Here is a 72,089-nt window from a genome sequence, read left to right as displayed (position 1 = left end):
TTTCTGTGACAAAAGGTTTTCAAGTTCCTTAACAGCTTCCTATTGCAACAATAACAGAGAAAGCCCATTAGACTTAAAAAAAAAAAAAAAAAAAATTCAAGTGTAATTTTATTTAGAAGACACCAGGACCATAAAGTATATTTATAATGCGTATCTTTCTAAAGCCAAGGATCAGGGCTGACAGAAGAAGTGCTTGGAGATGCCCTTCTGCAGTAGACATGAATTCCCTGAGGTTTCCTTATTTTATAGACAGGTCATCTACAGGCTAGAACTGGGTTTTTGGTGGCCGTGGGTACCGAAGGACATTCTCTTCAAGTCACACTGGCCAGCACAGAAGCAGAAACACTGGTCAGGGCTGAAAAACTTACATACTTATGGGAACCCAGCAGGTCAGAGGACCCACAGAAAGAGGAATTTAAGGCAGGCCGGTGATAATGGGTGTGCTCATCCAAACACTCCACTTCAACAAGAAGACTCTCTGGTCAAGATATATGTAGACTCTTCAGTCATTCTTTTTTTGGGTGGGGGGGTGTGGGTAGGGGCAGCAGGTACCAGGGATTGAACTCGGGGGCACTCAACCACTGAGTCACATCCCCAGCCCTATTTTATATTTTATTTAGAGACAGGGTCTCACTGAGTTGCTTAGTATCTTGCTCTTGCTGAGGTTGGCTTTGAACTAGCAATCCTCCTGCCTCAGCCTCCCAAGCCGCACCACCACATCCAGCTCTTCAGTCATTCTTAATCTTCTGTGGTTCATATCTCTTTCAAACATGTAATGTTTACCCCAGAAAAATACAAAACTCTTGTATACATGCAATTCTGGGGTTCACAGATGCCCTAAAACTCATCATTGATATTCTTTGAGATTAACAGATCCCAGGTTAATACCCAGCTTAGTATATCCTCTTCACAAAAATATCATTCTTCAACAAAAATATCAAGTACAACAAAAGGGAGCTCTGGCAACTTCACTATGTTTAGTATGAAAACCCAATCATATTTCTGATTTGTAACTGTGGATTATTTTCAGATAATCCATGGCAGCTGACAGGGAAGCTTAAGGAGACTTGAGAGTTCCACCTCAGTGATTTGGGGAAATCTCCCAAGTCCAAGTCTTGCACAAAGTTCTGAAAGAGATTGAGTCGTAGGCTGTAGAGACCTGTCCATGATCCCTACTGGGCTTTGTCCACGACCATTCCAGTACAGTGACTCATTAACTCAAGAGCAAACAAAACAGCTGTTGGTCTTCAGCTGTCCTTTTTCTACTAACCCGAGAGACAGCAGGTTACTTACATTAAACACTCTCATTGTGTTACTGTGTGATGACCATGTATGCAGCAAAGCAGAGAGCCTAGTAGGTTTCCTTCACATGTTTATTGCTGCCGTTTCAGAATAGGGTAGGGGAGGGACTGGTGCTCTAACCTCATACATGTGAAGTCTCTGCAAGATTTCAACAGTCCGAGACAAAATCCTTGTATATATCCACCCGACTGTAAAACACCGCAGAAAGAGTGGTAATTCCTCATGGTATCTAAAATAAAAATGTATACCAGTACATTTAGTTTATTTGTTATATACAATTATAAGTGAAAAGCAGATCCAATTCCTATATATTATTTTTTATTTTGTTCTTATCCTAGGGATATGAACCCAGGGATACTCTACTACTGAGCTACAACCCCAGCCCTTTCTATTTTTTACTTTGAGACAGGGTTTCACTAAATTGCTGACGTTGGCCTTGAACTTGGGATCCCCTTGCTTCAGCCTGAGTAGCTGGGATTCTAGGTATGTGCCACCATACTCAGCTGAATTCTTGTCTTTTAAGTATTCTAAATACTTCCAATTGTATACAATTTCTTACACCACAAACCTACATTCTCATAACTAGTCACCCTATCCCAGGTCACTCAGATGGCAGAGAGAGATGAGAACAATATGTAATATTCTAAATCAAGGTCAGCAAACCCCAGCCCACAGGGCAAACCCAGGGCCAACTCCCTAATTTTCTAAGCTAAAATGGCTTTTACCTTTTCAAAAAATATATATTATAAAATGTATTTTGTATTTCTTTTTCTGTATGCATTGCTATTACCTATTTTTGTTTTTAACCAACACATAAACCCACAAAAACTGTACAAGTTAGTGGAGTACTATGTATTGTTTCGGTGACCATGTAAAAATCAGGTTAAACATACCTATCTCTTCAAACATCAATTATCTGTTTATGAAAAACACATTCAAAATCCTTCTAATTTTTTGAGATGAACAGTTCAAAATTTCTTTCTTTCTTTTCTTTTTTCTTTTTATAGTTGTAGATAGATGGACAGAATGCCTTTATTTTACTTGTTTTATTTTTATGTGGTGCTGAGGATGAAACCTAGTGCCTCATGCATGCTAGGCAAGAGCTCTGCCACTGAGCTACAGCCCCAGCCCACAATCATTTTCTTTATCAAGCTACTTCTTACTGCTATCAAACTATAACTTAGTACTCCTTGGTCAACTTTTCTCCAGTCCTTCCTCCTCCTAGAATTTTACCATTTTAAATAAAATATACCAAAAGGAGAATAATACCCCAAGGCATGTGAAAATTAAAATGGAACTCAAATTTCAATGTCTATATAATACAGTTTTCTAGAACACAGCCATGCTCATTCATTTCTTTCTCTCCAGTACCTGTTTCTACACAATGGCAGAGTAAAGTCGCTACCACACAAAATCAAAGCCTTGAGTATGAATTCTCTGGCCTTTCATAGAGGAAGGTTCTCAGTCTGTTCTACAGTAATCTAACTTCCTGACTATGATTTTCATTATAAATGTTTTCTAAATGTTTTTCTGAAAGAGGCACTGATCACCATACAACAATAAAGGAAAACATTTCTTAATAAATACCAAAGATGTTTAAAATTTATTAAACTAAACAATAAAAGATCACACTTTGTGCTCTTGGAACTTTTAGTGCTCACTTACACTGTCTTGAGTTTTCACTGCAAAAACCTACCTATTACATGCCACATCTCTGTCCTGCTGCTGGGTTTCCCTATCATTTAAATTCAGCTCTCTGATACTCAGGGAAGCCAACACGCTCAAAGATGGGAAGCTAAACACTGAGTAAGTATTCACTTGAACGTCTATTGTTCAAGGATCTGAGTTATATAAAATTTGCTTAACTCTTCATGGGGAAAACATTCAAAATCCAGTAGAAACTTACACCTCTACCCTGGTTTGACCAAAGACCAACTGGAGCATAATATTCATGAATAAAATTACCTTGAGTAGTTGGAACAAAATGATCAACAATAAATTTTGGCAGGTATCTTAAAAAAAAAAATCTTGCTAAAGGTCTGGCTCAGTGGTAGAGCTCTTGCTTAACATGTGAGGCCCTGAGTTCCATTCCCAGCACTGAAGAAGGAGGAAAAAAAAAAACTCTAACCTTAGGGAAGGGTGATTTTTCAGTTTGTTCCAATCCCTTTTTGCACTTTGAGAGAGCTCCTTAGCTTCTTCCCAGTTCCCACTGGCCATCGCGGTAGAAATGTCACTCAGCATGTGCGCAGCTGCTGCATATCTGGGGAAAAATGCCATCCAAATTTCAAATGTTAAGGAGTGTTTCCATAAAAATTACTGCATCCTAGCTGCTAGATCTAACTCTGAAGGATAAAAGTGTGTTTTTTTTAAATGTGAAGGTTATTTAAATTTTATTCTAGCACTAATTTAACATAACTGGAAAGGCCCTAAAGAACTGATATAGGCTGCCCAATTTACACTGTATGATAACATAATACATTTCACTATATAAATGTGATGTGATATTAATCAGTTCATCATTCCTAAGTTTTGAGATTCTTCCATTCATTCAACAATTTGGCAGCCACCAAATAAACACATAATTGACTTCAGAATTATAAGAAGATGTCAATTTGATAATTTAATCATTTGCAGTCAAAGGTAGCCAGAGGTATGCATTCCAAGTTAAGAGAATTACTTAGAGGTTGGGGTTGTAGCTCAGTGGTTGAGCGCTTGCATAGCATGTGTGGGGCACTGGGTTTAATCCTCAGCACCACATAAAAATAAAATAAAGGTATTATTTCCACCTACAACTAAAAAAATAAGTGTTAAAGAAAAAGAGAATTACTTAGATTATTTCGAATATAACTAGGAATTCACTGTAGGAGACAGCAATGCTGAAACTTTATACACCATTTAGCTGAAAAAATATGACTTTTCACTTTTCTAGATATCAAAATTAAAAACATTTGACCAGTGGATTCCGTAGCACTTTTGAGTACATATTCACTGTATTTGACTCATGTCTTAAAGCATGTAGTACCAGTATGTACAAACACTACACATTAAGAGGAAAGGAAAATGACTCCAAATGTAAAAATCTGCTTACAAACTCTTAGATCTAATAATTTTCATGACTTTGCAAATGGATAATCCTGAGGTTAAAAAAAAAAAAAAAAACCCAGAAATCACAACCTGCTTGATCCATACTCCAATTCCAAGAGGCCACCTGAAATCATCCCTGTCAAACTTCACCCATCTCCTTCCATCAACACCAGGCCAACCCTTGTCACAATCTGGACTCATCATGTGGTGCCTATCACTTATCTGACTCAAACTGGAACTGCTAAACTGGGAACAGCATTCTCCTTCACATCCCCAGGTTCTTCCCTCCACCCTGCCTTCTTACACAGGACACTCCAATGGTCTCAACTCAGGGCTGGGACACATAGATGAGTCCCTTCCACTGACTGCGAATCCCAAATCATTCTCCTACACACTTGGAAACCCACATTCCTGGGAGGCCCCTGCCTCCCTTAGGGCATGTGACTCCTAGACAGATTATCTTCTACCATTTTCTGAGACTGCTACCTACTTCCTTTCTCTACCTCTGTTTCCTATAACAATGGCCTGGTGACTTTGACATCAATGAGGGCAAAGAGCACTCTTAGATCCTAGACCTTCTCACCAATAATCACTTTTCCACCTGTCTTCCACTGCCAATGTCTGTCTCCAATCTGCATGTCATCCTCAAAAACCTTGACTTTCAGCATTTAATCCACTAAGCAAGACCCACCCCCCACAAAGCTTTCCAGCTCATTTATTGCTGATAATTCCTCCCACTCTCTAAGACCGTAGCTGGTACTCTGACCATCATTATCTATCAGTCACAGGTCTCCTGTCCTTCCAGCCTGCATACCCAACCAGAGCATTTTAGCCTAGCTCTCCCTGAGAAACACGCCTTGTTTACCTGGGCCACAGTCATGGTGTGCACACTGACCACTTCCTCATAGCCTGAGCCCAGGGCTCTGAATGTTGCTGAAGAAAATACATAACCAGGCTGACTGGTTTTGCTTGACTCATCACCACAGACTTCATATAAGCACTTCCTTCCTCAGCTTATCTACCTGCTCCCACCACCAAGGTCAAACTAGCCTCTCTGTGGCTTCTCTTGCTCCCCTCCAACTATGACTCCATTGGACGCTTTGGTTAAAAACAGGGAATGGATTGGCTACCTGCCTAATCTCTTCTACAGCTTCCCACTGCTTAGAGAACAGATTCAGTCTATTCACTAGAGCTTAGAAGCTGAGTATCCTCTGACCCCTGCAATGTTGGTCCGTAAGTAACCTCCCCTTGCACCACTGACCTCTCCCCCGACCTCCGGAGCCTTAGCCAGAGACCTCTGGAATTTCTCCAACTCAGCCAGTTCTTTTCTGCCTGAAGGCCTGTGTATACACAGCTCACCTCATCACCTAGAAGCAGGGATCCAGACTCTTATAGTTTAGATATAAGGTTTCCCCAAAAAGTTCATCTGTGAGACAGTGCAAGAATGTCCAAAGGTGAAATGCATTATGAGAGATGCAATCTAATGGCAGATTGATCCACTGATGGATTTACTGTGTGGTAACTTTAGAGAGGTAGGATGTGGCCAGAGAAAGTAGTTTACTGGAGGCCTAACTTTTGGGTATATATTTCATCCTTGGTGAGCGGGCCTCTTTCTCTGCTCCTAGTTGCCATGTCCTGAGCTGTTTTCATCTACCTTGCCCTTCTGCCATGATGTTCTGCCTCATCTCAGACCTAGGGCTATAAAGTGAGCCATCAATATACTGAAACCTCTGAAATCATGAGCCAAAATAAGCTTTTCCTCTTCTAATTGTTTTTATCAGGTTTTTTAATCCCAGTGATGAAAAAGCTGCCTGAAACACAGACCCTGACATGCCTACCTCCTCTCTATTCTTATGTCTTGTTTTCCAGGGTCACGTTCCAGGGCCTCCCCCACAACACTCTCTACAAAGTAGAATTTCTCTACCTTTCCCCTCAATTGTCAGGGCACTTTTCACACACTACAGTTATTCTGTTTACTACCTATCTCTCAAGGGAGATGTAACCCCATTATGACAGCAACCCTACCTTGTTCACTGCTGCAATTCCACTACTCAGGGACATAACAGATTTTTAACACTCAACCCATTTTTACTGAATAAATGAGGATCAATTATTTCATGTACAGAAATGAGCAGAAAGGGTTCCCAGGCTACATATCACATTCCAGCTACTATATAATATGACCTCTTCCTGAAGTCAATTAAATCTGATTTTATTTATCATGCTAAGGCCCTCTTCATAACGAAGAGAATTTTAGTTATTTTATTACAACATACCTACTTTCTAGAAGGAATAGGAGATGGCTTATTTCTTCACCATAGTCCTCTGACTTATGAACTTGTCAACTATGGTTTTGTCAATCACAGGACTAAAAAGCAATTCTCATAGATATAACAGTAAGAATGACAATTACAATAATAACTAACATGTACTAAGTATTTTGCAAAGGTCAGGTGGTGAGCACTTTATGTGTGCCCACATACATCTGTAAGAATATACTATTATTCTTCCCATTAAAGTGCCCACATATATCTGTAAGAATATACTATTATTCTCCCCATTTTACAGACAAGTATGCTTGTCTGAGTGGTTTCACAGATCATGAATACAGTGAAACTGAAACTTAGCTTCAGAGTACAGTGCCTCATAAAAGGGAAAAGCACAAAGCCACTAATAACAAAAAGGTAAAAAGAGGTAAGATAACTGAAGGTAGAGTAGAGGAAATAGCCATGTTAAAAGATCTGGCTAAGAGCTGGTCATGGTGATGCAAATGTGTAACCCCAGAAGCTAGGGAGGCTAAGGCAGGAGGATGTGGTTAAGCACCCTGGGTTCAATACCTGTACCAAAAACAAAAACAAAGATTTGGCTAAGAAAGTTCCATTTGAACCCAAGTAAGATATTAAGCTTTCTATCAGCTAAGGTAAAATAGAATAAAATCAGTTTATACTAAACTGATTAAAAACTAATTAAAAATTGAAATTGTTGAATAATTTCAATAACTTACTTACCCCCCCTGCTTTTGGTAATGCTGGGGATACAACCCAAGGTCTCATGAACATTAGTCAAACCTTCACCACTGAGCTACATCCCCTCAATAACTTACTTTTTCCTCAATAACTTACTTTTTAAAGCACATGGTTATTCTAGACAACACTTAAAAAACTTTCTCAAAAGCAATATCTGAATCAATTCAGTTAACTTTGAGTCATAAATCTTAAATCAAGAATCAAAAGTGACATTTTAAAATGCAAAATTTTTTTTATATACAAGTTGTTTTGTTTTTTGTTCTTTTTTGTTTTGTTTTGTTTTGCCTATAAAACCTTTTATCAACTCCTACTTTTGCTGATCAAACCAAATTTTCACTAAAACCATGTACTAACATAAATTAGTGAAAAATTATTATTAGTGAAAAAGAATAACACTTTATCTGAAGTGTTATTCCTAGGAAAACATTCATTTTCCACTTATTCATACTAACAACATATTCACAAGGCAGGTTTGTTTAAAAGTCTGTATTAAAAAATTGCTTCCTGCCCAAACTATTTGGGAACATAAGTCAGGGAAAATTTTTGTAGCTCTAACTAAAAACACATTGTTTCTGGCAACCATAACCTAAGCACATTTCTACATTTTCCCTGAACATTAGAAATGCATGTAAGTAAGGCAAAAACTAAAAAAAGGAAAACTTCAAAAATGGTTTTGGCTATGAACTTAAATGTTTCTACTTTGGCTGGAAGGAAAAATAATAAAATCTATTAAATTTTCATTTTACACACAGATATTATACTGAGTTAACATGCTCCTACCTGATAAGATCTTCTCTGTCTTGAAAAATTTGTGTTTTCCGATTGACGGTATAACTAGGAAACTCCATTCGGCCGAGACTGACCAACAGCACAGTAGAAAGCTGACCTTGACCACCACAAGCAGCTTCTTCATCTTCCATGGCATCTGTCAATGAAAACAGTAGCAAGATCCGGGAAAACACAGCCCTAGGGCCTTTACAGACTCGTAGTGACTGTCCAGCCAAGTCTTTGGCTCTGCAAAAATATATAATATAGAAATGTCCTTCTGGTTATTAAGCATTTAAATGTCAGATTTTGCATATTAGTCTCAGGTACAATAAAGGTAAATGGCACTCATTATCCTAAACCTAAAGCAAATCTACCACCTCCAACCATGTGAAACTTAACCTCTCCAGAGCTCAGAGTCCCACTTAGGGACACAGGATTGATTGAATTTATGTCTTCAAATGGTTTCACATATGGTTTGGCTCAATAAAAGTGTTTCCTTCCCTAACCACAGAATAGGATGGGGTTTAGCATGGTCATGAACACTTAAAATATCAAGAAAACTCATAAAAGTAATATCTCTTCAACATCACCAATTCTCAGCTATTGATTTTGGTAGCAATTTAGATTAAAGAATAAATATTTATTTAAAATGTCACTAACAAAAGCTCTTGGTAAGGCAGCATCATTTGTGTACCTGGAAATGGTACAAATCTGTACCAAGGTTTGGTGCTATTTACTAATGTACAAAGTAGTCCAGAAACATCTCCATTCCATGGTCATCTCAGAGAGAATTCAGTTCAATTCTGGATGTCGGCAGTGTGGGTTTGAAGGTCTGAATTAAAGTCTAGAACTTGTAGCAGGGTTTCTCAGCCTCAGCACTACTGTATTTAGGCTGGATAATACTTCGTTGTCGGGTCTATCTCATGCCTCAGATGATGTTCAGCAGCATCTCTGATCTCTACTCAATGGAAGCCATTAGCACCAGCATCTCCAGTGATGGCAACCAAACATGTGCCCAGATGATGCCAAATACTCCCTGGTGGTTAAAAATCACTTGAGAACCACTACCCTGGTAAGGACTTCATACCAACTCATCCAGAAGATATGAAACCAAAAGCAGACAGTGCTGCATACCTGGGAGCAATAGTGCTCCCATCAGAGACCTGAGGGAAAAGAGTAGGGCTCCTATCACACCATCATTTTATTGAAAACTATTCATCTATACAGACTGTCAAAAAGTACCCACTTCTGCTGGCCACAGTGGTATATACCTATAATCCCAGTGACTCAGGAGGCTGAGGAGGAGTCAGATTCATCAATTTAGCAAAATCCTAAGCAACACAGTGCAACCATGTTTCAAGATTTAAAAATTACCTAAGAATTTACTGTCTTTGTTCTATTGACTATTGTTTTTGGTGCTAGAAATTAAAATGGTTTTTTTTTGTTTTCTTTTGTTTTGTTTGGACAGAGGATTGCACCCAGGGGCACTTTACTACTGTGATGAATCCCAATCCCTTTTATTTTTTTATTTTGAGACAGCATCTCACTAAGTTACTGAGTGTGACCTTGAACTTGTGATCCTCCTGCCTCAGCCTCCTGAGTCACTGGGATTACAGGCATGTGCAACTGAGCCTGGCTAGTATGATCTTAAGCTTAAAATAAGCTAAAAAAGAACCTAAGTTATTATAAATAAGGCTCTTTCAGGTTTCTCAATCTAATTTCAACTGAAATAAGGATTACAATTATAAAAAGCATACAATCTACAATAAGTTAGCACTTGTTATCAACATTTTAAATAATTTTACTCTTATAAAGTGAACAAACCTTTTTAAAATCACTGCTCTGATTCCAGACTGACTCTTGCCCCAAGTGCAGACTGAACGCTGTTTGGCCAATTTGAGAAAGTCATCCACTAGCTGCTGTTTCTGTCCATTGGGATTTACCAAGTGGAAGGTCTTAGCCAGAGTTTTCAGCTCAGGAGCAGAAAGAAGTTCAAGCACTTCAGAGAGTTCTTGCAACTCAGATTCTGAAATAGTTTTTTTAAAAAAAGTGAAAAATTGTTCTAAGGAATTTTACTACTTTTTACTAAGTAGAATAGTAAAAGAAAGAAGGAAGTATAATGCCTTCCACTGTCATATATAAATAAAAAATTAAAAAAAAGAAGGAAGCTTAGATAGATACAAATAAAGTGAATTTTTACTGTATAAAATTTAAGTAGTTTGCCAAAACCCAAAACTAATTTGGTGCGTTTGCCAAATTCTCTCCATTAAAGACCATGGAAGATAGATACATCTTAAAAGTTCTGAAATAACAGAATTTCTCACAAAAAGGAAAATGTGACTACAAAAAAGATACATGTGGAAAGCTATTATCGTTTGGGCATGCTGCTCAAATAGATTACTTGACTATACATTCCCTATCTTTGTCATTACAAAACCTCCAAAAGGACTTTCCAAACCAGGTTAGAGTGATCATCCTCTTCTCCCCACAGTCCCTTCCCTGCTCACGTTCTTCAGACTGGAAATCCTTTCATTGGCTCACTCATTTGGCACACAGAAATCATACTCTGCTTTTATGGGCCCCAGACACCACACCAGGCCCTACACATTTGGCCTGGCTGGTCTCTGCCTAAAAGACACTCACAGTTTAAGCAGTGCCTTCTTACACACAACAAATATTTACTAAATGTGCACTCATGCCGGATGATGTTAAGACCCTGGGCACACTACAAGGTCTTTTTGTGGAAATTGCCTTTCCACAAGAAGCTTACCTCCTGGCATAGTAAATAAAACAATGATTATACGTTAGGTGGTAGTAACTACTAGAAGAAGAAAGAAACAGGTGAGATAAAGGGAGCCTCACAGGGAGGCTGGCCGTTTCACACAGGGTAGTCAGGCAAATTTCTGATGAGCTAACATGGCACAGAGGTGAATGGAACCAGGAATAAGCCACGTGGCCAGACAATGGAAACTCTCCTACATGGAGGGGATATTAAGGCCAAGGTTCTGAAACAGGAGTGCACTCAGCATGGTGAAGAGCACTGAAGCTGTGTGGCTGCAGCAGAGGGAGTGAGAGGGCAGCCACAAGGTCAGAGAAACAGCCAGAGAGATGTTGCATCATCAGTAGGGCTTGGATTTGACTGAGTGCAATGATGAAACATCTGGGTTCTGGTTTTGTTACTGAAAGGTTATTTAAAGGTAGGTCACAGCAGCAGTCAGCTGGGATGCTGGTCAACCATATCAATTTATGGAATCTGCCCAGATCTTTCCCATCAAGTAGAGATCAAGATTCCCTTTCCCAGGTGGCCCTGATGTCAACAACATGTGGGAAGCAATGCTCCATGGAGGGCCTCAGATTCTACTACCTAACTACTCATATCCAAGCTCTTTTGCTGAGCCTCCATGACTTCCCCCCATGTTCCCTATGTCCATCCTATCTAGCCACACCCTAACATCCTAACTTCATCTTTACCTGCTGCTCTCCCATAACAAACTCTGTCCCAAAGGAACCATTTGGCTCAATTTGCTTATTTTGCTAAAATGTAAGCAACCTGAATCTAAAGCTCACCAGTTTTCGTTTTCCTCATAACGAAGTTTCCACACAATATCATGTAAGTAGGTATTCAGTGAAGACTACTGACAAGACAACCCAGGGTATCATTGGAGAAGACGTATTCTCCTTTACTGTTTACATAGGTTTAAATCAATTAAAAATTCTCCAGGCAATCAATGCATAAGAGCTGTATGTGTGTGCACATGTGGGTAGATGAAGTTTTTAGAAGAAACACACATTTCAAATAAGCCAGCCTTGTTCTTTTATAAAGATGGAAGAATCTGAGTAAAATTACTCAACTTCTTGCTGGAAAGACAGAGACAAGGAGGGATGCATTTCTTCTGTGGCACAATCTCTACCTGGGTGATTTCATGGTCTTAAAACTGCAAGTCAGGAAAGCAAGAGCAGACAAGTTTTCACTGTCCTGGTGGTCTTATCTCATCACATGAATAATCTGTTGCACTAAGTTTAAAAACTTGATTTTAAAAAAGCAATTACTATTACCAGGCAGCAACCAGGAGATGGCACCATACTAACAGTACCATCATTCTGCAGAAACTGAACTCTTCAGGTTACCATTTCATCTTTCAGTATCATCTACTGATCATACCTGTCTGGAGAAAGCCTGCGTGCTTCAATTCTTCAATCACAGGTATTAAGTCTGAAGCAATCTCTTCATATTCTAATTTATTCATCTTAATCCAGCTTAATTTACGTTGAAAGAGCCTTACATATAACTTCTGACCACTAGCTGTGATAAAGTTAAGAGAAATAGGAAAAATATTACTTTTTTTTTCTCAAAAACAATATACAAATTACCCATTTACTTTTAAAATTTGAAGTGAGTAAATATACTATATTAGGAATATACATTTTCTTACCTTATGTATAATGATATAATTTCATATAAGTCATTTTACAAAGTTCCAATTTAGTAATGAACATGAGTCATTTTAAAACTTCTAAAATCAAATCCCCCTATTTTCTAGTCAACATTTCTTCTTCCTAAGAGAAACCCTACATACAATTCTAGTTATTTTGTTCTCTGCTTTCAGTTTAATATACATTAGTCCATTTAGGGCCAAAAATAGTCTGAATTTTCCAAAACAGTGCCTAGCTTAGATAGGACAGTCATCTCTACCTCAGAGTTCTATTCCAACTTACATAATTAACCTGTTAGGTCTATTTCCTTACTACTTGAATTATTTTTAAATTTCTGCCACCTCTAAAATAATATTATAGCTTTTAAATTTTTCTACATTTTCCTTTCTTTCCTTTAAAGAGGCAGCTTTTACTTAAGACACATTGTATGTGATTCTCCATGGAAAGCAATACAATGAATTTGTTAAACTTGCACAAGGTAAACTGTTCATATTTTCCAGTTTTATGGAGGCCCAGATCCATCAACTACTCAAAAAGTCACATAAGCTGGGCATGGTGGCACACATCTGTAATTCCGAAGCAGGAGGACTGCAAATTCAAAATCAGTCTGAGCAACTCAGTAAGACCCTATCTCTAAATAAAATATGAAATAGGGCTGGGGATGTTGCTGAGTGGTTAGGAGCCCCTGAGTTCAATCCCCAGTATCCCCCACAAAAAAAGTCAATATAATCAGCACCCATCCAAAGAACTGTGGCCAGTCTGGATTAAAGAGCCAATATGATGCCTTTATGTCCATACCCAGGTGAGACAAGAATGAGATGGAGGCTGTATGGACACTTTACACAACTTGCCGAGAGAAGGGCAAGTCACCTGTTAAAAAAATAATACAAGGAATATCCTGATAATTCCACTGTGTGTAGTTTCTTAAATATTAGTAGTAGCTGGGTGTGGTGGTACACACCTGTAATCCCAGGTACTTAGGAGGCTGAGGAAGGAGGATCCCAAGTTTGAGGCCAGCCTGGGCAACTTAACAAGACCCAAACTCAAAATAACAATAAAAGCATTAAATATTAGTAGCAATATCTAGGATGTTTTTCTTTTAATCAACTGAAGAGACAGACACACCCATACTGCACAAGAGGACAGTGTGAAAACCATGTAAACAGTTCAGCCACAAAGTAAGCTATTTCGACCTTGAAGTGATTCAGTTCTAGAACCATCATGACCCTTTGTAACAGGGCAGCCACGCCAGGGTGCCCTTTTCTTCAAACCTGCAAGACCAACTTGGTGCCACCACTGGCTAATGATTTGAGGCACAGACTAATATTTTTAAAGGTACCAATTTAAGCCTGAGAGCTTCCATTTTCTCTACAACCTGACTTGAAGAGGTCGAGTCCAAGAATCTAAACACTGTTGGAAAAAATTGTGCCTCAGATTGGTTTGTTATTTTTCCTAAATTTTATATTATTTTACTTTCATTTTTGAGGAAATGAACTGTGAAAACAAAACAATCTAACAGGAAGCTTGATTATATGCCTAAAATGCAAAGTTATGTTTTTTTTCAGTATATTTTTAAAAAAATCTGGCAGGGTCATTTTACATCCATCAAACATATCTATAAAGGAAAAAACAACTGCTTCCATGGCAATCCAAGTACTGCTTGCACAGTAGATAGCACCTACCTGCATATCCTTGATACAAATCGTATAGGAAGCTCGGATTCCCATTTACAAAATCACAATGATTTCTACTAGTCATTAGGTCACTGCCCATCACATCACCCTTCAATTAGGACAGCAAATGGAAAACAAAAAATTGAAAGCAAACAGGCTGAAGATACCTGATAATTGAAGAAATTTACTTATAATTCCCTTCTCCTCTTCATCAAAGAGCATCATATCATCTTCATTCTCAAGTACAGCTTTCAGTACCACATGGAAATTCCGAAGATAGTAAGGATGACTCAGTGTTTGAGGCATCTTATCAGGAACACCACAGCTTGACCCTTGCTCCACAGCAGTGCTGCAAGTGATTTTACTCTTTAAGCCACTCTCACCTTCCAAAACTTCTTGAAAGTTACTCCACTCAGAAGCAATTGTAGAACTTGGAAAATTTGCCTCTGAATTTGACAACTGTGTTTTAAGTTCTGAAACAACAGTCATTTCTACTTCTTTACAATTACATGCCTCACGTTTTTCAACACCTTTATCATCTATAACTTTGACATTCTCTTGCTTTACAAGACTATCTTCTGAAGTATACTTTAAATTATTCCCAAGGAATAAATCTGGAGAAAATAACGTGGGAACTTTATCAGAGAACCCAGGGGTAAGGGTGAATTTCCCACATTTCTGAGCAGTCTTTTGGCTTTCAGCTTCCACTATTTTATCACCTTTTACCATAGGTTCAGAAATATTCTCTTCCTTTAGAGAATCACATGTAAAAATATTTTCTTTTTGAGAACTGTTCTCCAAAATTTGATCCTTGTCAATTTCTGAGCAGTTAGCAATCAGGCTTTTAACAGCTGTGGATGTGGAACTCTGTAGACAATTATTGGTAAATTCCTCATTCTTACTTAGTGACTTTTTAGCCTTTATGTATTTCCTGGACAATTTAGATGACAGGCTTCCCAAAGAAATGACTTTCACAGAATGATTTCTCAGCTCAACTTGATTTTTGCACACCAAGGCATCAGTACTTTTAAAGTAAGGACTGGTCTGCTGTTTTGCGCTCATTTTTGCCAAACCACTTTGGTGAGGGATTGGACTTGTCTTTGGTGGTGACTTCCTTGGTCTTACATCTTCTAAGGCAGTATTCGTTAAATCTACTGTGGTCACATTTGAATTCATTAAGTTAACCTGTACTGGATTCGTTTGAATGACATCACCATTGTTAGCACACATTTCATCAAGGTGCTGGTTTAAGTTATACCGGGGCACCATTTTACTACAAATGGGGCAAGCAAGTTTAGCAGGTGGTGCATTATTAAAATACGAAACAATAGAGTTAGATGAATTTTTTTTAGTTTTGTTGATTGATAAGCTTCTCCGAGGTCTTTTTTTGTCAGGCGATTTCCCTTCTGACATTATGAGTATTAGAAAAATTGGGTGATCCAAGTAATAAAACACAGGCTATTTCTGGTGAAAGATAGCAATGCTTTACTTTTACTCTTTTGGCTTGAACTAATAAAAACGGGGACTTTATGTAACCTCATGTTATTCGTTTAAATTTCTTCTTCCTACAAAATAAAACATATATGGGTTAAAACCATCTTCATGAAATTAAACATGGAATGTCAACATTTCCTGGGACAAGAGAACCCTAGGCTTGAGACAGAACACGGAGGCTGCACGCAATTTTAATGTGTCTTTTATCATAAAATAACATAACTAGACTTATAAGGTTAACTTATAAAGTTAAGACCCTTTTAACATCTAAAATTACCCGTTTTTAAAAAGGGATTTTTTTCACTACTCCAGATCCTTCTATAAAAGCACAGCATCCGTAACATTTTCCGTGGGAGATGGTGCCCATCGGGATGGTTCCCCAGGGCAGCTCCCGCCTCAGGCCTGCACAGACGAGCGCCCACAGTTGTCGCGGAGATCTGCAAACACGCGTGGTTGCCACCGCCACAGCTTCCGCTGCAAAGCCCCTGGGGGCTAGAGAGCACCGCCAGAGCAGCAAGGCCAAATCCGCGGGAACCTGGGTAGCGCACCCGCGGCCACGCGACTGCCCTGCGTCCTCCCGCCCTGCGCCCCTCCCCTTCCTCCCTTTGAGCGGGCCCTGAGCTCCACTCACGATTCGTCCCCGCCGCCCCGACTTCCCTCCAGGCTCCGCGCGCTGGCACTCTAGGCATTCCCAGCCGATCTAGCGTCTCGATTCCACAGGCTCAGCAAGAGGAGGCTCGAGTGATCGATCTCCTTTCCTTGCCTCCTAGAAAATCCCAAACTGATGGGCTCACACTAGCTGTGACCCTGAGGGAGACCTAGATACCTCCTAACTTTCACACTTGGGCAGTGCGCCCCAGCACACCTTTTCTGTGGCTGAGTAGACTTAATATATGTGGTAACAATAGCAAAAGGGAGAAGAATGCAAATGAAACTATACTATTGCATGGTCTTACTTTTTAAATGAAGAGGTACCGTATTAATTCCAAGTAGACTGTGATAAGTTTGCATATTGTAGTTCCTAGAAAAACTAAAAATTAATGCAAAGCGGTAGAGCTAAAATATTAGTGGAGAAACTAACATTTGATAGTAAAGAGATAAGGAAAGGAGAGCAGGAGAAGAAAGCCTAAGACTTCTCCTGAGAGAAGTCTATGTTACCCCTTTAAAAAAAAAAAGTTGTTTTTTTTGTTTGTTTGTTTGTTTTTGGTTTTTCTCTAGATGTAGTTGGGCACAGTACCTTTATTTATTTATTTGTTTGTTTTTATGTGGTGCTGAGGATCTAACCCAGGGTTTAGCACGGGCTAGGCGAGCTCTCTATCGCTGAGCCACAATCCCAGCCCATAAACTCTGCTTTTTATGCTTGCCTCCTCATGCTTTTCTAAAGTCAGATTTCAACACGTGAGGGAGCAGAACTCATCACTGGTAAGCAACCAGAGGTATCACAAACATACAGTATTCAAATACTAACCAAAATAACTGTAATGCTATATTGAAACAAAGTAGTCTTCCTGATGGGAGTAACTACCAGAAAAAAAAACAAGGTCATTTTATAGTCAAGTCAAAAGAGGCAATTCATAAACAAGGCATCAAAATCATAAACAGGCATACACCTATTAACAAAGTTTCTAAGCAAATGAAAAAAAAACCTATACAGAAAGAAATAAGTAAATGCTAGAACTAGACAAAAAATAATCAGTAAAGATACAGAATATCTGAAAAATAAACTGTCAAAGCTTTGGACTAATTGAAATATAGAACATTATACTTAACTGTACACATTTCTTCCTTTTCCCAGTGTTATAGAGTTAATAATTCTGAAGCTACTTCCTGTATATTCTAGGCTTGTGCAAATTAATAAATACATTGAAGATAATGAAAACAAGTTTTCTTACTGTGGAAAAAGGTGTTACAAATGTGGAAACAGTGAAAGCGAGATTGTAACTTATGGTGGTGTTTAATTGGAATTGGAGGTATTGGTATGAACTCATGAATGGCATACGTATCACATATTCCCCCAACTTTTATCCCCATAGGCACACAATCATAATTTTCTGCCTCTGTTGAATGGGCCTAGTAGCAATGAGACACAAGAAATTGGGCTATAAATATCATTCTCTATTAGGGAAAATGGGCTCCTTCAGAAAATGACTGATTCCAAGGAAAGTAAAAGATAAGAATGGAACATATAATAGCAACAGAAAATAAAAATGCTCAAAGAACAATAGGGGCATATCAAAAGGACTCAGGAGTAAACTTCAAAAGGTCTTCTGCTGTTCAATTCAGAGACAATTAGAGCATCAAAGCAAATAATGATAAAGAACTATAAAGCATTACATAACATAAAAATCAGATCCAAATTGAGATAAATAAATGAGAAGGGAAAGCTGCTCCTTATAGTAGAATGCCAACCAGTTTGTATAGAAGAAATAAATCAACAACTGATGCTGTAATTGGTAAGTGAAAGTTTGATGAGGAACAGATATTTATAGCATCAAAGTGTCTTCCTCATAAGTGACCAATTAAAAAGGAAAATATTAAATTTCCAGTGGGGAAACCTGGTGGCCATTACCTTAATCAAATGATCATTGCCATTATTAGCTTCATTAGGACAAAATATCTTTATATGAGGTACTGAAGACATCCACTGCTGTGGTTTTCCTGCCCACATTGTGTAACCTAGATCTAATCATGAGAAAATACGAATCAAAATCTGTACACTTAAAAAATGTTAGTGAAGAAAGACAAAACTCAGGAACTTTAACAGGTAACTGGAAAACAGAGACACGACAATGAAATACAAGTGATCTTGGAATGATCCTGGACTAGGAGGGAAAACTATGAAGGATACTATTGGGACAATTGGCAAAATTTGATTATAGGCTATAGATTATATAATTTTATTCATGATTTTGATTATATTGTGTTGCTATGTAAGTGAAGGACCTTATTCTTGGGAAATACTCAGGTATTGATAGGTGAAGGACCATACAACTTGTTCAGAAAAAAGAGAATGAGGCAAATGGGGCTAAAATTATTAGAATTTTCTGGAATTTTAAAATTTCAAAATGTATAAACCTCTTTAAAATGATGCACAGGGGGCATGGGAGTGTAACCCAGTGGTAAAGTATTTGCCTAGCATGTATACAAGGCCCTAGTTTCAATTCCCAGCACTGAAAAAAATGAAAAAAAAAATACACAGGGGGAAAAACATGACAAAATACTCAATTTTACCAACAATCAGAGACACACAGACATGCAATATTTTTTACCCACTAGAAGGGCAAAAGTATTATTTTAAGTTCACCAATAACAAATACTGACAAAGATGTAACAGAAGTGCAAATTTTTGCAACTAATCTGGAAAACAATTTGGCATTGTTTTAGAAGGTCCACCTAGCAATTCTATTCTTAGATGAGAGCTAAATTTTTAACACTGTGATCAGGAGGTCAAAACGTCATATTCATCATAGTGGAAACTGGACATCAATGTGTTCAAGAGAATGGGCAAATAAAATTGTAGTATATTCATACAATATTATGCAGCAGTAGAATGATGCATAATTTCAAATACACATAGTTGTCTCTTTGGATCTGTGGGGGATTGGCTCCAGGATCCTACAAATACCAAAATCCATGAATGCTCAAGTCTCTTGTACAAAATGGTGTCATGTTGCATAGAATCAAAGCATGCTCTCCTGTATTCATTAAATAATCCCTAGATGAATTATACCTAATATGTTATATAAATAATTGTTATATTATTTATTGGGGAATAACAAGAAAGAAAAGTCTGTACATGTTCTGCACAGATGCAATTTTTTTTCTTCCCAAATAGCTGGGATTACAGGCATGTGCCACTATTATATTTTTGATCCAGCATTGGTTGAATCCACAGTTGCAAAACCTACAGAGGGATGACTATATTTTGAATGAATCTGAGAGAAATCAAATGAAAAAATAAACCAAATAAAAACATTCTATTTTCATAATTCAAATGCTAGCAAATGCCCAATAATATATTGCCTTGAGATACATGCTTGTGTGATAAAATATATACAAATTGAAAGGAATGATGAACAGCCCACTCAGATATAACCACCATTTATTTCTTCCTTAGCTCTCTCTAGTGATGAGTGAAGTATTGGGGAGGTGCCCAAGTGTTGGTTTTCAGGTTAAGGGTAGTTTCATGAATGTCCTATTGTATTTCTCATGTATACACAAGATGTGTGTAAATATTCTACTACAATGCATTTTTTTTTTTTTAATAAGGGAAGGATTTTTCTATGGTTCCAACAACAATGCCTGGCCTCTGGTACAAACAAGAATCTATAATGAATATAAACTGTAGAATACATCAAATATCACATTGAAAAAGTGAATGGACTGACACATCTTTCCTAGAAGTGAAGATATTAAAACACAAAGCAAATATAAAGGTGATATAAACTCTGTGAATACCTAATTATCCTTGGACAGATAAAATGAATCACCTCTCCAAGTCAACACCTAATCCTGACAAATAAAATAATCAAGAGAAAGAGAATTAAGCCAGTAATGAGTAGAAACTGGAAAGCAGTTGTAACTTCAAAAGAACTACAAAATATAAACTCCTAGAGCGATGTGATACTCAAATCATCACTGAAAAATACCACCTTTGCTAAGCCTAGGAGACCAGAGGATACTCAAAGTACTTGGTTAGATGATGAAGGTATACTAGTGAACTCTATTTTATGTTTTTAATATTTATTTTATTTATTTTTATATGGTGCTGAGGATCAAACCCAGGTCCTCACACATGCTAGGTGAGCACTCTACCGCTTGGATTAAAAAAATTACAAGTCAGTATTTATAGGTGCTATAATCTTCCAAATTCATGTGTTGAAACTTCATGGTCAATGTGATGGTGTTAAGAGATAGGACTATTAGGAAATGATTAATAATAGCATAGCCCAAAGGGATGGGATTTGCACACTTGATAAAGAACTTGAGGGAGTGAATTCTGACCCCTTTTGTCCTTTTGCCACGTGAGGACACAGGAACAAAGCACCATTTTGAAGCACAGACCCATTACCAGACACCAAATTTGCTTGTCCTTTGACCTTGAACTTTCCGGCCTCCAGAGTTATAAGAAGCTAAATTTTATTGTCTATCAATTACGCAGTCTCAGGAATTGTTATAATAGCTCAAAAGGACTGAGAGTTGGTGCTTAATTGAGCTCAGTATAGCCTAGTTCTTTCCAGCTGAAAACAGCTTCTGCATTAATAAACATACTTCCACAGGATTTTTTATACTGGCCTCTGTAGACACTAAACCAGAGGGCTTTCCCTGTTGCTTTGGGTGAATCCTGTTCTCACTCTCTACTCACATGGGCTTAGGTTTTAATGCATTCCTATGAAATCATAATATGAGATCATACTAGACAAATACATTTTTCCTGAATGGGGAGGTTGAAACAATGAGCAGCTAGTGGTCAGAGCCAGCTCTCTGCAGACTGTTAGTTCACCTTCCTGGCTGTATTGAACTTCCATCACTTTTAGATTATACCTGTCCTCTCTGTATCTGATTACAGACAGTAATCTGTAGTTTAGTCTAACTCTTTAGTCAGGTAACATGGGTTCTTTTCCAAAGAGAAAAGGTATAAATGAATCAAAATGCTACTGTTCTGTTAAATGATATGACAGTGGGAAAAGAAAGTCAAGACCACAGCATAGACTTCTACTGTGGATAGCTGGGGGTGAAGGAGGTGGGTGGCTTTGTACCCTCCTCATCCTGCAGACCAGTTATGATTATTAGCTGGCATGCATGAGCTGGACTATCCAGAGGGAGAGAGCTCAGTAGGATCAGCTCAGGCAGCATCAGTATAGGAAAGGCCTAGGGAGTTAGGTCCTGCCTCATATCCAGAAAAACCCAGGCAGACTTTTCAAACGTGTTAAGAGTTTGTTATTGCACATGGTAGAATTCTCAAATATCCTCCATTAATGCAAAGAAGGATCTCATTAATTTTATTATAAAAAAAAACAATGACAGAATATAAGCTTATACATTAATATATATTATATTCACAGTATACTATAGCTTCAATTTATGAACAGAAATATCCTGTTTTTTCTTCTTTTTCTTTTCTGTTTTTTTGGCATCACTGATTTGCATTTTTACTTGATCTTGTAATTTAGAAAAGAATGCCTGAGATGACTTTAGGGCCTTGTCTTTTCCTTCATCCTGCAATTAAAAACAATACATGCTCATACTGTAAGGTATATGATCACATGGAAAAACAACCCAAAATATAAAAGTATGTTATGATTAAAACAATGTATTAAAATATAAATAGGAAAATAGACTAAAATTACAATACAATACATCAATTAGCATAGAGGTATTCTATACATTCTATACTACTCTAACTTTCTTGCAACTTAAGAGAGAGGAAGAAAAACAGGTAGAGGACCCAGATTACTCTGAGGACTCTACAGGAATAACTCAATAACGCTTAAGGCTAATGTTGCAGCTAAGTCAACAGTGTTCTCCTTAGTACCACAGGTGGGCTGTGTTGCTGGCTCAGACACTCAAGTAAAGGGGACAGCCCAATGCATACCACTCACTTGCTCTCAAAGGTCTCTGCAGTAGTTTTCCTTCCCTTGCCCTTACCTTTAATAAGGAAACTCTGCCAGTTTTGGTCAGTTGTTTCAACTTCTCTGATGCTACTGCTTTTGTGTATTTCCCTGTTTGATCTGGGTTGCTCTTTTCAAGCAATTTTCTCCGTTTCTCCTTCTCCTTTATTTTCAAACGTTTTTGATATTTCTTTTTCCTCCGTTCTCGTTTCTTGTCTGTAGCTGTTTTCTCAGCAGCTGTTTTTAGATCTCCAGCTTTATTTTTCTCCTATTAAAATATAACCACCAATGTATCAATTAATCTAACCTAATATCAACTCAGGGAATCAAAAAGTAAAAGAGGAAACTGCAATGGTAAGTAGCCAAGGTGCTGTATGTCTATGGTACAGCACATGAGGCTAGAAAGCAATCCCTGCCTATGTTTCAGACAGCTCTGCTAACTCTAAAACCTAGAATGCTTCCTTTGACAGGACAGACTCATAGACTGTTCAGCCTCCAAACTAATTACACAGGCAGCATGGAGAGTTAGATACTCAAGTTTACAGACCAGCAAAGCAAATCCTCTGCAGCACTTAGACTTCAGCAAGGGCTTCAGGGAAATGCCTGAGGTTGTCCCAATAGGGTGATAATGACAACCTTTTGGGCTGAGGTCAAAGGTTCCCAGAGACTGAGGACAGAGAGGGAAGGGAAACCTCACTTTAGTAAGGATCAATTTCCTCTTTTCTCCTTAGGTGCCAGGGCTGTCACCTGCATACAGATGGAAAGATTAACATAAGGATGGCTGTAGCAACAGAAAAGAAATTGAGGAGGAAAACAGAAGGCCTGCTGCTAAACCAGCCAGAAGATGAGGGCCTAAAAGAAACCATCATTATTACATAAGGCAAGAGCTTCAATGTTCACAAGGCATAGATTTCTTCCAATATCCAAATGTTCTATTCTACTCCAGATTTCATTGCTGATGAGCATTACATGGATAGAACAAGTGGGGAGATGCTGATTAAATTAATGTTATTATATAAACAATCTGTTTGAAACTTAACATCACTGCTGATATTCGCATTTGATTATCACAAATAATTATTCTGATTGGATAATTAAAACTGCTTTTGTAATAATTCTCATACCTTTCCCTCCTAATAATGAGTGAAGATGGAGACTAGGGTTTAAATATCATAACATAGCATCAGTTTGATGACGTTCTCATTCTCCTGTATTTACAAGGGACTGGTTCAAGATCACTGCAGGTACCACAATCCACAGATGCTCAGATTCCTCATATATAAAGGTTAAGCATTTGTATGTAACTTATGTGCATCTTCTCTTAGACTTTGAACCATCTTTAGATGACTTATAATACCTAATACAACATAAATGCTATGCTAATAGCTGCTATACTGCATTGTTTAGGAACAGTGACAAGGAAAGAGTATGTACACGTTTAGTATAGATTCTTTTATTTATTTTTAAATTTTTTTTGCAGTGTCTCACACATGCTAAACAAGTGCTCTATCACCAAGCCAGATGCAATTTTTTTTTTCCCTTGAGTATTTTCAATCTATGGTTGGTTGACTCTATGGATGCAGAATCCACAGATATGGAGAACTGACTGTACCAAGAAAGAGCTAACATAAATTAGAACAAAAAATACAAATTCAAGGAAAATGACATTCAACAAAGGGAGATCTGGCAATAATCAACTAACTTCTAAGCAGATATTGAATGTTTCAACACTGGCTTCTTACCTTGATTTCCTCTGGGGCCAGGAGGGCTGCATCACTGACACTCACTGGAGCTACTTCTTCCATGGTTATAGCTGGCAGATTTGACACAACCTTAATCTCTGGTACAGGCTTGAAGAGAGATAATACATTTAATGGGAAGTCAGAAATAGCCCTAACATACACACATACACATATATAATATTTTATACAAATTATTTAATATGTTAAATATGTTGACAGCCAAGGTCTGAAGCTAACTGGAATTGTAACAGTACTAGTGGGCAGCACAGGATGCCTCTGAAATCCTATAAGAATGAAGTAATTTAGGGTCTTTTGTCACAAAATCATTCCAATAGCATTTATTTCTACAGTTTCACATGACATTTCTGCCATATTCAAACACCAGTTCTTTCATCTGTTAATAAACTAGTCCCATCTGCCACCTATATGGACGTTCTCAAAAAATCCTATCTATGATTTTATAAAATAGTTGATTTCTGTTAATATTATCTTGCCTTTGGTTATGGAAAAAATGCTGGCACATATACAGAGAAAGATGCAAAAAAAATGCTTGTGGGAACAAGAGTAAAAGTACAGACTATTTTTTTCCCAACATTTTTTAATTGGTGCATTTTAGTTGCACATAATGGTGGGAGTACAGACTATTTGATAAAGAAATTTTCTCATCTTCCAGCTTCTGAAAATAAATCTTCATAAATATAAATATGAAATGGCATTGGACCGCTGAAAAACTAAAGCAGTATCAAAATAAATCAAACATAATAAATATGAAAAGGAGAAAATAATACAACACTAACTCAAAAGCCATTTACTTTCTGTTTTTTGTCCCCCACCTCCCCTTCTTGTTTTGAAAGTACCAAAGAAACTCAAAAGTTAACATAGGATTTATACCAATCATGCTAATAAAAGAGCACTCATGCTGGTGTTCTTTGTATCTAATTCTTACTTGTCCCTGTGAGGAACACCAAAGAATGAAGAGCAAGAGAATGACTTCAGACACTTCTATTGCCTCAGTCGGGGAAAGACTGGGGTATGGGAAAGAACAAGACTGAAACTTAGGTGACCAGGCCACTACTGCAAAGCAGGTTAACAACTCCTCTAACCACTCATTTTCCTTTTCACAGTCCTGTGCATATTCTAGTTAATTAGGGAAGTATTTGCCCCAGGAAAATTCCCAACAAAGAATAAGCTAGAAAGACAACAGGATCCTGGATTTTAAGTAAGAGAGAAATGTCAGAATGTCAGAGAAATCATTTCTTCCACTGGACCATTTTTCAATTATTTACTAGGGATACTGTATTCTAGTCTACACTTTAAAGAAAAATATGAAGCAAAAAGAGACAGTATAAAGACAACAAAAAATGATGGCTGATGATTGGTAAATCAAGTCTACAGAGACAGCATGTGAAAAACCAATCTAAATATGAAAAAAGGAATATCAAGGGGGAAACAATACTGGCAATATACATTTCTGGGGAGAAGAAAAAAAATCATATATATATATATATNGCTCAGTGGCAGAGCACTTGCCCAGCATGCATGAGGCACTGGGTTCCATCCTCAGTACCACATAAAAATAAATGAATTAAATAAAAAAATAATTTTTTTTTTAACTTAGTCAAGTAGATACACATTCACTCCTCCTTCAAGTCCCAAGATTTCAAAAAATGCTTGGGGGTTTCCTTGTGTTAGGAACTGGGACAGGGTGAGGAACACAATAATGAAATATCACACACATTTTGTGTCAACCTAAACATGAATAGGGAACAACCAGCCCAATCTTTGCAAGTGTACTATGGAATGAAAAGAGAACTAACAAAGTAATAACAGATAAAGGGAGGAGGAACGGGGACAGAATACAGGTCCTGAATGTAATTTACAGGGAGAAATTTTCAGGTCTAAATTCTGAAACCAAATAAATAGTTTCACAAAAGCTCAGCAAGTTTTATTAAAGTCATGTCTGCTGTATCAACACATTAAACTGTTATCACACTTACTGGTTTAGGAATGAAGTGGAAGTTTGACAGGGCATCCAATTTTAAAAAGAGAGAATCCATCATCTTCTGAATTTCTACATGTTCTGGATTTTCTTCTTCTTCTGTTTTTTGCTTAGGAAATAAGGTCAACAACATCAGAGCAAAAAGATAAAACAAATCATATTTAAAACAATAAAGACCAATGAGGACATTCCCAATTTCTTAGCACCAATCTTTCAGCTATAAAGAAACAGTGCAAAGGTAAAATTAAAGTTATCAATAAGCACTTATCAACAAGGGATGTTTTCCCTTTGGGAGCCATAGAAACCACACTGCTGACATTTAGAACTTACAGTTTAATTTCCTTGGTATTTACTTCTTTCAAGAACTAAGTTACTTTCACTAGGATGGCTATAATTTAGAAAGAAGAGGGGAAAATACCAAGTTGTAACAAGGTGAGGATATGAAGAAATTAGACTCTGTGTATGGCTTGTAGAAATGTAAAATGGTATGGCAATAAGTTTGGCAGCTCCACTAAAGATTAAACAGAGAACTACCACATGGCCCAGCATTTCCACTCCTAGATATACCTTCAAGATAATTAAAAATATATACTTAAACAAAAACACACAGCACTATCTGCACTAGCTAACAGGTGGAAACAGACCAAATGCCCATTAATGGATGAGTAGACAAGTTGTGGCATACAAATGTGTGTATGTATGTGTGTGTATGTATGTATGTATACACACACACACACACACACACACACGAATGAAGACTATTCAGCCATAACAAAGAAGTACTGATACATGCCATGATCTTGAAAACCTGCCAAGTCAGTCACATATCATATGACTCCATTTATACAAAATGTCCAAAATAAAATACTAAATTCACAGGAATAGGATGCAGATTGGTGGTTGTCCAGAGCTAGGGTGAGGGAAGAATGAGGAGCAACTACTTAATAGAGTGGGCTTATTCTGAGACAGTAAAATGTTTCTGAAGCATAGACAAGCAGAACTTGCACAACACTATACTAAACGCTCCTGAACTGTTCACTTAATTTTATGTATCATGTCAACAAGGGAAATTTTAAAAAAAGAACTAAAGTATTAATAATAATTAGATTTTGTAGAATTATCCAAATACCCATTTGGACTATAGGGACTTCTTTCATTTTATTTATATGGAATTTGTTAAAAATTTATTTTGATTAACAACACTGAAAAAATTGACAGCAATTTTAATTCTACTAAGGAGAAAATGTAAATTTCATACATTTCTCTTTTGACCCCAAATGCTTATTCTAAAAGAATATTTTTTTTGGTTTATTTGTTTTTATTAAAACAGGAAGGAAAATGAAAGCATGACCCTGATGCCAGAGAAGCATCCAGATTATTTCTGAGGTCTGTCATCGGCGCCTGTCCAGGTACTATGCTATACTGCTTTTTTTTTTTTTTTAACTTAACTCACTTTTTAAAAATTATTAAAGACAGGTATAGGTATGGTATGCACCTACAGTTCCAGCTCCTTGGGAGGCTGAGTCAAGAGGATCATTGTGAGCCCAGGAGTTTAAGATCAGCCTGGACCAGTCTGGACAACAAGTGAAACACTGTCTCAAGACAGAAAATTCTATACATGTCTTTTCACCTCATCCTAGACAATAATATCAGTGAAATCATATATTTAATTTTTATGATCCACATTACATACACAACTGTAAGGCTGATCCACATGCTGTTTACTATCACCTTGCTTATTACTTTTAGAATGGATACTGGTCATCATCCTAGACTTCTAATGGAATGGGTCTAGAATTAGCCTGGCTAATTTAATTAATATACAGGAACTCCAAAGTTCATTGTCAAAAAACATAATTGACCACCGACACTCAAGAGAAAAATAAAACTATCATTTTTACAACTTGCAATAAGTTGCATTAAGTTGTTGCAGTATTTAATTTTATCTTTCATGGTTACCAAATATTTCCTTTATTTATTGAGTCTCTTCAAAGTAGCCAGAAAACTTGATAGCAAGCATTGACTCAAGCTGTATATACACTGTCCTTCAACTACTGCCTTGGGTTGCAAGGCAGCCAGGAAGTAATTTTATTCAAATATTTCTAGTTCTTCCACTTTACAGTGTTTCAGGACACTGGTTTGCTGTTAATGCTTGAGTAGCATTAATTAATAGAATCTGACAGCAACTTTATAAGGCTCTTGCAGGAAAAAAATACCATTTAAACATGGTCACATATTGACCACATATCCAACAGACCCAAAGTGAAGACATAATTCAATTACTTAATCTTCTTGGAATTATGATCTTGTCCTGCTGTCTAACCAGAGATTACTTTGGTGAATTCACAATCATATATCAATAACTTCAAAATATCAATAAGAAATCATTTTTAAAAGTATAGCACTGTATAATAATTGCTGGAAAGTTAGTAACAGGATGCAGAAGTATATGGTGATCAATGTCTAATTGTAAAGCAAACCTCCTGATCCTAAGCATTCAGTAGAAATATCATAACCTCAATATTCCAAGCATGCTTTGTCTCACACGTATATGAGATGACAGAAGGGCCATTTCAGGATTTCAACAGTCACAAAATGAATGGCTCTCTTCTTTTGTTCCTTTCATAATAATAGCATTGCCTTGGAGGCCTCCTTACCTGGTTAAGTTTGATGTATTCTTGTTCATATATTTCAGCAAGGCTCAATTTACTCTTCTCATGGTCTAATGTTAAACGCTTTTTATACTCATATGCATCTTCTTTAGGTTTTTCTTTACGTACAACATCATCCCAAGCCTAAAATATACAGGGTAAAGTGCAGTACAAGTTAACACAATAATTCCCAGGCTTACACAAAAATTGGAGCAAAAAAGAGAGTAATTTTCAACTTAAGCAACTTCAAATCACAAAGGATTATGAAAAACAAAGAGGACATTAACTTAGATATCCTTTTCACCTTTATTTTAAATAAGTCTTCTGGTTACCAACTTTAATTCCACTTTTTCTCGTCACAGTTTGTCGAAGAATCAAGCCTTGTGTTCATCTTTTCATTTCAAATTTTAAGCTACTATGCATATAGCACCCTCTCCCTTCATATCCCTGTATTTTTAGACACAAGTTCAGGTAAACATTGTACATACATTTTAAAGCCATCGCATATAGTGCATGTCATATACCTTTTATTCGAAGTTTACAAAGTTCAGGTAAACATTGTACATGCATTTTAAAGACATCTCATATAGTGCATGTCATATACCTTTTATTCGAAGTTTACAAAATCAGATCAACTCTTAAAAATTCTTTCCTAGATTACTAATATTTGAAAAGACATTCTCTTTATTTGTTATGCTAGATACTATGTCTAGACCAATGGTCCCAAGTGTGACCATGGCAAGTCAAGATACCAGTAACCACTCTCACCACTCAACAGGTCAGCAAAACTTAGAAAGGAAGATGGTGGCAATGACTTCTGATTACCTTCTCCCCTCAGGCACAATGCCTGTCTTTCCTGGGTACTAGTGAAGAGCAGAACCTCACACAATAGAAGCTGAAGACAACCTGAGACTATTCCCCTGCCACAACCCTGTGACCCTGCTTTCTATTGAGATAGGAGTCTGGCTACATTGCCCAAGTAACTCACTATCCTACCTCAGCCTCCCAAATAGCTGGGATTACAGGTACACACCACTGCACCTGGCTCCTAGTCATAAAGCTAAGTAAAGAACATTACTGAGCGGAAATGAAGAAAGCATTATTCCTCCTACTTAAATCCTCTCATATTATTTCTAAAAATTTTAGTGAAGTCTAAATTAAGTTCAATTTAATTCTTACTGACCTGATCTCGTATTCTCTGCTTAATGATATCTTCTAGTTGGAAGGTGGTTTCCTCTGTGATCACAGGTGCTAAATGAAACACAACATTAAAAAAAAAATTATTTTTTTATTTAATTCATTTATTTTTATGTGGTACTGAGGATGGAACCCAGTGCCTCATGCATGCTGGGCAAGTGCTCTGCCACTGAGCTACGACTCCAGCCCATACACACATTTTCATTTAAGAAGATACATATTAGTCGAGTGAGTTTCAAATTGTGGTCCTTGGACTTACAACATCAGCAACACCCTGGGAACTTGCTGGAAATGCAAATTCTTGGGCTGACCCCATACTTCCTGAATCACAAATTGAGAAGGAGAACAGCTGTCCATGTTTTAGTTCTGATGTTCCGTCAAGCTTGAGAACCACATTAGAATATATGTGGTAATAAGTGCTAATACATCTATCCCATGTAACTGGGGGCTTTTCCCTTGTTTTCCATTCTCTCTTTTGCTGAAATAAAATGGAAACTCATTTGAACTCAATGAGCACAAAAAGATGAGATGACTAGGGTTTTAGGCTGAAGTTTATAATTCAGTTGGCCATGACGGGTTGCAAGCCTCATAAACAGAGCACTTGAAGAAACCTGATATCTATCTATTGGTTTCATTAGCATAGCAATGTCAAATTTGAGCAGACTAATAGTAATACGGTTACACAGGAGAATGTCCTAGTTCCTGGAAGATACACATAAAAGTATTTAAGAGTGACTTAGAATATTACTTTCAAACAATTCAGCAGAAAAAAAAAAGCATATACACAATCACAAATACATGTAAGGAGAAAAAAGATAAAAATGGCAGGGCACAGTGGCGTACATCTTTAATCCCAGCGGCTAGGGAGACTGAGGTAAGAGGATTATGAGTTCAAAGTCAGCCTCAGTAACTTGGTGAGACCCTAAGCAACTCAATGAGAACCTGTCTCTAAGTAAAATATAAAAAAAACGCTGGGATATATCTTAGTGGTACCAGGGGGAAAAAAAAAAAAAAAGATAAAAATGGCAAAACATTAACAACTGGGGCTGGGGATGTGGCTCAAGTGGTAACACGCTCGCCTGGCATGCCTGGGGCGCTGGGTTCGATCCTCAGCACCACATAAAAATAAAATAAAGATGTTGTGTCCACCAAAAGTGAAAAATAAATATTAAAAAAAAATTCTCTTTCTCTCTCTCTTCAAAGAAAAAAAAACAAAAACGTTAATAACTGGGGAATCCAACTGAATGGCATGGCATATAGATATTTACTAAACTATTTTTTCACCTTTTCCGTATGTGTGCACGTTTTATAAAAGGTTGGGGAAAAAGAAATGTCCCCCCCAAATTTTCTATGAAAACAGAATAATACAAAAAGCACAGAAACGAAGAGTCTACAGAAGTCCAGCGGACACCATACCCATCCGGACAGCATGATCAAAGTGCAGGTTCTCCTCTAGGAGACTGTTCTCTGGTCGCTTTTGTGCTGTCACTTCCCCTTGAAGCTGCCAAGGCTTTTTTTCCAACAACTCTTTTTCTAAAGATGCAATTTTTTCATTCATCTAGGAAAAAGACAAAAGTTTTTACTTAAAAATTAAACTTACACTCATGTAAAAGGGCATAACATTTTAAAAGTGGGAAAGAAATGTATTATTCCTCAATGTACTTGTTTTATTCTTAAATATTGGAAATTGTTTAGTAAACATTTGATGTATTTCTAGGCTCTATTCTATCCAAATGATCTATCTATTCACAGTCCAGTATCAGTTTTAATTATTAGAGCATTTTAGTCTTTTTTTTTTTTTGCCAGTGCTGGGGATCAAACCCAGAGCCTTGAATATGCAAATATTCTACCACTGAGCTATACCCTGAGCTCTCTAGTTTTTTAATACTTATTTTATTACTTATAGCTAATGTAGCCTGACTCTTGGGACTATGCACGCCAATTCTCTTAACTTTTAAACGGCAACAATTATGAAGACTTTAGTGTATTAAAAAGCAGCTTGTATAGCTACCTTACAGAATGCTCTTAAATTTTCCTAACTATTCTGTTGCTCATCTGCTGATTCTTCTAGTATCTTGTGCCTTCATTTTAGTTTTTCCTACCTCTTATTTTCTTCTTTTGTGGCTACACTGGCTAACATTTCTAAAGGAATGGTAACTGTAACAGTGGATATCTTTTCTTATTCCTGATTTTAAAGAAATTTCTAGAATTTTAGCATCATGCATGATGGAAGCTTTTGATTTTAAAGAGACATTTCTAGAACTTTACCATTATATATGATGGCTTTTGGACAGATGTATTTGTATCTCATGAGGAGTATAAAAATAACAATGGGCTCAGTTGATAGAGTGCTTGCCTTGCATACAAGGCCCTGGATTGAATTCCCAGCACCACATACACACACACAAAATATACATATATATACATATATATATACATATATATATATAAATAAAACACAAACAATAAAACAGGACACGAATACTGAATTTTGGCAAGTCTTTCTGACACAGACTTTTTCCCTTAACCTCTTAAAACCAGGAATCACATCAGACTTCCTAAAATGATTCAAAAGAATGAGACCCACTTGCTTTTATGGCATTATTTTTTCACTTTGTTATTTGGGATTTTTGTATCATTATTCTTAAATGAGACTGAGTGTGTGTATATTTTATTTTCATCTTTGTCAGGGTTAGCATTCCATATTATAACAATTTCCCAAGAAAAAAACAAGTTTTGAAGTTTTACTTTACTCTTTACTTAATGTGGAAATTAATTAAACAGCATTAAATTACCTATTTCTTGAAGGTCTGATATAATTTCACAGTAAAACCAAAGCTTTCATTTTGTCAGAGGAGGGTGGGAGAAATGAGGTGAGAAGACATTTATTTTCTTCTTTTAATTTTTATTTTTTTAGTTGTAGTTGGACACAATACCTTTGTATTTATTTATTTTTATGTGGCGCTGAGGATTGAACCCAGTGCCTCGCACGTGCTAAGCGAGCGCTCTACTGCTGAGCCACAACCCCAGACTCAAATTTGTTTTCTTTTACGGTGCTTTTTTCCTCAGACTTCTTTTGGAGACAATCTGGCAATCTTGAATTTAATTCAGATTCTCATACTTTTTATAATTATTCCAGTATCTTGTTATCTTTGATAATCTGCCTATTCTCATTTCTAATTGTATAATCTTTTTGCATTACAATTATTTATTTATTTATTGCTTTACGATTCTTAATACACCATTATTCAATAATTTATCATATCTCTGATTATATATAAGGTATGTTGACATCAAATTCACATCTTCCTCATGTATTTTGTATAATGATGAGGGTCTCCTTTCACCATCCATGCTATTCCCCTTCTCCCTCCCACACCTATTCCCTATCTAGAGATCTAATTGTATAATTTTAAGGTGGACAAATGATAAAGCCAAATGACTGGAGCCACACTACCTCTATTAAAATTAAGTGACACGTCATCTACCTGAAATTATGTCATAAGCAAACAATTTCCATCAATTTGGAAGATGTGTTTGAGATGGTTTTAATTAAAATACAGGCTATATGTAACACCCACAAAAATAATTTACACAGCACTTTAAAGAGATAGGCAGCATTTTCCAGAGTGGTTCAGTTACACCAAGAGGCTCAGGGGATGGCTAAGCTGGAGAGACATGACATGGGTATATAAAGACATCAGGCATAAAGAAAAGAAACAAACGAAAGAAAAAAGAAAAGAAAAGGCCCCCAAGGCTAAGAAATGCAGGAACTGACTTTTGCAAATTAGAAGCTTCAATGTGGCATCTACATACACTGTGCTTTAGAGTGGCTGTAAGATTTTCATTCTTAAAGGATAGTCGGTATTTCCCACAGGAAAAATATGATAGATCAGACTGAGTTCCACAGTCATGTAAAGCACATAAAACATTTCTTAAATTTCTTAAAATTACCTTCTCCTGTCTTTTTTCAAAAGAGGATTTAACTTCATCAGGATCTTTCTTTACATTTAACACATCTGTATCTTCAGTTTCTTTATCATCTGGCAAAGCAAAGGTCACTCTTTTTGAGCCTTTATGCTGTTCACTATCTTCACTTTCTTCAAGGTCATTATCCTCATCCCTGTAATACCAAAATGTGTATCAAAGGAAAAACAACTTTTCACTAGAAAACAAATACAATTTTCCTCTATTGAAGTTCTTTTGTATCTCTAATGTCCCAAATATATTCAGAACTTCCAAAGTCATTAAGTTATTTAAAAACAACAGAAGGAATTATTTAGGTAAAATGCTATGTAAGAAATAGAACAAAAGGGCCCAATATGTGCAAATAAATTATTCATCAATCTATAATACAAAGTTCTTATTTCACAGAAAGAACCTCGAGGATTACTAGCACAAAACCCATATCAGGGCTGGGATTGTAGCTCAGTGGTAGAGCACTTGCTCAGCACATGTGAGGCACTGGGTTCGAGCCTCAGAACCACATAAAGTAAATAAAATAAAGGTATAAAAAACAGATTACCATCTTTAAAAACAAACCAAAACTCAAAAAAAAAAAAAAAGCTCCTTTCTTGTAACAAAGGTTTGACTGTTACTGCCAGAAATATTTTTCTTCATTAACTCTAATGTTCCTTCAAGCTATATGAGATAATCTGAAATTAGAGAATCTACTATTTGATTTGAGAATTTAACTGCTTAAGACAAACATAGCTGACAATTATGAGCATACGTACATTTCTAGTTTATAATGTAAAGGATTATTTAAAATACTCACGTTTCAGAAATACTTTCTTCTGCTTCTTCTTCAGCAATTTCTTCCTCTTCTTTGTTTGAATCCAGCCCATCATCACCATTTACCATGTCTTCATCACTTTCAACTGGATCAAAAAAATCTTTGTATTTCAGATTTCTTGAACTTTTATCTGACTAAACAAGAAGATTTTAAAAACATTTAATGAAAAACAGAAAAATACATAAAAAATGCATGTGTATACATGTACTACACACACACACACACACACACACACACACACACACACCTTTCCTACTTTAACACTAGTAGCCAAAAATAATTAGGGGAAACTCGTAACTAGTAACATTGTTATAAAACCACAAGAACTGGAATGTAACAAACTACATGGAAGTGTAGATCCATTTGTACATATGTACATATGGCATATATATATATTGCTTGACTAATTCAACATTACCAGCCAAAAAATAATTACAGGAAACTAGTAACCAATAACACTACCACAAAACCATTAAGAACCGAGATATAATAAACTGAATGTAAGTACAGTATTTATTTATTTATTGGACACAATACTTTTATTTATTTTTATATGTGGTTCTGAGGATAGAACCCAGTGCCTCACAAGTGCTAAGCAAGCACTCTATCACTGAGCTACACACCCAGCCTGTATAGTCTTATTTATAATTGACAAAACAAGAGCCCACTATTCCTATCTCTAAATCTTTTAACTATAATTATTTCCAAAACACCCCTGCCTACATGGATCTACACTTCCATGTAGTTTGTTACATTCCAGTATTAAATATTTTCATTCCCAATTATTTTTCATGTTTGTTGAAAATATGTTTGAGGGAAACCTGTGAATACCTCTAATGTGTGATTATGGTTCTTAAGCTATCTATCAAGAGAATTATTTTGTGACAAGGAAATGATAGCTTCAGTTTAATTTCACCAATTTTTTTTCAATTGATCTAATACTTCATATGTGTCTTGATGAATTCTGAGGTGCTTAAAATCTCTCTTAGGAAACAGAACAAAATCTTAATTGAGGAGGAAGAAAGTACTCTCTCTTCTCCTCTTCCATAACTTTACCTTAAGTTTTTGATTTCTAAACAATTCTTCCTCATCTTCTTCATCAGAATCAATATCTTCAAAAAAGTCAATATCTTCTTTCTCCTCTTCATCTTTTTTTTGTTCTTCTTTTTCTATGTTCTCCAAAAAGGTCTCCATTTCAGATAGTTTAAAGAATTTGTCATCTACTATAGACTTTTCCCTTGACTTCTCTGGCTGTTTATTTTGCACCTTGCTCTGCTGTTCCAATTTGCTAATATCAAAGTCAAGATCAGAATCCTCATCACTGAAAACTGAGCTTTTCCTCTGATCAAATTTGCTTGAGTTTTTAGGCTTTTCACCAGCTTTAGGATCATTATCACCCACATCTGACACTTCCTCCTCCTCTTCCAAATCTTCTAGGTTCTCCTGGTTATCAGCCTCCATCTCTGAGCCATTCTCTTCACAATCCTGCTCTATATTCTTTGGAAGAAGAGTGATGTCTTCATTTTTAATTGTTTCACTAACTGCCTTCTGGAAGTATTGTAAAACTGGTTCATTTTGCAATTCCAGTTGTTGCCAAATTTGCTCATCATCAAAATTGTTTATCACAAGTTTTTGTAAAGGACTTCCAAGAATCCTACCATTCTCTAGTATTTTATTGAAGTCATAAAGAACTTTTGTTAAAGAAGTGAAGTTTGATGCTAATCCATCTTGAATCCTATTGGGGGAGGAGATCAAAAGACATAAAACTTATAGGTAGTGATTTCACAGACCTCTGAATTAAAAGAAAAATAAGATTCAACTCAAGTGCAAAAAAAAAAAAATCAAACACAAACTATGAATTTTAAGTATAGATTCTGAGTCAGGCACAGTAGCATATGCCTGTAATCACAGCAGCTCAGGAAGCTGAGGCAGGAGGATCACAAATTCAAAGCCTGTCTCAGCAACATACAGAGGCCCTAAGCAATCTAGGAGTTGTTAGGCCATGGAAGCATAAATTGATATATGGGAAGAAATAATCTATAATCCCTTTTCTTCCCATACAGAATTTGCAGGCTGCCGGCAACCCACGCCCACGTGAGAACTGGTCTCCGAGCCCGGGATACGTGCACTTACGTGAGAAAGCGTTCGGGTTGGCTGGTGGCTTTACCAACCTCTCTCAGACACCGCTCCAGGGTCCGCCGACGCCAGACCCGAGGAGCCATCACCGTCAGCTACTCCAGATACAGCACCTCATGCAAGGGAAGAGAGCCGACCCGAAAGAGAGCTAAAACGGAAATTCCGCGGCAAAAAGGTGCCTAGCGTAACCCGCAACTCATAGCCGAAGGTTCCGTCGTGCCTAGGTTCCGGACCCACCTTAATCGGAGCCAATGATAGCGTGAGAACTTTCACTGGGCTTGCGTAGTGGGGCGGGGCAGAAAACAGAAAATAGCTACTGGTCAGTCCAGGAATCGTTGAATTTCCTCCAGACTTTATGTTTGGGTTTCCTGAGGGGCCCACAACTGGTGACGCGTGGTCGTTTTACGTTTCTTCTTTGGATACAGTAGGTGGCGAGTTTTAGAGCCCGGTGAGAGTCAAATTATGCAAGGTAACAGGAACGCACTCTCACCAGAAGGCCGAGTCTCTTCCATCTTCCCTAGGAATCCAAACACGCTCGCCACGCCCCCTGGCCGCCTTTCCCCGCCCCTTAGGTCTCTAGCCAGTCACCTCACCACGTGGCCCCGCCCCTCGCCCTCTTTCCTCGCCGGCTCTGCCGCCAGTCGGGACCTAGCAGGTAGCTTCCCAAGATGGCGCGTGTGTTGACGGCCGTGGCGGGGGCGGCCGTGGCGGGGGCTGCCATGGCGAGGGCTACGTTGGCCGTAGGTGAATACCGGGCACCGTTGGGATCACCGTGGGGCGGGGCAGGGCGGTGTGCGCCGAACCGGAGGCCCGGGGCGGAGGAGACCACCGGTGGCCAACCACCTGGGTCTAAAGCGTCCTGCCCTACGGAGCCGCCTTTCGCAGCTTCTGTCAGCACCTTAGCCAGCAGTCACTTAAAAGCGGGGCGGGGGCGGGGGGGTGGTTGTCTTAGTGTGCCACCCTGTGAGCTGTGTGTGGGACCTGCAAGGCAGGGACAGATGAAAAGGAAGGAAGTAAATGGAGGAGGAATTGAGTGTTCACCGCATACCATAAGACATTGGGGAAAATATAGAAAAGAGGGCAAGTCCTGTGGACTTAAGCTGAATTCAAGCATGGAACCCCTGCAGGAACAACTGAAAGTCACTGGGGTAAAGAATACCAAAGAAATATTTTACCCACGTGCCCTAGTGTATTTATCATCTTCTATATAAACAGAGAAGTATTTTGAAACTCCTCAAGGTCGCTCCACCTCCACTTTTTTTTCTTTATGTCTACATGGAATCTGTGATGACTGATGGTCAAGTTTTCTGAGTTTCCCACTTTCTCCTCCCTCTTTTTCTTCTCTTCCTCTCTTTACAAACGCAAGCATTTCCCCCCCTAATCTGAGATTTCCTATTTGATATAAGTACAACGTGATAATTCCCAGACTTACTCCTGAACATAGTGTGGCAAATCCTTCAGCCAGCACCTTCAAAAGTGTTCAAGGAAATAGTGGTTTTGGTTTTTAATTTTTTTAGTTGTACATGGACACAATCTATTTATTTTTGTGTAGTGCTGAGGATAGAACCCAGTGCCTCAGTTTACAGGCAAGCGCTCCACCAGTGCCTCAGTTTACAGGCAAGCGCTCCACCACTGAGCTGCAGCCCCAGCCCAGGGAATAAAGTTTTGTTAGGTTTCTCTCCTAAAAAGTGCCCTCTGTAGTCAGCCTATTGAAACCTGAAGTCCTAGCCATCCATTGAAGTCCCATCTCAAACTGGATCAGTTCTTTATTGATCACTCAAGCCTTTCTCATTAGTCACAGAATTTCTTAATTATCATGTCCAGGGTTAAGTGATGAGCATCCATATGCAAAGAAAAAGTGTACTTAGTAGGTTTAGCTGTCTCAACACTTAAATCAGTTTTAAAAAGTGAAATATATGTATACACATGAAAAAAATGTTGAGCACAGTTAAAATGAATATCTAGTTAACATAATATTCAGATTTTGTTAACAATTAACCCTATTGGCCTTAATATCCTTGGTAAAATGCAGGTCAGCATTTTAGCTCACATACCATTGCACATAACTTTTTGTAAAAAAACTCATAAAACAAAAAGCTGTCTTGTTATTTCTTAGCAAGACATCTCTTAGGTAATTGCATAAGCCAAAGACATTGAAAACTGAGAATTGAAAGAATGGTAAAGAATTTTAGAGGAATGAGAGTTAAACATAATCATTTAATAACATCAACTTCAATGTTTGACAGACCTGGGCTAGTGGCCCCACTTTGCATCTTATTGTGATATTGAGGAAAATCACTTGTGATCTGTTTAGCCTATTTCCTTATTTCTAAAAAGATGAGGAAAATAATATCATCTAGTCCATAGAATTATTGTGAGGATTAAATAAAATAACATTCTCACTTCATTAGTCTTTGTGATCATTATTTCAGTGGCTACAAACACTAATAGGATGAGTTAGGCTACCACATGGTACACTCCCACATCAGTATTTGTAATTTCAGTTTGGTTAGGCAGGATTACAGATTTAGACAATACTACATAGGAACATTAATGCATAAATCTTAATGAAATAAGCCCACAGGTCTGTACTGGAAAGGTCAGGTAAAATCAGCTAGATTTTACCCCAGGGGATTCTGTACTTCACTATTAATAAATCCCAGCTGTTAACAAAATATAGAAAATACCTAGAGATTATTTGCAACATATTAGCTTTGGGGATAATAGCCAGCTTATAGGTTCTTATAAAGGCATAATGTGTAGTTTCTATTTGTTTATGATATTAAAAGAAGTTTCCAAAAATTGCCAGTCATGATCAGTGTATGTTGGAGAGTTATCATTAGCAACTAATTTTAACTCAGCAAAATGGTAAATCTGTATTTCTACACTAAAAATTAAACAGAATACTATGCTTTTAATACCTCCCAACAGCAAAACTACAACATGATATCAATCGCTAAATACTCAGTTACTACCAACAATGTTCTCAAATTGGAGCCCACACAATTTTCTAGAGAGAAAGGAGGTGAGTGGTCTCCTTATCATGAAAAATAATAAACTGCATTAATGAATGAAGCAGTGAATACAAAAGCACTGTGTATACAAGTTATTTTAGCTATTGAATGAGATTGTAGCATAAGGGCAATACTGTGACTGAGGTGGTACAGAGTTAACTTTCATGGGATCCTTTAAAAGCATAAAGTACATTAGTAGTCAGAGATTCTTACATTTGTAAGCAAGTTGTTAATGTAACCTTTCTAAGGGTGCCAGCAATGGTAACTCTTGGTATTTATTATTTACTTTGTGCTGGGCTCTTTTTTCAACTCTTCATATATATTTACCATTTGGTTTTATGACATTCCCTATTAGATACTGTTTTCATTTTATATATGCAGAAATACTGGTATAGAGTGGTTGAGTAACAGCTCAGTAACACAACTGAATGGTAAGGTCAAGGTTTGAATTAGAACTTTCTAGCACTAGAGCCCATATTCCTAACCATAAGGCACACTGCCTCTTACATAATAANTACCAGGGATTAAACTCATGGACACTCAACCACTGAGCCACATCCCCAACCCTATTTTGTATTTTAGTTAGAGACAAGGTCTCACTGAGTTGCTTAGCACCTCACCCTTGCTGAGGCTGGCCTTGAATTCATGATCCTCCTGCCTCAGCCTCCCGAGCTGCTGGGAGGCATGCACCCCTGTACCTGGCTCTATCCTCTCCTTTTAAAGAAGCTAAATTATTGAATTTTCATTGGTATTGCTGTATTTTTTTCTATCCTAATTCTAGAATGTATGTCTTAGGGGGCCAAAGAAACCAACAAAGAATTATATTGTATTTCTGAAACCATTTCCCATCTCTAGAGAAAAGATAAACCTAGGTGGCTTCAAAATCTTAAATTTTTACAATATGAAAAATGCTGTGGTCTCTCTAACATATAAAGCAGATTTTGTTTTCTATTAAAAAAGAACCTGTCCTGGTAAATCAAATGATAAAATAGTTATAGAGGAATTCTACAGTGAGGCTTCAAATAACGTGAATTGGCCTTCATTTTCAGTGACAAAAGTTTTTTCAATATTCCTAAAGCAAAGTGGCATAGGGTATAAAACTGTTTTCATTTAAATATCCTATAATTTGTTCCTTTAACATATCTGTATATTCAAATGCTTATGATAGTGTTATATTAATTATTTTATATTATATTAATTAATTATATTAATTAAGGATCTCTACCTGCTCCATCTCTTGTAGAAGTAATTCTGGTAAGGACAATCCAGATACCAGCACAATATTTGACATACCCTTAAACTTTCAATGACAGTAGTGTGCATACTACCCAAAAGCTCATTAATCCCAAAAGCTCATTAAACATTATACAATGTTTTTTATAATATAAATACTTCATTAAACTTCCATTGCAAGTTGCACATACAGTAAACATGAGAAGAAAGAAAGGAGGAGCAGCTTGCAATGATTTTGTTGGTCGTTAGTCTTTGTAAAGTTCATTATCACCGTGTCTCTGCAGAAAATCCCTCGTGCCACTCAGCTAGAAAATCATCATTATATATCAATAACGATAAGAATGGATGAATTTGTTGTATATCTATGTATGTCTGGTACTGTATTGTTTGGGCACCAACTGTCTACACAACAAACAAAGTTACATATTTAGTGAGTAATACTAATATTTTTTTAAATCTAAAATAACAAATGATGGATAAAAAAAGCACATCACTTCTAGTAAAGATTGGGTATTCTTTATTTATTTATTTATTTTTATTTTATGCCATTATATAAGGATTGGGTATTCTTTTTATGTAATTTCATTTCAGTTGTACATTTATATATGTGTGTGTGTATGTGTGTGTGTGTGTGTGTGTGTGTGTGTGTATATATATATATATATATGCTGAGTTTGTGTGTGTGTGTCCATATATATATGCTGAGTTGTAATACATTTGGATTTCATAATAGCAGTGAGTCCATAAAACAGAACTATATTGCCCTATTGGTAATGAGAACCTTTAAGTATTTCAGTAACCCATAATATAGACTGGGGCAGGGTAGAAGACCATCTTAGGCTGAATTTTGCCTTCTACTGACTTACAGTGTATCAGGTTAAATAAAATAAAATAGTATCACTTTAATTTTCTTCCTAAAGAAAATTTCAGTTAAGAGGTATTTTATTAGCTATAGCTGTGCTGTACTTGGTACTATGTAAAGTTTTTTTCACTACCCACCTATTGTTTAAAAAAATACTGTATATGATCTTCATCTTGCTATTTCATACCAAATTATTAATATAGTTTTACATAATTATATTTAGACTTCATACATTTGTGTATTTTTCATTCTGGGGAGTTGGACTCTTTGTGGACTCCCATGTTTGTGGGAATGGGAAAGTCTTGCAGCCTTCTTCAGTTACTGAATGAAAGGGGGTTTCAACTGAATGAAAGGAGATTAGCAAAGTTCTGCCTCTAATCCTTCAAAATGACAAAAAGTCTGGTGTCAGAGGAAATTCTCATAAATTAACTATTGCCTTGATCTTTGCTTATCCCCCCAACAATGATATATTTTCCTTGGTTGATAATCATTCAAATAAAATACACATTAAAAATTATTGTATAGATATGCATTTCATGACTTTATTACAGATTATAAACAAAAAATTGTGTTTAGGTGGGAAAGAAAGTGGCTTGCTTTTATCATTAAGTGTATGTTGTATCACTGTTACATTCAGACTTAACCCCTTCAGAGTTTAACAAGTAGTTCTTAATATGCCATTATACTTCAAGTGTTACCAGTAAATATAAATGATTATGAAAAGTGTCATTCTTTGTTCAAAATCCAATTGAAGTTCAGAATTAGCAGTGTGTGTGTGTGTGTGTGTGTGTGTGTGTATGTGTGTATAATAGTAGGAATTGAACCCAGAGACCCTCTACCACTGAGCAATACCATAGCCCTTTTTATTTTAAGACAGCCTCTCTAAGTTGCTGAAGTTGATCTTGAACTTGTTCTCTCTTGCTTCAGCCTTCTGAGTTGCTGGGATTACAGGCTTGCTTGCACCACTGTGCTTAGCTCAAGCTCAGAATTACTTTTCTTAATTTTGGACAATTAGCTTTTTAATTCTGGGCAGCACAGAGTAATTTTAACGTAAGTTTTTCCATTTATTTCCCCTGAGTTAATTTCAATAATTAAAAAGAATAGACATTAAATAATTAATTTTCTTATGTATTATTTGTTTGGTTTTTTTAAAATTATAATTTGAAATGCATTAATTCTCAAAAGAAGGATACCAATGACTGTTCAATTTTTCAGGGTGTTTTTCAAAATTCCTAAATCCAGTTCCAGCAGTGAGAAGCTTTTCTGCATCACAGTCCTTGCATCAGGTGGCAGATCCTGTATGGAATCTTGGTCAGCTCAATCATGTAGCCATTGCAGTGCCAGATTTGAAAAAGTCCACAGCATTTTATCAGAATATTTTGGGGGCCCAGGTAAGTGAGGTGGTCCCTCTTCCTGAACATGGAGTATCTGTTGTTTTTGTCAACCTGGGAAATACCAAGATGGAATTGCTTCATCCACTGGGAAATGACAGTCCAATTGCAGGTTTTCTGCAGAAAAACAAGGCTGGAGGAATGCATCACATCTGCATTGAGGTATTTTTATTATTTTATTGTTGGTATTTTAAATCTCTCATTAACAAAATGTGTTTTACTTTTTAAGACAACATGTAGTCACTGTCATCAAAAATTTTATTAAGTTCTTTAAAGGAAATAAAAATCTTCAAAGGTGAATACACACACACACACACACACACACACAAACACGTGTGTGTGTGTGTATTCTCTTTCCTTCTAGAAAACTGTAAAAATAGTGTATTTAATTGAAATCTAGATTCAACTGTCACTGAAAAGGCCACCAAAGTTGGGTAAAACATAATCTTTACTCAAGGTTTTATCTATAGTAAATGTTTTCCCATGTAATAGGAATATAACTGTTTTCACTATCATAGGCAAATAGGAGAAGCAGGTGAAAGATTTTATAGGGTAAGAATTTCCATACACATGCAAAGTATTCTTTTTTCTTTTGGTACAGGAGATTGAACCCAGGGCCTCATACAAGCTAAGCATGCACTCTACTACTGAGCTACACTCCCTGCCCAAAGTATTCTTATAATTATTTTCTGTCCTTAAAATTTTAATAACTTCTTCCTTTTATAAAAGCAGTACATTTTCAATTACTGACTGTGATTTTTAAGATCTTCTAAATTGCATTTGCTAACAATTTCTGAGAAAACACTAAGAAATGTTAGATGAGAGCATTTTCATTACAGCTCATTTATTGGTAGATATTCATGTTCAGATAACTGCCTTTTAGAATACCAGCAATGCCAATTAGGCTTCAATTTAAACTAATTTAGTAAGACAAGTCTTTTGATAATAACAGTGAGATAATTAATATTTAGGTCTCATTCCTAACCCAGAAGAAAGGTGGGTCGATTGTAGAATGAAGTTAAGGATGTATTCAGTTTGTTGTCGCAAACACATATGAGAACCTATAACATAGACTGTTCTGCGTACTTAAGATTTAGCAATGAATGCAACAGGGACCATGTTCACAGAAGGAACAGATATTTAAATAAGCAAGTAAACTATACTGTGATTAGTTTAATATTAATATATTATTTAAGATTAAGATTAACATGTGTGTCTTCTCAGTGCCCAAACAAAGGGAAGGATTGATCATTCTTACCAGGCCAAGGAGCTGGGAATGTTCTTATAGAGCATGAGTTACAATGACTGTGAAGGGATTCCCCAGATGAACAAGAGGAAAAAGGTGTTCCAGGCAGAGGGACTAGAATGTGGAAAGACAGAGTTATAACAACTAATACTTACTGAGTATCTTTTGCAGTATATGAAGTACTAAACATTCATTATTTTCTTTAATTCTCATAACTAATCCATGAGGGTGCTATTAACCCCATTTAACAAGTAAGAAAACATATTTTGTTAACTTGCCCACAATAGCATTAGTTGTAGGTGGCAAGGCTGGGGTTCAAACCCAAATTTGTTCTGATTCTAGGGTCTGCACTCTCAGCCATGAGGCCATTTGCTTTCATTGTATTAACTGAGCTTAAAATTTGAAGTGGGGGGGGCTAGGTATGTGGCTCAAGTGGTAACGTGCTCGCCTGGCATGCGCGGGACGCTGGATTCGATCCTCAGTACCACATGAAAATTAAAAAATACAGATGTTGTGTCCACCGAAAAAACTGAAAAATAAATATTTAAAAAATTCTCTCTTCTCTCTCTCTCTCTCTCTCAAAAAAAAAAAAAATTTGAGGTGGGGGAGCTATAAGGTATTAGACCAGGGAACTATACAAAGTCTAATATTTAGTCTCTATTTCATTCTCAGGAGGTTACTTTTGGCTGCAGGTTTTATCAGTGGACCCGAGGGTTTGTGTAAGCCCCACAGGATGAGAAGCAGGACCATCTGCCTTTGAATCTACTCTCCTCTCTCCCACACTGTACTATCTGGGTTCTACATCAAGAGAGCCTATGCTTTCAAAGGAGGCTGACTGTGTAAGTTAGAAGTTCAGTGAAGTAAAGAAAAGTGAAGTTCAGTAAAGTTACAGCAAATTCAAAAGTAGAGATCAAAAGGGAGAAATAATAATGTATATAAGTATAAAATAAAGGTAGGTAATAGGAGAAAATATGTAAAGTGGTTAGTTGCTACTTTAGCCTGACATCCATCTGTCATCATTCCACAACATGCACAAAAAATAATGGCTTAACTAGAGATTTTATTTTCTTATTCTCAGTCTAAAAGTGAGCTGTCCCAGTGATGGGGCAAGTCTGTCATCTGTAATATATGACTGACAGAATTGTTCCAGGCATCACTATTTACTAGTCAGAGGGAAGAGAAGGCACAGAGAGAATACAGGACAAACAGCTTCAAGATGATCTAAATGCCAGGTGTGGCCATGTACCTGTAGCCCCAACTATTCAGAAGGATGAGTCAGGAGAATTGCAAGTTCTACGCCACCCTGGGCAACTTAATGAGACCCTGCCTAAAAATAAAAAATGACTGGGGATGTAGCACAGTAGTAAAGCGCCTCTGGGTCCAATCTGTAGCACCAAAAAAAGCCAAAAAACAAAACAAAACAAAACAAAACAAAAAACAACAACAACAACAAAAACCACATAGCAAAATGTAAAGAAATGCTCTTATTTTCCAAGTGGTCAAAAAATCAATGACTTGTTTTGTGTGTTTTACAGATTTTTTTCATTGAGCACATTGCCAACTGAAAGGAAAATTTTATAACTTTAAAATAAAAGACTAATGAGTTAACTTCTTTTCCGCATGCTAGGATATGGTCTTCATTCAAGAAGACAGAAATTACCCCTTTAAAAAAAAATCCTTATTTTATTTTTATGTGGTACTGAGGATCAAACCCAGTGCCTCACACATGCTAGACGAGCACTTTACAAAAAAAAAAAAAAAATATATATATATATATATATATATATATATATCCTTTGTAGCCAGGTATGGTGATATGGTGCCTAGAGTCCAAGCTACATGGCAGTCTGAGGCAGGAGCCCTCTGTTGAGCCAAGGTGTTATAAGCCAGAAGCCAGCCTGGGCAACATTGTAAGATCCCATCACAAAAAAAAAAGAAAAAGAAAAAGAAAGAAAGAAAAAAAAAAAGTCTCTTCTCATTTTGACTTTGGCTTACAATAAACCCCAGGAATAAATACTTCTAGTGAACTCTGTATCATAGGTTCCCATGTGTGTGGATTTTATAGTATGACAAAATTTTCAGAGAACACAGCAAAACAAAACAAAATGGACCATTTGGTGAGATTTTTAACTTTCTATGCTACTAAAACCACCATCCAATACTAACATTTTCCAAAAGAAAGGGCATTTTATTAGAGAGAGAGAAAAAAAAAGTAATAAAGTGAGAAATCTTTTTGGAATAAAAGAATCCTGTTGTATCAGTCATCTTTCCATCATTGTGACAAAGTACCTAAGAAAATCAACTTACAAGAAGGAAAGGTTTATTTTATCTCATGGTTTATAGATTTCAGATCATGGTCACTGGGGCCTGTTACTTTGGGCCTTTGGTGGCAATGAACGTCATGTTGGGAGCAGATTCCAAAAGAAGCCTGTTCACTTTATGGTAGCCAGGAAGCAAAACATAAGAAAGAGAGGAGAAAAAAAATGAGGAAGGGTGGGGTTCCAATATCCCCTTCAAGAATAGGCTCCTAATGACTTAACTTCCTTCCATTAGACCCCACCTCTTAAAGGTTCTACCACCTTCAAGTAGTGACATCACTTGGGGTCCAGTCCTTTAATACAGAGTCTTGAGGGGCCATTCAAGATACAAACTAAGATACTTATCAATTAAATAAATCTACAAGTTTATTTTGGGGTTTTTCCTTTTTTTAAAAAAAAGTTTTTTTCAACTGGTGAACATTTCAGTGGAGATGAGCATTTGGGAAATACTGTCCATAACAATCACTAGACTGTATAGAAGCCATGCACACTTAAGGTAACATACACATTTTGAAATAATTCCCAAGAAAACATAAAAACTTCTAAAACTTGCAAAGTAAGAACAGTGTTAGGTTTGTGTAATTCACTTAGTTTTTAGCTTTAGGGGAGAGACAATTGCAACATAAATATTTAATGCCAACATTTCATTTTAACTTTTATAGATTTAAATGAATTTGAGTATTGAATTCATTCATTATTGACATGAATTTACACCATTATAATTCTATGTAAAATAATAGCCTGTTTATTAAGTCAATCAAAATTTAAAGCACTATTAAAAGTGGCACTTTATTACTTGTTCATAAAAGTTTACTTGTTCATAAAACTAGAGTTATATAACTTAAGATTAAAAGATGTTATTTACAAAATGACTTGCCTTCCAACAAACAAAATTGCATTGCCATCTTTAGATGGGGCAGCTGAGCACCAAAGAAGATTCTGAATTCTGATCATAATAATCCAAACATTTTTAATTTGGATTATTGCCACTTAATATACAATGACAAAGAAAATCAGTATAAACTCACACACAAGAATTTGAAGTGAGAATCTGCCCACATTTTCATTAATGACACTTAAGGCTTTAGAGAGTTATCTGATGCACAACTTTGATTGTTTGACAGACTATAAAAGCATTTTTAAAAGACTGAAAACACATTTTTAAGACTTAATTTCTCAAATAAAATTGCTTTGCATTTCTTATAACTATCGAATGTACTTTCAGCTCAGAAAATTAAGACATTTTTCTTCCATTCTTTTTATTACCACCAAACAAAACATTCAGAGTACTCTTAAAGAATTGTAAATTTTATAACAACACTAAGAGAAGAATTAATACGATACAAGATCTTTAAAATCAAAGTTAGTGATAGAAATAGTAACAAATAAAGATGCCAGTCTAATGTTAATTAGGCATGTAAAAAAATAAACCTAACTTAAATCTTAGAGGATAAGCCCTGAGCATCAGAATTCTACATATTTATACTTGAGTAGAATGTTCTCTAAGCTGAACATTCATGAAGAAAACAGAAGTTACCAAAAGGGCAATATGAAAAGACTCATGATTATATTATGAAAAATTTCAAACATACAAGAAGTAGAAAAAATAATGTAATGAACCTCCAAACATCCATCATCCTGATTCAACACCCACACCATCTTTCTTTCCCCTTTATTAAAACTTTTAGTAATTTGCAACTTCATTTTGCCCTTATTCAGTTTGTATCTCTAAGAAGTAAATAACCACAATGGCATTATCCTGTTGATCAAAATTACAGGTAAATATTTAAAGACATCTATACACAATTTGTAAATCAAATTTTCTAGATTGAGTTACCGGTGTCTTTTTGTAGTTGACTTGTTCTAATCAGTATTCTAATAAGATTCACTCATTACATATAGTGATTAATCTCCTCAGATTCTTTTAAAAATATTAACATTTAACATTAATATGATGCAGTTGTCACCATTAATGAATAAATAATGATCTATTATGGTACACTAATGTACATTATTCAGACTTCCTTTGTTTTTACCCAGCATCCTTTTTTTTTTCTGGTTATACATGATAGTAGAATGCATTTTGACATCATACATAGATGGAGTATAACTTCTCATTCTTCGGTTATATAGTTACACCAGCCATGTAATCATATATACACATAGAATTGCATATATGTCTAATTCATTCTACTGTCATTCCTAACCCCCATATCCCTCTCCTCCCTCTGTCTAATTCAAATTATCTCTATTCTTCCCTAGCCACTCCCCCTTGTGAACTATCATCCAAATATCAAAGAAAACATTCAACCTTTGGTTCTTTGAGATTGGCTTGTTTTGCTTAGCATGATATTGTCCAGTTCCATCCATTTACCAGCAAATGCCACAATTTCATTCTTCTTTCCAGCATCCTTTTTCTGTTCCAGAATCCCCTCTGGGATCACACATCACATAATCATGTCTCCTTGAGTTCCTCTTGCCTATGATAGTTTCTCAGACTTTCCATGTTTTTGATGACCTAGATACTCTTGAGGATTTCTGGCCAGATATTTTGTAAACTATCCCCCACTTGGTATTTGAATTTTTTTTCTGATTAAATGAGGTTATTCTGGGAAGGAAGACCACAGAGATGAAGTACCATTATCATCACATCCTATCAGGACAAATCCTATCAACATGACTTGTCGCTGTTGATATGAACCCTCATCTCCTAATTGAGGCGGTATTGTCAGGTGTCTTCACTGTAAAGTTACCTTTTTTTTTTCTTTCTCTTTCATACTGTGCTCTTTGGAAGGAGGTCATTATGGGATGTCCACACTTCAGGAGTAGATAGTTATATCAATATGTGCTTGTGGATATTTATTTTATACTTTATCCCTCAAATCATTTTAACTTTGACCATTGAAAAACTCTTTTGTTTGGCACTTGTGTCCCTTTGGCATACCCTATGCCTTTTTTTTTTTTTTTTTTTTTTTTNTCGGCGGCTTAGCACAACAAAAATTTATCCTCTCATGGTTCTAGCCTATCCTCTAGGCTAGAAGTCCAAAAATCAAGAGGCAAAAATATGGAGAGGGGTGGGGCAGGGTAAAACACTATGAAAGGAAAAGAAAAGAGAGCATAAGAGAGATGAAGAATGTGGTCAAAAGTTCTAGCACAGGGTGGAGTCCTGGAAAGGAAGGAAAGAGAAAAATAAAATAGAAGCAATAATTGAATAGTCAACAAGGACATTACCAATCTGATGTAAGATATCAACCCATACATTCATTAAGCTCAGCAACCCCAAGTAGGACAAATGCAATAAAATAAAAAACTTAAGCATACCATCATCAAGCTGAAAACCAGGATAAAGGTCAAATCATTTAAGCAATCAGAAAAAAAAAGACACAAAAATTATAGAATAACATGTAATAACACTGGTTAAGTAATAACCAAAAATCCCTACAATTTAGAATTCTAATTTCAGCTAAGGTGGAATAACAGAGAGCAGTTTATCCTCCTCCTTGAAACATGTAAACAAAATATACAAAAGAGTGGTTGTCTGGCATTGAATGTCAAGCAGCAAAGAAAGCTAATCCCCTGAGAGAGGGGAAGCAAATAAAAGGATGCTTGCAATTTCTCAACCAGATATGGCTGAAGAGTTTCCAAGTCTTCCTTGCAGGACAGGGGAATCCAGTGGAGCTTCACAGTTTTGCCAAACTGAGAACCTAGAAGTTGGGAGTCTGAGGAAGCCTTGGTTCTTGGTTCTTGGAGTTGATAATGTAATGTGCTAAAAGGAGAGAGCTGCATAGATGCTCCAGAGATCTATAGCCTTTCACATCACCATCTGAGAATCAGGTAGGGATGCATGTTAGGAAGCTACCTGTTGCTGAACGCAGAGCCCTCTGAAAGGATCAGAGGGAACAAACATCACCCAGAGGTGGAGTGGTTTGTTCTTGCCAGTCACAGTGGAAAAACCTTGAAATACATGGGGGCAATGGGTAGAGTATTCAAAAGTGCTTTCAGGAGTAAGAAATTAGTCTAGACTAGAGACTGTTCCAATTCCATATAACAATCAGAACAAAGCTCAACAATATTTATAGAAATTTTTAAAAATAAGGTAAAGGGCTGAGGTTGTGTCTCAGCCATTGAGCACTTACCTAACATGTGTGAGGTACTGGGTTCAATCCTGAGCACCTCATGTAAATAAATAAAATAAAGGTGGGACTGGTGTTGTGGCTCAGTGGTAGAGTGCTCGTCTCGCATGTGTGAGACCCTGGGTTCGATCCTCAGCACCACATAAAAATAAATAAGCAAAATAAAGATATTGTGGCCATGTATAACTAAAAAAATTTTTAAAAATAAAACAAAGGTATTTTGTCTACCTATAACTAAAAAACTATTTTAAAAAATAAAATTGACAATGCCTGACTTTGGTGAGAACTAATTTTCCGAAGAATGATCCAGTGGGTGTGACCATTCAACCAGCTCATGCATGTTCTTTTTAGAAAAAAATTAGAATAGAGCAGCTACCATACAAATTAACATGAAATGAACATAGTCATAATGTAGGCATGACTAGGAGTTTTAAAACATTATAGGAATACAAGTAGAATGTATATCATATGAAGAAGTCATAGTTTATGGTAACATTTAGTATTCTCACTAGTTGTTTGGTCAGTTTTAGAATTCAATATACAACCTTTGGTTTTTTGGAAATAAGATTACATAAATATTAACATGTTAGGTCTGTGTGGTGGGAAATCAGTCTTCTATTATCCCCCCATACACCCCCACTTTTGATATTTGGAATGCTATTAAGTCATTGAATTCTAGAGTGAGTTCAGACTGCCTGGGAATGTGGTCATTTAACCCATTTCCAGGTTCCCTGTCTGAGAGGCTGACTTTCCAAGATAGAGGAGGATCATTTCTTTATCATTTCCTAGACTGCAAATAAATATGAAGCAAATAGAAATAATTTAGAAGAGAATTACAAAATTATAAAAAAAAATTCTAGATTTTTTAGAATAACATTTTGATAGCAGTTTTTTTTTTTTTTGAGAGAGAGAGAGAGAGAGAATTTTTTAATATTTATTTTTTAGTTTTCGGCAGACACAACATGTTTGTTTGTATGTGGTGCTAAGGATCGAACCCCAGCCGCATGCATGCCAGGCGAGGGCGCTACCGCTTGAGCCACATCCCCAGCCTATATTTTGATAGCAGTTTAATAATGATTTTTATGTATTTCAAGTTTAAATTTCAGAGTTAATAACCAATTAATTTGGGAGGGGAAAAACTCTGTTATCTCATTTTAATCTATAGTCAATTTATATGGTGGGACTATTGTTAGCTTTCCATCTATATCAAATGAATACCTGAAATAATAATTTTATAAAGAAAAAAAGTTTATTCTGACTCACAGTTTTTGAGGTTTCAGTTCATGGTTGGTTAGCCCCAATGCTTTCGGGCCTGTGGCAAAGCAGCATGTCCTGGCAGGAAACACACGGCAGTGGAAAAACTGCTCACCTCATGGCTAAGGAGCTAAAGAGGAAGAGGAAGGGACTGAGGTCCCACTGTCCCCTTCAAGAGTACATTCCTAATTACCTGAAGATTTCCCACTAATTTCCATCTCCTAAAAGCTCTGCCACCTCACAATAGCACTACCCCAAGATTCAAACTTTTACCATGTGGATCTTTGGAAGATACTTAAGGTCCAAACTACAGCCTCCTCATTTCCTTGGTTTGAGGAACACAAGGTTCTCAGGAAAAAACAATTTGTCCAAAATCACCAATATTACTTCCAGAAGAAACTATGATAAAGAGGACATACTATTTAAGTTATAACGGGTAACATTTACCCACAATGAGTTTTTTACGGCATTACAGTTGCTCACCTAAGAAGATTTAGTAACTTCATTTACTTCTCTGTTTGAGTTTATTTTTCATTATTTTTTTCCCATCCTGGGACTTGAACTCAAGAGTCTTATACATGTTAGACAAGCACTGTGCCACTGAGCTACACCCTAGCCCTGCTTTCATTTCATGTGGTGGCTTAAGAATAGTCTTTTCCAAAGGTAGAGGAGGTAATGCTGTGTAAGTTCTCAAAGTTGTTTCTAAGTCGTTATGATACTATAACTTGCTATATTTATGATCTTATTTATGTTCTTATTTCTTTTTTCAAGGTGGATAATATAAATGCAGTGATGATGGATTTGAAAAAAAAGAAGATCCGTATTCTAAGTGAAGAGGTCAAAATAGGAGCACATGGAAAACCAGTTATTTTTCTCCATCCTAAAGACTGTGGTGGAGTTCTTATAGAACTGGAGCAAGCTTGATTTATATTTGCAAGAAACTTAATTAATTTCTCTAAAAACCCTTTTAAACACTATCAAAATGTATTATGGTACTGCTTCCAAAGTTAAAGACTAAATTACAGAAATATTAAAATTATGTAATATATGTACATACATATGTATAAATTAGATTTGGAAAAAGCCTTGTTTATTAAATGCTTAGGGAAAATTATTAAAATCATATTCATAGAAATAAATTACTCCCGTTTAAAATAGTAATTGAGTACAGTATGTTATCTGTTTAAAGGGTGTGGATGTGGCTGTGTGAAGCAGATTAGATGTACAAAGGAGTTATGAAAGTATACCTGAGAGTTACATGCATACATATTTGAGACAAAGCTGTTTTCAAGACTGTTAAAAACTAAGCTTTTAATTTTTAAAACAATTTTCCAAAGTCCACAATTTATTTATTTTTATTTTTATTTTTTTTTTTTTAAAGTGAGAGAGAGGGAGAATTTTAATATTTATTTACTTTTTTAGTTTTCAGCGGATACAACATCTTTGTTTGTATGTGGTGCTGAGGATCGAACCCGGGCCGCACGCATGCCAGGCGAGCACGCTACCGCTTGAGCCACATCCCCAGCCCCACAATTTATTTTTAAATTAAAATTTTTTGCTTTTTATTTTTTCATTTTAACACATTAATTTATTAAATTAATTTTTAACAATTAATTTTTTAAATTAATTGCACATATTAATGGGGTTTGGTGTGATATTTTCATACATGCCCACAGTGTGCGTGCATGGGTCAAATCCAATCTTCCTTTTTCTATACTCTTCCCTCTTCGCATTTACCAGACCCTAATAATCATTATTCTACTTTCAGTTGACTTTTTTTAGCTTCCCCATACGAAAGAACATTAAATACAATTATCCCACTTCTGGATAAATATCCAAAGGAAACGAAAGCATAGCAAAGAGATACCTCTATAGCAATGTATTTCCCAGCACTATTCACAATAGCTAAGACATGGAATCAAGCCTAGGTGCCCATCAATAGATGAATGGATAAAGAAAGTATCATATATATATATATATATATATATATATATATATACACACACAAAATGGAGGATTCTTCCATAAAGAATGAAATCCTGTCACAAAAAGAATGAAATTGGGGGATATTATGTTAAAGGAAATAAGCCAGACACAGACAAGTACCAAATGTTCTCTCATATGTGAAAAAAAAAAGAAAGAAAGAAAGAAAAATCTAGGACTACATGTTTCAAAGGGAACTGCTCAAGTTTATGGAGTTTTATCTCAAAATATTTGCTCTTTGGGAACAATTCATGGTCATGAGTTCCTTAGGGTGAGGTATTTGAGATATTAGGTTTAGGTGTATGCATAGGAATTTTTGTGGGAAATTTGGTGAATGATCTCTAGGTGCACAGAGAGCTGAAATCTGGCAGTAAGTTTCGGAGTAAAAAATGTCTTAAGCTGCTGAAAATGAAGATACAACATACAACATGTTTATAAAATAACAGTGTTTTAATAATGTTGTTTTTTTTAACACTTTTATTTATTTGTTCATTTAATGTGATGCAGAGGATTGAACCCAGTGCCTTACACATGCTAGGCAAGTACTCAACCATTGAGCTACAACTGCAGCCCAAATCCAACAATTTTTAAATTTAACTCATAAATTGATAATTTAATGAAATTCTGCTTTCTTAAGAATGGAATTTGGTAGCAATATATGCAAAATAGTATATGTAATAGATAGTGTTAGTTTCCTAGAATTTACCCATCTTTTCTCCCACAATAGAATTCTGGCTTTGTTAAGTATCCAGCCTTATCCCCTTCCACACCGGGAAAGACTCAAGGTTGGACTTCTAACACTTTTGCCAATGGTGGGCTCATGGTCATGTAATCCATACCTGGACAATGAACACTGAAGAGCATTTCCTAGAAGCTGCTGGAAATGCTCTTTCCTACTCCTAGGTGAGTAGGTGAGAGCCTTGAGAAGTCAGTCTCTCTCCTACCAGAGATGAACAAGGAAACAGTTCATCCTGGTTGCTACTAGCAACCATCAATAACTATAGAAAAATTAGAAAAAAAAAGTCCTTTAGGAAAATGATGATCACTCTTAGCAGAGTTGAGAGAAAAAAAGCAGTTTTTAATACATTAAAAAAAATACATTTCCTATTGAATAATAAGTTAATTTCATTATATTTGTGGAATTTTTTAAATTAAGGAAAAATTGTGGGGCACAGTGGCACACACCTGTAATGCCAGCAACTTGGGAGGCTGAAGCAAGAGGATCTCAAGTTCAAAACCAATCTCCACAATTTAGAAAGGCCTTAAGCAACTTAGTGAGACCCTGTCTCAAAAAATGAAAAGGACTGGGGATATGGCTCATTGGTTAAGCACATGGATTCCATCTCTGGTACAAAAAAAAAAATAAGGAAAAACAATTTTTGCTAATAATGTTTCTAAAAATTAATAATTATCCAGTATATTCACATAATTTTTAAATGTTTGATTTACATTACTTGAACAGTAAAACAAAACAAGCCTTACATCTGTGACATCTCGTCATTTTCTTAAAAATTTATTTTTTCTGCATGTCAATATTTTAAAAAATAAAATTATTTACAGTTTTCTCCAAAATTACAGTTATAGTTTACAGTTGGAAAATTGTTGACATATTTGATTAACTCTTTGTAGATCATTTTTTTTCTTTTTAAATAGACATTTTCTAGAGCAATTTTAGGTTTATAGCAAAACTGAGCAGAAAGATAAAAGAGTTCTCATTCACCTCTTTCCCTACACATGCACAAGCTCCCCATTATCAACATTCCACACAAGAGTAGTATATATTTTTCCTTTTTATTAGTGCACTATAATTACATATAATGGGATTTTTTGTTACTCTATGTACACACAAAATAACTATAATTTGGTCAGTTTCATTCCCCAGTATCTCCCCTTTTCCCTTTCCTCCTGCCTCCTCCCGGATCCCTTTCTCTTTTCTACTGGTCTCCCTTCTACTTTCATGAGATCCCCCTAAATTTTTTTCTCTCTAAATTCCAAATATGAGAGAAAACATACAAACCTTTATTTTCTGAATTTGACTCATTTCACTTCATATGGTGTTCTTCAGTTCCATACATTTACCTGTGAATAACATAATTTCAGTCTTCTTTATGGCTGCATAAAACCCATGGTATATACATACCACATTTCTTTATCCATACATTGATGTACACTTAGACTGGTTCCATAATTTGACTATTGTGAGTTTTTGTTGTTGTTGTTGTTACCATAAACATGGGTATGTGTGTATTCTGTAGAATAAATACCAAGGAGTTGTATATCTGGGTCATGTGATGGTTCCATTCCTAGTCTTTGAGAAAACTCCATACTGAATTCTTTAGTGGTTGTACTAGTTTACAATCCTGCCAACAGTGTAAAGTATTCATCTTTCCCTATATCCTCTCCAGCATTTATTGTTATTTGTACTCTTAGTTGCTGCAATTCTAACTGGACTGAGATAGTTTTATTTGCATTTCTCTAAACGCTAAAGATGTTGAACATTTTTTCACATATTTGTTGGCCATTCGTACTTCTTTTGAGAAGTGTCTTTGTAGTTAATTTACCCATTTATTCATTGGTTATTCATTTGTTTGTTGGTATTAAATTTGAGTTCTTCATATATTTACAATATTAATCCCCTGTCAGAAGAGTAGCTATCAAATATTTTATCCCATTCTGTAGTCACTCTCTTCATGCTCTTGATTCTTTGATTTGCTGTGTATAAGCTTTTAATTTGATGCCATCCAATTTATTAATCCTTGGTATTATTTCCTATTATTATTTGTTAGAGTCTTATTGAGAAAGTCACAGCCTGCATCTACATGTTGAAATGTTGACCTGTACTGCAGAGTTTCTGGACTAAATCATAACTCTTTGATCCATTTTGAGTTGACTTGTGTGCAAGGTGAGAAATAGGGATTTAGCTTCCTTCTTCTACATATGGATATATAGTTTTCCCAGCACCATTTGTTTAAAAGGTTGTCTTTTCTTCCATGTATGTTTTGTCACCTTTGTCAAACATCAGATGACTATATCTATGTGGGTTTATCTCTGTGTCTTATGTTCTGTTCTATTGGTCTGTGTGTCTGTTTTTATGCCAGTACTATGCAGTTTTTGTTACTATAGTTTTATAGAATAATGTAAGGTCAATTATCATGTTGCCAGCCTTACTTTTTTGACTTATAATTGCTTTGGCTACTGGGTCTCCTGTTCTTTAAATGAATTTTAGTACTATTTTTCCAGTTCTGTGAAGAACATCATTAGTATTTTGATGTAGATTTCGTTGAAACTGTATAACACTTTGGTAATATGGCCATTTTAGCAATTCTTCCTATCCATGAACATGGGAGGTCTTTCTTGTGTCTTCTACAGTTCTTTTATCTTTAATGTGCTATCATTTTATTTGTAGAAGTCTTTCACCTCCTTGGTTAAATTTATTTCTAGTGTTTTTGTTTGTTTGTTTGTTTGTTTGTTTGTTAGTTTTGTTTTTTCAGGCAATTATGAATGGAATTATTTTCCTGGTTCTTTTTTTTTTTTACAAAATTTATTGTTGGTGTATAGGAAAGCTATTGATTTTTGTATGTTGATTTTATATCCTATGACTTTGTTTATTAGCTCTAATAAAAAGTCTTCTGGTGGGGCTTTTTGGATTTTCTAAATGTAGCAACATATCATTTGCAAAGAGTGATATTTTTAACTTATTAGAACAAATTTAAAATTTTTTTAAAAAAGAAGAAGCGTGATATTTTGACTTCTTCCTTTCCTATTTGTATACCTTTTATTTCCTTCTATTGCCAAATTGATCTGTCTAAAGTTTCAAGAACTATATTGAATAGGAGAGCTGAGAGTGGGACATCCTTGTCTTGTTCCTGAATTTAAAGGAAATGCTTTCAGTTTTCCCTCATTCATTGTGATGTTGGGTTTGAGTTTGTCATATATATCCTTTATAATGTTGAGGAAATTCCCTCTATCTCTAGTTTCTTCAGTATATTTATCATGAATGGGTGCCAAATTTTGTCAAAGGCTTCCTCTTCATCTGTTAAGATGACTACATGATTTTTGTCCTTAATTCTATTTATGTAATGAATTATACTTATTGATTTGCATATATGGAACCATCCTTGCATCCAAGGAATGAATTCAACTTGATCATGATGTACAATCTTCTTAATATATTGTTGTAAATGATTTCCTAATATTTTATTGAGAATTTTTGCATTTATATTTATCAAGTATATTGATCTATAGTTTTCTTGATATGTCCTTATCTGGTTTTGATATCAGGTGATACTGGCCTCTAAGTTTGAATTTGGAAGTGTTCTATACCTTTATACTTCATAAAATAATTTGAGAAGCATTGTCATTAGTTCTTTAAAGTTCTGGCATAATTCAACTGAAAATCTATCTGGTCCCAGGATTTTCTTTGTTGGTTAGGGTTAGGGTTATTATAGAAAGATGCTTATTTTCTCATTGATTTGGGGTTTTTTCTGTCCTCTGTTCTTTGTGTTAAAATACTATTGTAGTTTAAGTGGATTAGGTTGTATATGAAGCAAGGTACACTGCCCCTTGGCTGGGATATAGCTGTAGCTGAGCAGCAGAATTTCTATGCTGTGAACTTATAGGGTTCTAGTATATTCCCTGAACCTCACGTAAGAGGGGAAAACAAACTACAGCAGTAACAGCAGTGAACCATGTAGAGCATTAAATTAAATAACTGATGCCTACTATGATATCTATAACACTAATTACCATAAAAACAGGAATGGTGAGATCAGCAATTAACAACAGCCATGGCCTAGTTCTAGCACTAAAGTTAGCGCTGGTATCAACTCTGCCATCCATAATACTAAAAACTGCAACAGCACGTATGATGGGGACAGAAATGTTATAAATTAAATAGTTCTTAAAAATGGTAAAAATACAGTTTATTAAGAGGAAAGAAAATAGGATAGGCAGGTACAAGAAAGACTAGAATAATCAATATATGAATGGAGAGAAAAGTATTAGAATGTTAAGGGAGAAAACACATAAAGAATGCAAAATAAATAGAAAGAATGAAAGAATTTGGTTATTAGTGGAAGAAGAACAGAAAGTAACATAAGGAAAAAACAAAACAAAAATTCTTAATCCTCAAAAGACAAAACCCAACAAAATAACAAATGGATAATAATAAGAAAAAATGTGAAAAAAGAAACAAGTATGTGTATATGTGTATATTGATGAACCAATCAGAAAATGCAGCAAGACCACACACACACACACACACACACACACATATACACACACACACACACAAACTCTTAATGAAACATAAAAGAATTGTCTTTGCTAAGATAATTAATACAGTCAACAAGATAGATATTCACTGCCCATATCAGACTTCCCTTCTTTCACTCCTCCATCTTGTCAATCATTGATCTTTTTACTACCTTTATAGTGTTGCCTTTCCCAGAATAACAAATAGTTGGAATTATACAGTATGTTCCTTCCAGATTACCTTCTTTTACTAGGTAAATCTTCATATCTTTTCATCACCTGATAACTCACTTCCTTTTAGTATTGAATAACATTATATTGTCTGGATGTATTGAAGTTTATTCATTAGCCTACTGAAGGCCATCTTAGTGCTTCCAAGTTTTGGCACCTATGAATAAAACTGCTTCCTCCTGCCCTCTCCTCATCTTCCTCCTGCTCCTTTATCTTTTCTCTTTTTCTTATTCTTCATCTTCTTCCCAGTGCTTGGGAACTCAGGGCCTCATGCTAGGCAAGTGTTCTACCTCTGAACCATGACCCCAGCCCAAAGTTGCTAAGTTTTTTGTGTGGACAGTTTTTCTGTTCATTTGGGTCAATAACAAGGAGTGAAATTGCTTGATCATCTGCTAAGAGTATGTTTTTAAAGAGTTAAGTTTTAAAAAAAAAAACAAAACTTTCAATCTATATCCCAAAATGGCTATACCATTTTGCAGTCTCACCAGCAATAAATGAGGGTTCCTGTTACTCCATGTCCTTGCCAGCATTTGGTGTTGTCAATGTCCTAGATTTTGGCCACTCTAACAGTTATGTAGTGGTATCTCATTGTTTAATTTGCATTTTCCTGATGACAAGTGATGTGGAACATCTTTTCTTATGCTTATTTGCCATCTTTATCCATTCAGATCTGTTCAGATCTTTTATCCATTTTTAAATCAGATTGCTTGTTGTCTTATTGATGAGTTTTATGTGCTCTCTGTATAATTCAGATAAGTCTTTTATGAGATATGTATTTTGCAAATATTTACTCTCAGTCTCCGGCTTGTCTTCTCAACCTCTTGACAGTGTCTCTCACAGAAATTTTTTAAAAAATTCTGTCCCACTTATCAATTATTTCTTTAGCTTTTGACCTTTTTCTTTCATGAATCATGTCTTTGGTGTTATACATAAAGTAGTCATCACAAAACATAGGATAATCTAGGTTTTCTCCTATTTTCTTCTAGGACTTTCATAGTTTTTCATTTAGGTATACAATCAAGCTTGAGTTAATTTTTGTGAAAAGAGCAAAGCCTGTGTCCACATTCATTTTTGGAGCATAGATGTCATTGTTAAAGACTCTTTGCTCAATTGTATTGCTTAAATAAGTTGACTGTATTTATGTAGGCCTATTTCTGGACTTCTTATTTTATTCCATTGACCTACTTATCACTTTGTTCACTGATTCCACACTGTCTTAATTATTATAGCTTTTATATGATGTCTTTTTTTTTTAAAGAGAGAGAGAGAGAGACAGAATTTTTAATATTTCTTTTTTTTTAGTTCTTGGCAGACACAACATCTTTGTATGTGGTGCTGAGGCTCGAACCCGGGCCGCACGCATGCCAGGCTAGCATGCTACCACTTGAGCCACATCCCCAGCCCCTTTATATGATGTCTTGAAGTCAAGTAGTATTTGCTGTCCAACTTTGTTTTTCTCCTTCAATGTTGAATTGTCTATTTTTTTGCCTTTTAATATAAACTTTAGAATTGGCTTGTTTATGTTCACAAAATAACATAGTGTGATTTTGATTGAGATTGAATTGAATCTATAGCCCAAATTGGGAAGAATTGACATCTTCACAAAATTAAGTCTTCCTATATGAGTATGGAGTATCTATTCATTTATTTAGTTTTATTTTTTTTTCACCAGAGCTTTTAAAGTTTTCTCACATAGATTGTAAATTATTTTATTAAACTTATACCTAAGTATTTCACTTTTGGGAGATGTTGATATAAATTGTAACATGGTTTTTTTAATTTCAAATTCTACTTGTTCATTCCTGTTACAGAGTAAAATCATTGACTTTCATATATTAACTTTGTGTCTGTCAACCTTACTGTAATCACCCATTAGTTCCAGTAGATTTTTTGTTTTTGTTGTCAGTGGTTTGGATTTTCTACATAAATGATCATATTATCTGTTATCTGTGGAAAAGACAATTTTATTTCTTCCTTCCTTATCTGTATAACATTTATTTTTCTTGTTTTGTTGCATTAGCTAGGGCTTCTAATATAATTTTGAGAAGAAGTGGTTCCTGATCTTTGTTCCTGATTTTAGCAGAAAAGCTTCCAGTTTGTAATCATTAAGTATGATGTCAGCTCTAGGGTTTTTGTAAATATTCCTTATCAATTTGAGAAAGTTCCCTTCTATTATTAGTTTGCTGAGTTTTTTTAACTTTTATTACTATCAAGAATGAGTATTCTATTTTGTCAAACCCTTTTTCCATGTTTATTGATATTATCATATTATGTTTCTTCTTTAGCCTGTTGATGTATTGAAATTTACATTGGTTTTTGAATGTTGAATGAGCCTTGAATACCTGGAATAAATCTCATTTGACTATGTTCATATTTACTTTTATAAGTTTTTAAATTTAATTTGCTAGTATTTTGTTGATGATTTCTTAAAAATATTTTTTTATTGTTGTTGTTGTAGATGGACATCATATCTTTATTTATTTATTTTTATGTGGTGCCGGGGATTGAACCTAGTGCCTCACATGTGCAAGGCAAGTGCTCTACCATGAGCTACAGCCCCAGCCCCTTGTTTAGGATTTTTTAATGAGAGAAAATGGTCTGTTGTGTTTTTGTTTTTGTTTTTGTTTTAACTAGGTCTTTTAACCAAATACAGGCCTAGTCAGATTGTCTTACTTCTTCTTTTGAGAGTTTTGGCAGATGGTGTATTTAAAATAATTGTTTCATTTTATCTAGGTTATTAAATTTGTGGGCATAGACTTGTATTACAGTATTCTTTTTTAAATATATTTTCCTTAGAGATAGGGTCTGCTAAGTTACTTATAGCCTTGCCAAGTTGCTGAGATTGGCTTTGAACTCGGGATCCTCCTGTCTCAGCCTTGGTTCATAGTATTCTTTTACTATCTTGTTAATGCTGAAAAGATCTGTAGTGATGTCCCTGCTTTCATTTCAAAAGACATCTGTAGTTTTCTTTTCTTGATATGTCTTTATCTGGTTTTGATATCAGGTGATACTGGTCTCATAGTTTGAATTTGGAATCATAAAATAATTTGAGGAGCATTGGCATATAAATAAATTTTGTCATGTCTAGTTTTTCTTAATTAGCCTTAGTAGAGGCTTACTGATTTTGTTGATCTTTTCAAAGAAGCAGCTTTTATTTTCATTGATTTATTTTCATTTTCTCTATTGAATTCCTGTTTTCAAATTCATTGACTCCTGCTCTATTTTTTGTTATTTCCTTTCATTGATTACATCGTATTTAATTTGCTTTTATTTTTCAAATTTGCTGAGGTGGAAGCATTGATTGAGTTTAGATTTATTCTAATGTGTGCATTCAGTGCCATACATTTCCTTCTAATCACTGCTTTTGCTGCATCCTGAGATTCAGTAAATTGAATTTTCATTTAGTTCAGCATATTTTTAATTTTTTCTTGAGATTTCTTCTTTGGCCTAAGTATTACTTAGAAGTTTCTTGTTTAAACCCTGGGTATTTTGTTGTTTACCAACCATCTGTTATGATTTAGATATGAAGTGTCTCCATAAGGTCATGTGTGAGATCAAACAAGAATGTTCAGAGGTGAAATGATTATAATATGAGAATTGTAACCTAATGGTGAATTATTCCATGGATATGAATTAACTGGGTTGTAGCTATAGGCAGGTGGGGTGTGACTGAAAGACATAGGTCACTGGGGTGTGCTTTTGAGGTTTATATTTTGTTCTTGGTGAGAGAAGCACTCTCCCTCTACCCCACCTCCCTGCTTCCTGGTTGTAGTGTCCTGAGCAGCTTTCTCCTCCCATGCCTTTACACCATGATGTTCTGCATTTCCTTGGGCCCAGAGCTATGGAATGCACAACCATGGATTGAACCTCTGAAACTCTGAGCCAAAATGAACTTTTCCTCCTTTAAGTTGTTCCTGTCTAGTCTTTGGTCACAGTGATGAAATAATACAACACCATTTTTCTGTTACTGGTTTCCAATGTGATCTGAGAGCATACATTGAATTATTTCTATTTCTTTAAACTTGTAAATTGTGTTTTGTAGTACAGAATGTGGCCTATTTGGTGTATGTTCACAGGAGCTTGGAAAGAATGTGTATTCTCCTGTTGCTGGATGAAGTTGTTAGTAGATGTCAGGTATATCTGGTTGATTGATGGTATTGTTGAGTTCAGCTATGCCTTTGCTGGTTTTCTGCTTTAAATGTCAAGACAGCTATAGATTAATGGTAAAGGAATGTAGAAGATACACATGCTAACACTAATCAAAAGAAAGCTGGAATATCTATTGAAAGGAAAGTGACCACAACACTCGGTGCAACCAAAAGATCTCTATTGCAGCAGTGCAACAAAGAGAAAGGAAAGAAGGAGAGCGAGAGAGAGAGAGAGAGAGAGAGAGAGAGAAGGAGAGATGAAGAGGGAGAGAGCAAGAGCAAGAGAGAGACGGAGAGCATGCGCAAGAAAGACAAAGAGAGCAAGAGAGAGAGAGCAAGAGAGGGGGGCCTGGCAGGAGGGAGTTTTTATAGCCCAAATCTAATGGGGCCTCTGGGTCTGCAAGCTGCCTTGTTGGCCCAAGGGGGGGTTAAGTGTTCAGCCTTGAGCAGGGTTGAATGTTCAGACTTGAGGCAAACAGGTGATAAAAGACCAGATAGGGGGGGTTTGAGTGTGTGGGCTATCTTGCAGCCAACATCTGTTCAGCCTGCCCTGCAGACAACACAGTTCAGCCTGCTCTGCACCCAACATCTATATTTCAGGCAGATCAAACTACAGAACAGAAAAATCATCAGGGATAAAGAAGGACTTTACTGAATGATAAAGGGGTCAATTCTAGATACACAACAATCAATGTTTATGTGACTAACAACAGAACATCAAAACATGTAAATCAAAAACTGATAAAATCTCACAGAGAAATAAACAAATACACTATTATTGTTAAAAAATTCAACTCTAGGGGGATCCAAGATGGCGGACTAGAGTGAGGATGCATTCTGTGACACTCCGTGACTTGGGATTCTAGTGGTGGAAATACTGTTTCTCTGCGAGTTTTTAGAGGACCCCCAACAGCTGCTCCTATGCAAGAATCCTGGCTGCCATGCCTGCACAGATTGCCAGGCCTCAGCATCAGTACAGGACTCCCGGCAGCTCACCCATGCAGGACCTCCAGCCACTGTGCCAGAGCAGGACCACTGGCATCAGTGCCTGCGCAGGACCCCTGGCCATTCACCCGCACAGGACCTCCAGTCGCCACTCCCATGTGGACCGCCATCTATAAATGTGGGGCTCCCCGGTCACCTCCATCTTGGGACACTGCAACCACTGCCACAGTTCACTACACATGGTAGCCTGCACTGGGGGCACAGGACAGGGACTGGAGACAGCCTCCAGCCACAACATTGCATGCCACAGAGCTACATCTGTGAACATGCCACCCAATGTCATGACCTGGCCCAACCCTACCCTATACCCCATCTCTGAAAGTAGCCACCTCCATCTTGGGACACCTTTGTTGTCATCTTTAGTTGGGGCAACTCCCAGCTTGGGACATCGGCTGGGGACCAGAAACAACATCAAGATACCTATAGTCCCCAAAACCCCCTTCTTCCCTGCAGCCACTAAACTGGCATAGTGCTTGCGGCTATGTGGCCAGTTCTAGCTTACAAAGCCTGGCCCTGAACTGCCCAATACAAAACAGCTCTCCGTGACAGGTAGAGAGATGTTCCTGACTGAGAAGTAGAAAGGGAAGAGGTGAGTGACATATATAGTTCAGAGACTAAATTAAAGACCAGGAATTGTGAGGCCTACAGGCGATATAAGAAGATAAGACCAGGAGCCCACATCACAGGAGTCGTCAGCAAAGGTGATCCTTGGGGTGCAGTCTCTCATCAGGACTAACAAGTGCTACACCCCATCTCCAGGAGCTCCACTCCCAAGACCAACCCTCCCACCCTAATAACCTTCACCATTTTGAGGATGAAGATACCAGTAAACAACAGACAACTCCACCTATTGGATTAGAAGGGAAGCAGGAAAGACACTGAACTCCAACAAAAACAATCCTAGTATTTTCCTTTGAGATTTTTTTTCTTCTTTTTTCTCTCTTCTCCCACCCTCACATCCCCAACATTTGTGAAACCAAGTACTTTTCATGAATTAGGCCACTGAGGTCTGGAGTGTCTGACTAGTATATTACAGTTGTGTTGTATATTCTTTTATCTCCTATTTTTACATTTTTTAATTTTTCTTAATTTATTTTTTAATTTTTTTAGTTGTTGACAGACCTTTATTTTATTTAATTATATGCGGTACTGAGAATCGAACCCAGTGCCCCACACATGTCAGGCAAGTGTGCTACCACTGAGCCACAACCCCAGCCCTTATTTTTCTTAATTTTTATGTTTGTTTTTTTGTACTCCGTCTATTGTCTTCCCACTTGCTTGTCTCCCCAAAATCACTTTCTCCCTTTTCTCCTGCTACTAGTCAACTTCTTTAGATTCCTCTTTCATACTTTGTAAGATCTTGTAACTCTATATCCTCACCTTCTACCTCTTTAATATCTCATCCTACAACCCACCCCCGGTTTTCCACCCCTGGTCCACCATCAGAAACTATAGACCCTTTTGCAAAACTACTGTTTATATTGTAGATAATAATTGAACTCACCATTTCTGTATATTGTGACAAAACAGTAAATGTCATAGTAGCAGCTATTTGGTTTAAGGCTGTATATTGTTTGAGTTTCTGTTAATATTATTCTCCCCCTTAAAGGAGAGGTATTGGAACTCTTCAAGGACATTATAAGCCTATAGGATAAAAACTATAACACCTCGGATCTGCAGTGCTAGAAGGGAAGAGACAACAACATGAAAAAACAAGGGAAGAAAGTGCCCCAAACAAATCAAGACACTACATTATTAGAATCCATGGCCAGCACAACAGAAGACATGACAGAGAAGGAGTTCAGAATGTACATAATTAAAATGTTCTATGAATTAAAGGATTATATAAGACAGCAAATACAGGCAACAAAAGATCATTTAAATAAAGAGCTACATAAGCAAATACAGGAAACAAAAGATTATTTCAATAATGAGATAGAAGTTCTAAAGAAAAAAAAGAAATCCTTGAAATGAAGAAAACAATAAACCAAATTAAAAACTCAATAGAAAGTATCACCAACAGATTAGATCACTTGGAAGACAGAACCTCAGACAATGAAGACAAAATATATAATCTTGAAAATAAAGTTGACCACTCAGTGAAGACAGTAAGAAACCATGATCAGAACATTAAAGAATTATGGGATAACATAAATAGACAAATTTAAGTATTATTGGGATAGAGGAAGCCATACAGTTACAAACCAAAGGAATGAACAATCTATTCAATGAAATAATATCAGAAAATTTTCCAAACATGAAGAATGAATTGGAAAATTAAATACAAGAGAATTTACAGGACACCAAATGTACAAAATCACAACAGATCTACATTAAGCCACATTATAATGAAAATGCCTAGCATACAGAATAAAGAAAGAATTTCAAAGCCACAAGAGGAAGGAATCAGATTACATATAGCGAGAAACCAATTAGGATATCTGTAGATTTTCAACCCAGACCCTCAAAGCTAGAAGATACTGGAACAACATATACTAGTCTCTGAAAGAAAATGGATGCCAACCAAGAATCATATCCAGCAAAATTAAGCTTTAGATTTGATGATGAAATAAAAACCTTCCGTGATAAACAAAAGTTAAAAGAATTTACAACTAGAAAGCCTGCACTACAGAACATCCTCAGCAAAATATGAGGAAACGAAAAACAACAATGAAAATCAGTAAAGGGAAGTATTACACTAAAGGAAAAACCAATCAAAGGAGAAACCAAATCAAATTAAATTACCAAAAATGACTGGGAATACAAATAATGTCTCAATAATGACTCTGAGTGTTAATGGTCTTAGCTTTCAAAATATTTTCAGCTGGGTATGGTGTCACACACCTGTAATCCCAGCAGCTCAGGAGACTGAAGCAGGAGGATTACAAGTTCAAAAGCAGCCTCAGCAACTTAGTGAGGCTGTAAGCAACCTAGTGAGACTCTGTCTCAAAATAAAAAAGGAAAAGGGCTGGGGATGTGGCTCGTGGTTGAGAGTACCTGGGTTCTATCCCCAGTACTAAAATACATGTATATATAAATTTCATAGACTCATACAGCAGACAAACCTAAGGGGCTTCCACTTATTTCCTTCATTTGTTTCCATACTTTTGTGTGACTCTGTGTCCCATTGGACATAGCAAAGGTGATGGACAACCACTCCTGCAATGGTTGTGCTATATAAGACTCCATCCTAGCAGAATGAAGTGAGGAAGTCTCCTTGCTGGCTTGAAGTAAACAGTTATTTTGAAGAAATATATATAGCAAGGATCTTAACTCAGCTTCTAGGATCCAACAGTGACTATAAGCTAAGAGTGGGGATCCTCATCATACAGCCACGGCAAATAAATCCTGGCAACACCAAAAAATCTTGAAGGCACATTCTTTCCCAATTGAGCCTCCAGATGAGAACACAGCCCTTCTGATACCTTGATTACAATCTTGTGAGAACCTGTAAGTTCTATGCCCAGACTTCTGACCCACAGAAACTGTGACCCAGTAAGCTATGCCCAGACTTCTGACCCACAGAAACTGTGAGTTAAGCCACAAGTGTGTGGAGATTCGTTAACATAACCATAGGACATAATACAGCTTTATTGGTATTATGACTGTCTCAAAAAATGATGATTTTTAGTATGGCTTCACATTTTTTAAAACAATAGAACTGTTAGAAGAGTTATTTGGTGAATTTCTCTTGCCTTTAAAAAACAAACATTTATTTAATACTCAGAAAAACTTATAAATATCATGGAAAAAAGGCTCAAAAACCTTTCCAAGGGGCTGGGTTGTGGCTCAGTGTGAGAGTGCTCATCTAGCATGTGTGAGACACTGGGTTCAATCCTCAGCAAATAAAGAAATCGTGTCCATCTATAACTAAAAATATATTTTAAATTAAAAAAAAAAACTTTCCAAGGGAAAAATAAAATAAACTCACCAATCAAAAGACATAGACTGGCAGATTGGATAAAAAAAAAAAAAGACCCAACAATATGCTACCTTCAAAAGACTCATCTCCTAGGAAAAGACATCCACAGATTGAAGAAGATGAAAGATTGGGAAAAAAACATACCATTCACATGGACTGCAGAAACAAGCAGAGGTTTCCTTCCTCACATAAAATAAAGTAGACTTCAAGCCAAAGTTAATCAAAAGGGATAAAGAAGGATATTACATACTGCTTAAGGGAAACATACATGAACAAGACATAACAATTATAAATATATATGCCCCCAAAAATAGAGCACCTATTTTCATCAAACAAACTCTTCTCAAGTTCAAGAGTCAAATAGACCACAACACAGTAATTCTGGATTAACACATCTCTTTCACCACTGGATAGATCTTCTAAACAAAAGCTAAACAAAGAAACTGTAGAACTCAATAATACAATCAATAACTTAGACTTAACAAACATATATAGAATATTTCATCTATTAATGACTGAATGCACTTTCTTCTCAGCAGTACATGAATCCTTCTTTAAAATAAACCATATATTATGCCACAAAGCAAAATATTGCATGAGGAGGAAACGAAAAACAACAATGAAAATAAGCAAAGAAAAGTATTACACTAAAGAAAAAAACCAATCAAAGGAGAAACCAAGTCAAATTAAATTACCAAAAATAAACAAAAATGACTGGGAATACAAATCATGTCTCAATAATAACTCTGAATGTTAATGGTCTTAGCTTTCAAAATATTTTCAGCTGGGTGTGGTGGCAAATACAAAGAAGTACAGATAATACCCTGCATTCTATTAGATCAAAATGGAATGAAATTAGAAATCAATGATAAAATTTTTTAAAAAGCTACTCCGACACCTGGAGACTAAATAATATGCTATTGAATGAACAATGGATTACAGAAGACATTAAAGAGGAGATTAAAAAATTCTTAGAGGTAAATGAGAACACTGATACAACATATCAGAATCTCTGGGACACTATGAAGGCAGAACTAAGAGGAAAGTTTATTGCATAGAGTTAATTCCTCACTTCCATTTCAGAGGATTTGTCACTGATATATAGGAATGCCTTTGATTTATGCATGAATTCTGCCACTTTGCTTAATTCATTTACTAGTTCTAGAAGTTTCTTGGTAGAACCTTTTGAGTCTGCTAGGTATAGGATCATGCCATCAGCAAATAATGCTAATTTAAATTCTTCTTTTCCTATCTTTATGCCTTTAATTTCTTTCAGTTGTCTAATTGCTCTGGCCAGTGTTTTGAGAACTATGTTGAATAGAAGTGGTGAGAGAGGGCATCCCTGTCTTGTTCCAGATTTTAGAGGGAATGCCTTCAATTTTTCTCCGTTTAGAATGATGCTCGCCTGAGGCTTAGCATAAATAGCTTTTACAATGTTGAGGTAAGTTCCTATTATCCCTAGTTTTTCTAGTGTTTTGAACATAAAGGGATGCTGTATTTTGTCAAATGCTTTTTCTGCATCTATAGAGATGATCATATGGTTCTTATCTTTAAGTCTATTGATGTGGTGAATTACATTTATTGATTTCTGTATATTGAACCAGCCTTGCATCCCAGGGATGAATCCTACTTGATCATGGTGCATGATTTTTTTGATATGTTTTTGTATCGATTTGCCAGAATTTTATTGAGGATTTTTGCATCTATGTTCATTAGAGATATTGGTCTGTAGTTTTCTTTCTTTGAAGTGTCTTTGTCTGGTTTAGGAATCAGGGTGATGTTGGCCTCATAGAATGAATTTGGAAGTACTCCCTCTTTTTCTATTTCCTGAAATAGCTTGAAAAGTATTGGTATTATTTCCTCTTTAAAGGTTTTGTAAAACTCTGCTGTATATCCAGCCGGTCCTGGGCTTTTCTTGGTTGGTAGTCTTTTGATGTCTTCTTCTATTTCCTCAATTGATATTGGTCTGTTTAAGTTGTGTAAATCCTCCTGACTCAATCTGGGCAGATCGTATGACTTAAGAAATTTATCGATGCCTTCACTATCTTCTATTTTATTGGAGTATAAGGTTTCAAAATAATTTCTAATTATCTTCTGTATTTCTGTAGTGTCTGTTGAGATATTGCCTTTTTCATCCCGTATGCTAGTAATTTGAGTTCTATCTCTTCTTCTCTTCATTAGCATGGCTAAGGGTCTGTCAATCTTATTTATTTTTTCAAAGAGCCAACTTTTAGTTTTGTCAATTTTTTCAATTGTTTCTTTTAGTTCGATTTCATTGATTTCAGCTTTGATTTTAATTATTTCTTGCCTTCTACTGCATTTGCTGTTGTTTTGCTCTTCTTTTTCTAGGGCTTTCAGATAAAGTGCGAGATCATTTATTTGTTGGTTTTTTCTTTTTTTGAGGAATGAACTCCAAGCAATGAATTTTCCTCTTAGTACTGCTTTCATAGTTTCCCATAAATTCTGTTATGTCATGTCTGTGTTTTCATTTATCTCTAATAATTTTTTAATTTCCTCCTTGATGTATTCTGTAACTCATTGTTCATTCAGTAACATATTGTTCATTCTCCAAGTGAGTAGGAGTTTTTCTTCCTTCTTTTATTGTTGATTTCCAGTTTCATACCATTATGATCGGGTAAGATGAAGGTATTATCTCTACTCCTTTATAATTGCTAAGAGTTGCCCTATGGCATAATATATGGTCTATTTTTGAGAAGGATCCATGTGCTTCTGAGAAAAAAGTATATCCGTTTGATGATGGTTGATATATTCTATATACGTCAGTTAAGTCTAGGTTATTAATTGTGTTATTGAGTTCTATAGTTTCTTTATTCAACTTTTGTTTGGAAGATCTGTCCAGTGGAGAGAGAGGTGTATTAAAGTCTCCCATAATTATTGTATTGTGGTCTATTTGTCTCTTGACTTGAAGAGAGTTTGTTTTATGAACATAGCAGCACCATTGTTTGGGGCATATATATTGATGATTGTTATGTCTTGTTGATGAATGGTTCCCTTTAACAGTATATAGTGTCCTTCTTTATCCCTTTTGATTAACTTAGGCTTGAAGTCAATTTTATTTGATATGAGTATGGCCACCCCTGCTTGCTTCTGAGGTCCATGTGAGTGTATGATTTTCCCCAACCTTTCACCTTCAGCCTATGTATGTCTTTTCCTATCATAGAGT

The 72,089-nt window shown here is 36.1% G+C and overlaps 3 protein-coding genes across 9 annotated transcripts in view; 1 reads left to right on the top strand and 2 right to left on the bottom strand.

The window, feature by feature from the left end:
* Positions 1-16,480, bottom strand: part of Fan1 (FANCD2 and FANCI associated nuclease 1) — a 33,370-nt gene extending 16,890 nt beyond the window's left edge. The window contains exons 1-8 of one of the 2 annotated variants that reach the window (XM_048790388.1): positions 16,413-16,480; positions 14,455-15,852; positions 12,343-12,483; positions 10,005-10,206; positions 8,193-8,426; positions 3,431-3,562; positions 1,423-1,531; positions 1-39 (exon numbers count right to left, since the gene is read on the bottom strand). The exon at positions 1-39 is cut by the window's left edge and continues 81 nt beyond it. In XM_048790388.1, coding sequence (XP_048646345.1) covers positions 1-39; positions 1,423-1,531; positions 3,431-3,562; positions 8,193-8,426; positions 10,005-10,206; positions 12,343-12,483; positions 14,455-15,700 — 2,103 coding nt within the window. In that variant the 5' untranslated portion in view covers positions 15,701-15,852; positions 16,413-16,480. Of the gene's footprint in view, positions 40-1,422; positions 1,532-3,430; positions 3,563-8,192; positions 8,427-10,004; positions 10,207-12,342; positions 12,484-14,454; positions 15,853-16,058; positions 16,381-16,412 lie in introns of those variants that run through there. The other variant, XM_015493151.2, reaches the window with a different exon arrangement.
* Positions 16,481-21,756: 5,276 nt separating this feature from the next.
* On the bottom strand, positions 21,757-37,196 carry Mphosph10 (M-phase phosphoprotein 10). The gene is made up of 11 exons (XM_015493145.2): positions 36,910-37,196; positions 35,833-36,511; positions 34,759-34,910; positions 33,936-34,104; positions 31,398-31,539; positions 29,968-30,035; positions 28,791-28,928; positions 26,132-26,242; positions 24,135-24,242; positions 22,430-22,660; positions 21,757-22,000 (listed from the first exon to the last, which is right to left on the bottom strand). The coding sequence occupies exons 1-11, from the start codon at positions 36,996-36,998 to the stop codon at positions 21,851-21,853; spliced, it is 2,037 nt and encodes a 678-aa protein (XP_015348631.1). The 5' UTR covers positions 36,999-37,196; the 3' UTR covers positions 21,757-21,850.
* A 37-nt stretch (positions 37,197-37,233) lies between these two features.
* On the top strand, positions 37,234-53,520 carry Mcee (methylmalonyl-CoA epimerase). Of its 6 annotated transcripts, XR_007342933.1 has the most exons (4): positions 37,234-37,567; positions 43,237-43,574; positions 45,331-45,497; positions 53,135-53,221. XR_007342933.1 is itself a non-coding variant. In XM_048790396.1 (3 exons), the coding sequence occupies exons 1-3, from the start codon at positions 37,375-37,377 to the stop codon at positions 53,285-53,287; spliced, it is 522 nt and encodes a 173-aa protein (XP_048646353.1). In that variant the 5' UTR covers positions 37,234-37,374; the 3' UTR covers positions 53,288-53,520. The 6 variants fall into 6 exon arrangements, 5 of the variants coding, with proteins under 5 accessions (XP_048646353.1, XP_015348633.1, XP_015348636.1 ...); XM_048790396.1 differs by lacking the exon at positions 45,331-45,497 and having other exon boundaries at positions 43,237-43,412; positions 53,135-53,520; XM_015493147.2 differs by lacking the exon at positions 45,331-45,497 and having other exon boundaries at positions 53,135-53,520.
* The last annotated feature ends 18,569 nt before the right edge of the window (positions 53,521-72,089 follow it).

This window comes from Marmota marmota, unplaced genomic scaffold, assembly GCF_001458135.2.
Source record: "Marmota marmota marmota unplaced genomic scaffold, marMar, whole genome shotgun sequence".
NCBI lineage: Eukaryota > Metazoa > Chordata > Mammalia > Rodentia > Sciuridae > Marmota > Marmota marmota.
Note: the sequence above shows the minus strand (reverse complement) of the source record. Positions and strands in the feature narration are given on the sequence as shown.

What these genes read in the sequence shown, in the direction of transcription:
- Mphosph10 (XM_015493145.2), bottom strand. Translation starts at nt 36,998, where the DNA reads ATGGCTCCTCGGGTCTGGCGTCGGCGGACCCTGGAGCGGTGTCTGAGA. An exon ending in CAACCCGAACGCTTTCTCAC is followed by an intron (nt 36,512 to 36,909) that starts GTAAGTGCACGT and finishes CTCCCCCAATAG; the next exon opens with GATTCAAGATGGATTAGCAT. An exon ending in AGCAGAGAATACGAGATCAG is followed by an intron (nt 28,929 to 29,967) that starts GTCAGTAAGAAT and finishes TGTATATTTTAG; the next exon opens with GCTTGGGATGATGTTGTACG.
- Mcee (XM_015493147.2), top strand. Translation starts at nt 37,375, where the DNA reads ATGCAAGGTAACAGGAACGCACTCTCACCAGAAGGCCGAGTCTCTTCC. An exon ending in CGCCAGTCGGGACCTAGCAG is followed by an intron (nt 37,568 to 43,236) that starts GTAGCTTCCCAA and finishes TCAATTTTTCAG; the next exon opens with GGTGTTTTTCAAAATTCCTA. An exon ending in TGCATCACATCTGCATTGAG is followed by an intron (nt 43,575 to 53,134) that starts GTATTTTTATTA and finishes TCTTTTTTCAAG; the next exon opens with GTGGATAATATAAATGCAGT.